This window comes from Equus caballus, chromosome 7 (assembly GCF_041296265.1).
Source record: "Equus caballus isolate H_3958 breed thoroughbred chromosome 7, TB-T2T, whole genome shotgun sequence".
In the NCBI taxonomy this organism is placed as follows: domain Eukaryota; kingdom Metazoa; phylum Chordata; class Mammalia; order Perissodactyla; family Equidae; genus Equus; species Equus caballus.
The window spans coordinates 23291189-23350423 of NC_091690.1; the positions used below are offsets into that span (position 1 = coordinate 23291189).

The 59235-nt window shown below is 38.8% G+C and overlaps 1 protein-coding gene and 1 long non-coding RNA gene across 6 annotated transcripts; both read left to right on the top strand.

The window, feature by feature from the left end:
* Positions 1–329: 329 nt before the first annotated feature.
* Positions 330–12154, top strand: LOC138925081 (uncharacterized). Its single transcript, XR_011440771.1, has 4 exons — positions 330–1183; positions 3912–4011; positions 5371–5486; positions 12072–12154. It is a non-coding gene; the product is annotated as an uncharacterized lncRNA (long non-coding RNA).
* Positions 12155–15731: 3577 nt separating this feature from the next.
* On the top strand, positions 15732–26461 carry REXO2 (RNA exonuclease 2). 5 transcript variants are annotated; one of them, XM_070273616.1, is made up of 8 exons: positions 15754–16038; positions 17020–17103; positions 20175–20252; positions 20853–20964; positions 22566–22674; positions 24071–24124; positions 25340–25436; positions 26028–26461. In XM_070273616.1, the coding sequence occupies exons 1-7, from the start codon at positions 15892–15894 to the stop codon at positions 25386–25388; spliced, it is 633 nt and encodes a 210-aa protein (XP_070129717.1). In that variant the 5' UTR covers positions 15754–15891; the 3' UTR covers positions 25389–25436; positions 26028–26461. The 5 variants fall into 5 exon arrangements, with proteins under 5 accessions (XP_001502237.1, XP_070129717.1, XP_070129716.1 ...); XM_001502187.7 differs by lacking the exon at positions 25340–25436 and having other exon boundaries at positions 15732–16038; XM_070273615.1 differs by lacking the exons at positions 24071–24124; positions 25340–25436.
* The last annotated feature ends 32774 nt before the right edge of the window (positions 26462–59235 follow it).

Here is a 59235-nt window from a genome sequence, read left to right on the forward strand (position 1 = left end):
CATTGACGGTTATTACGGAAAGAATAGAGAACATCAGTTACATGCAGTTAAAGGAGTTAAACGTGCTTCTAATACGATACATAAGCCTGTTAATTACATGTTTCAAATCCTATATATTTTTCTCTTCTTGATCTCTTAATTCTGAAAGAGATCACTTTAATTTGTCATTTTCTTGAGTAACATATCCTGAAGTTAGTATATATCCTGAGGATATGTTAGCTGCAAAAAGAAGTATAACGTTTTTTCACCAGATACTGTAAGTTTTGTCCATGTATATATCCTTGACCCATTTTCATGCTATTAACTTTGAATTTTATTGTGTTTTATATTACTATTTCACATCTTTATTTTTGTTAATATTTACCTGTCTGTGTCTATTGGTTAACTTTAACACTTCCACGTCACTTGATTTTAGGAATACTTCTTATATTAAGATATGCTTTGATTTATTCCTGCTATACTTCTTTGTGTGTGTTTGTTTGTAAGATTGATCACCTTTTCTTTGTTCCTTTTCTTCCTTCTAGCGTAGCATTTTGTAACCCTGGAGGCATACTAGAATCACCTAGCAACCTTTCAGAAACAATTTGATGCCTAAACTTTACCCCAGAACCTCAGAGGAGGAGAGTGTTCTCAGTGTGTAAAAAGATTCTGATATGCAGTCAGTGTTGGAAACCCTAGAGTCTACTATTTCTGTTCCTGCAATGCTTCCCCTTAAAGTCTCAACAGTCGCATTTAAATTTATAGTTTTCTATCAATGAATAGACTGAAACAGTTGTGGCAGTCAAGGTAAAATCAGAGAGGCAGAACTAAGAGTGATAGAGAATAAGGGACTCATAGGGATTCAGTCTCAGGCAGTTGTGTTTGCTGGCGGAGCAATCTGTGGCCCTGCCTCTGGTGTCCGGCCTGAAGTCATTGTAGGTTAGCCACACCAGCAGTTGGGAAGGAAGGCTGAACAAGAACAGAAGCAGAGACAAACTGGAAACCTCTAGGAAGAAAAAATGGAGGCTGCATCTGTCTCTCATTACTTTACCTTAGATGACTTGGATGACCTGAAGCCTGCGGGCGTAGCTGGCACTCTTGGCTTAGAACTACACGTATGTTTGGGCCAGGACTCAGAGAAGTTGGAGGAAATGTGGCAGGAGCTGGAGGAGCCATAGGCCGGGTGCTGCCCCACACCAACAAGGTGAGCCAGGAGATCAGCAACAATGTGCACGAGGTACGCAGTGCCTGGCACCCTCCACCAGTCTTCCAGAGTGTAAGAAATATGGCCGCTGCTTTCCTTCTGACTAACAAATCTCAAGCAAATTTCTCTTGTGGTCAACTGCATCGCAATTCTGACTCTAACTACTAGGAGTTAGAGGCTTAGTCCTCTAGGAGACTGCCCTCATTTCAGACACCAACCACAAACTCAGAGATTCCCAGGCCACCCGCACTTCTGACCAATTGGTTACAAACTTGGGGGTTCCCACTAGCCCCTTCAGATTTTATAAGTCACTAGAGTGATTCACAGAACTCAGGAAGGAGCTATACTTATGGTTGCACTTTTATTACAGCAAAAGGATATAAATCAAAACAGACAAAAGAAGAGATGTATAGGGTGGAGTCTGGGAGGGTCTCCAATGGGAAGCTTCCATGTCACCTCCCCATGGAATCAGGATGCATCATCCTCCTGGCACATCAGTGTGTATTACCAGCCAGGAAGCTTATCCAAGCTCTGTGTCAAGTTTTATTGGGTTTCATTACACAGGTATGATTGCTTGAATTCTTGGCCATAGATTGAACTCGATTTCTAGCCCCATTCCCTCCCAGGACGTCAGACTGATATCATGTGGCTCAAAGCCTCAATCCTCTAATCACATGGTTGCTCTTTCCAGTATGGCCAGCCCCCATCTTGAAACTGTCTAGGGGCCCACCATCAATAACGAAGGCACTCCTATCACTTGGGAAATGCCAAGAATTTAGAGGTTCCCTCCCAGGAACCGGGAACGAAGGTCAGTCAAATTCCTTACACTACAACACCAACTCTAAGTGGGAACTAGACAGAGAAGGGAATTCTGGGAAACAGTTCCCTTTAGCTAACGATGACACAGTACAAAACCACCCCAGCAGTATTATGTCTGACTCCCCTGCATGCCACCAAGAGAATACCTGTAACATACTTCTACTTTCCCTGCTGTCCTCTCCCACCGCAGCTACAGACCTCCTCCAATACTTTATCACAATCACTTAGATTTTAGTTTCAGATTGCCATTAATATTTTTAAATATTATCCCTTCTCTTGACAAGGAGTTATTTCTTAACTCCTTATTTATTATACTATATTGTAACTTTTTATAACTATAGATTTATTATATTGTATAATATTTGAAATAAATAAAAAAATATTTAAAATTTCACACGTCTAAGGAGAAAGCTGGATTACCTGAGAAATTTAAAACGATGTATATCATATTTGCTTTGGGTCTTGGTATATTTACATGTAGATGGGAATGACTTTTTCCCAACAGATAACATTTATTGAGCGTTCAACTTATGACTGTTTTGCAGAAGAGAAAGTTAACTTAGAGAATTTAGATAACTTCTCCGAGATGACACAGTGGTGGAGACTCGATTCATAGCCAGTCAGTCTGATCCCAGAGATCAATCAAGCTTTTAACTATTCTTGTTTTACTCATGTGTGACAGCACCAAAGATAGATCAAATGTTTGGAATTCTTGCATTTCACATTTAAAATGAGAAATTATTTATTTTTATAATTTTGGTATTTTTTTCTTTCTGTAAATAATAGTAAAACGATGCCAGCGAGGGGCCGGCTCAGTGGTGCAGTGGTTAAGTGTGCACGTTCCGCTTCGGTGGCCCAGGGTTCGCAGGTTCGGATCCTGGGTGTGGACATGGCACCGCTTGGCAAGCCATGCTGTGGCAGGCGTCCCACATATAAAGTAGAGGAAGATGGGCACGGATGTTAGCTTAGGGCCAGTCTTCCTCAGCAAAAAGAGGAGGACTGGCAGTAGTTAGCTCAGGGCTAATCTTCCTCAAAAAAAAAAAAAAAATGCCAGCGATATAACTGCTTCTGCCACAATTACAGTTGTAGATAGTTTTTATTCTCAATAAATGAAAAAATCAAATTGGATAGAATCTTTATTATATTTATCTTAATATTTGTTTTTGAAATACAAAGACCTATTGATACACCATTTAAAATGTGTTTATTAGTGTTACTTTAAAAATTTTTTATTTCTTTGAATAGATTTGCATGGTTCAAAGCTAAAACTGTATTAAAAGGTGTATGTTGAGAAGTCTTGCACCCACTCCTGTCCTGTCCCTTCCACCTCATTAACTACCAGATCCCAGTAAGGAACCACTTTATTAGTTTGTGTCCTTCAATTATTTATTTATTTTTTTCGCTGGGATAGATTTGCCTTGAGCTAATATCTGTTGCCAATCTTCCTCCTCCGTTTTTTTCCCCTCCCCAAAGCCCCATTACATAGTCGTATACTCTAGTTGTAAGTCCTTCTAGTTCTTTTATGTGAGCCACTGCCACAGCATGGCTACTGAAAGACAGGTGTGGTTCCACGCCCGGAACCAAACCAGGGCTGCTGAAGCAGAGCACGCCAAACTTTAACCACTAGGCCATCGGGGCTGGCTCCAATCATTTCTTTATGAAAATATATTTTCATTTTCCCTCTTTTCTTTCATATGTTGCTTTTTTGCACTTAACAATATAACCTGGAGATCTTGATTTGTGATTATTTGAATGCAGTGTGTGTGTGTGTGTGTGTGTGCGTGCGAGGAAGATTGGCCCTGAGCTAACATCTGCTGCCAGTCTTTCTCTTTTTGCTTGAGGAAGATTGTTGCTGAGTTAACATGTGTGCCAATCTTCCTCTGCTTTTTCATATGGGATGCCACCACAGCATGGCTTGACAAGTGGTGCTAGGTCTGTGCCATGGATCTGAACCTGCAAACCCTGGGCCGCCAAAGTGGACTGTGTGAACCCAACCACTACACCACCAGGTCAGTCCCTTGAATGCAATTTTTACATACCTGTTAAAGAACATCCTTCAGCAAATTTGCAGAATTATTATGATTTTTATGTGCCTTATTACCTTGTTTTATTTCAACATCAGTGCACCTTATAATTTCTTTTTAAACAAATATAATAAGTATAATGTTTCTCAGATGCATTAATATTTCTTTGTTTAAGAAACAGAGGCTGGCCCAGTTCCTGTTGGTGAAGGTAAAAATGTATGTATCTCATTAGTTCCCAGTTATGTAACAAACCACTCCAAAACCCAGTGGCTAAAAAAAACAATCATTTGGCCAGGACTCAACTGGGCTGGCTCTTCTTTGCTTCACTTAGCATTTGAGGTGACTCAGATGGGGACTGGAGGATCCAGTTTGAAGATGAGAGGTGCTGAAATACCCACTTTGAAGATGACTGACTCACACAGCTGTCAAGATGGTGCTGGCGATTGGCTGGGGGCTCAGGCAGGGCTGGAACCCGGGTGCTCTGGTTCCTCTCCATGTGGGCCTGCTTGGGCTTCCTTTCAGCATGGTGGCTGGGATCCAAGAGCGAGCATCCCAAGAGAGCAAGGTGGAAGTATATGGCATTTTACGATCTAGCTTGCAAATCACTTCTGCTATACTCTGTTGGTCAAGGCAGTCACAGTGGTCCACCCATGTTCAAAGAGAGGGGCCACAGGGCCCACTGAGCAATCAGAGGAGTTTGAAGGTCATACTGCAAGAAAAGAATGTGGAACAGAAGCTATTGTTATGACCATCTTTTAAAAATTTAATCTGCCACACCATTCTTCCAGGAGCTGAATTCTGCCAACAATACCACTAAAAGCAACTACTATTGTTCCTTTCTAGCAATTCAATGTTTAATTTTTTCTCATTTAAGTGCTTAATCCATTTAGATTTTATTCTGGTGTAAATTGTAAAGTCAATTGAATTTTTTTCCAGACTTTTTTCTACCCAGTTGCTGACAATATTATTAACCCATCTTTTCCTCTCTTATATGAAATGGTGTCATTATCATATTCTAAATTCCTCCATTGTATTAGGTCTATTTCTGGACTGTATAGTCTATATTTAAATGTCTGGCTATTCATGCCCTAAAACCTAACTATTGCAGGGCTAGTTTCTCCCCCAACCCATCATTTTTCTTTTTCAGAATTTTGCTGGCTAATTCTTTCATGCTTATATTTCTATGTGAACTTTATAATCACCTTGTCTAGTTTTAAACCAGTCTATTGGTATTTCCATCAAAATAGTAATTATTTTTTAGTTTATTTTTTTTTGTGAGGAAGAGTGGCCCTGAGCTAACATCTGTGCCACTCTTCCTCTATTTTATGTGGGATGCCACCACAGTGTGGCTTGATGAGCGGTGCTAGGTCTGAAACTGGAATCTGAACCTGAGAACCCGGGCCACTGAAGCAGAGCACGCGACCTTAACTGCTATGCCACCAAGCGGGCCCCTCAAAACGGTAATTATTGATTTTTAAATTAATGTTATTAATGAGTTTGCATATTTTTGCCTCTTTGTATCAGCCAATTATATTTCTTTATGAATTGTCTGTTCATATCCTTTGTCCATTTTCCATTAGGGTTTTGATTCTTATTATTGACCTGTGAAAGCTTTTTGTATTTAAGAATACCAGAGCTTTGTTTAAAATGTTTCTTGTGTTTTCTCCAATCAGTTAATTTTGCTTCTGATGTTTTTTAAGTCTTAAAATAAATAATAAACATGTGTTGGTGCTGGCCCAGTGGCGCAGCGGTTGAGTTCGCACATTCCACTTCTCAGCATCCTGGGGTTCGCCGGTTCGGATCCTGGGTGTGGACATGGTACCGTTTGGCAAAAGCCATGCTGTGGTAGGCGTCCCACATATAAAGTAAAGGAAGATGGGCATGGATGTTAGCTCAGGGCCAGGCTTCCTCAGCAAAAAGAGGAGGATTGGCAGTAGTTAGCCCAGGGCTAATCCTCCTCCAATAATAATAATAATAATAATAATAAACGTGTGTGTGTTTGTATCTGTGCATGCACGTGCGCGGGTAGGGGGAGTGAAAGCTAACGATCTTTTCTTACGTGGTTTATTCTGCTATTTGAGATTTATATATTCTTTCTCTACTCCAAAATAAATGAAACACTTTTTTCACGATTTTTTGACTTTGCTTTTATATTTACCTGTTTAATCCATTTAAAATTTATTTTAGTATATTGTATGAAGTTCTGATTGAACTGTTTTTTTCCCTAGTCAGTTTCTCCAACACTATTAAACAAATGCCTTATTTAATTATTTTTTCAGAATTCAAAATATGATCAAGAAAAGACTATGTTTCAAGTCTGAAGAAAAATCCAATATTGATTTTGACTGTGATCGTGTGAAGCCTGTAAACTAATGTAGGATGTGGCCTGAATGTGAAATGATTTGTTGCAGAGTGTAAGCACAAGTCACAGGCATAAGTCCTCTAGTTTATATTTTAAGAAGGTAGAGCCTTCTGCCAAATTTGATGATCTATAAGTTTTTGTGTTTTTTTGAGGAATATTAGCCCTGACCTAACATCTGCCACCAATCTTCTTTTTTGCTGAGGAAGACTGGGCCTGAGCTAACATCCCTACCCATCTTCCTCTACTTTATATGTGGGACGCCTGGCACAGCGTGGCTTGCCAAGCAGTGCCATGTCCGCACCCAGGATTCGAACCCGCGAATCCTGGGCTGCTGAAAGGGAACATGCAAACTTAACCGATGCACCACCGGGCCAGCCCCTCACATAATTTTTTCTAAAGAAATAAATAGGTGATTAGTGTCAGAGCAGCCCCTAAAACCAAATAACCTAAAAACAAAGAGTCAACTTAAACAGGGCAGTGGGAAAAGCCCAGTGCCGAAAAGTTCATTGGACATATTTATAGTTCTGTTTTCTGTCTCACTCAACTGACTCTTCTAGAAACATAACACAAAAGAAGGAATGGAAGGATAGTGGTTTTTGAATTGCGAAACATCCTGTTTTCTGTTTGTTATGCCCCTTGGGGAATTTTAAGAAGAGCCTAAAAAAAAAAGTTTCTATTAAAACAAAACATTCTCAAATATCTGCCAAAATGTATTTTCTCAGGGAGAAGCAAATGTAATAAATACTAATAAATGGTTATAATAAATAGTTAATACTAAATAGTTGTCATTTATGGAGAGTTTATAATGTGGCAGGCGCATATGCTGATTAAATCTTCACAGCAGCTCTAAAAAGTAGGAAGTAGTTGTTGCTTTCATTTTATAAGCGAAGAGAAAGAGATTGACACAGTTCTCGTGACGAGCCCACGGTCACACAGTGGTAGAGGCAGCTTGAATGCAGACCTTTCTGCTTCCCAAACCCATGCTCTCAAACACTCCAGCAGCACACCTTCTGCTTCTTTTTTTCCAGATGAAGTGTTTCACTTTGGCAATAACTGTTTAGATGTGGCCAAAAAAGTGATAATTTATTAATTGTTTTATGTCTGTAATTTTTCAGTCCACATCCTTTCTCCTCAAAATGCAATTCACAGACTATTTTAAGGTCAACGGAGAATCAGAAGATAGGAAATGGAAGATGTCTTCCTGTTCAGAATATTTAGGATTAGTAACCAAAGTGTTCTCTAAAGTGAAGCATGTATTTCTTACTGCTTTTATAGGAAGCCAAATAGATAAAATAAATTCCAACAATGAAATAGTACGGAGGAGTTCACAGAGTCTGCATTTAAAGCAATACTTAAATTTAAAAGTACCACTTGGATAATTTTTGTAAAATAAAATGAATTTGTGCAATTAGGTGAAAGAAACAGGTCATGAAAATTTTTCGTTGTGGCAGGAGGTGACTAAAACTCCAAGGTAAATGCTAAGCTCTGAAGACCGTCTGATTTCATGAACATGCTTCTGGTGTATTAGTTTACTCTTATTTGTTGTTAATAACAATTTAAAAAGTACAGAAAGCCCATTTGATTTAAGCTGATTATGCAATTTTCCCAGCAATTATGTTTACACATGAAGTTTGCTTGTTGTTGCAAGATTTCTCCCCTTTCAAAACTACATACTGAGTGTTATGCTTATTTAAAATTTAATGCAAGAGTTTGAAGATGGTACTTAATTTACTACGTAGAAATAAAGTTACCGTTGTCAGCACTTATGTTTGGAAAATTTTGTCAGGGTAATTTAATTATTTTAGAAAACAGTGATCATTCAAAGGAGATTTCACCTGGTAAAATGATAATTCTAAGGCTTGTCCCAACAGCTGTGCTTCTGTGTTTTGTTCTTCCAGAAACTTCTGCATACATCCTTACCTGCTTCACTCCTCTCTCCACTGCTTTCCCTTTCATTTCTTGAAGATTTTCTTTATCAGTGGCAGTGCAGTCTTTACTCTTAACAAACTTGTCTGCTCCTTTACTCCTTTCCTTCTGCTCTCTCCAAGGTATCAAGAAAGAACCTTTATTACCTGCTTTGTCAACTTGCAATTTTCTTGTTTCTTAAGCTGCAGCAGAATTTTGTGCTCTAATGACCAAATACAGTGACATCTTTCAGACCTCATCCTCAATTTGAGACTAATGACCTCACACCTTTGTGCAAACGTTTTCTTCCTTTATTTTCTGTAACGCTGCATTTTCTTGAACCTCTTCCTAACATTTTGACCAACAGTTATCTGTTTCTTTCTGAATTCCTTTCTTCACTCATGCTTTAAATATAGGCCATCTCCCAAGCGAGTTCTGTAGGGGTTAGGAATTGTGTTAGGTCATAAAAAACAGAGGCTCAAAATAGTGGTTTAACAAAGTAGAGATTTTTCTTTCACCAAACCAAGTTTCTAGCTAGTATGGAAGCTCCTCCAAGTCACCATGCATGGAGAGACCAAGGTTGCTCCGATCTTTCCGCGTCACCATCCTCACCACCATTCCCAGGCTCAAGATCACATCATGTTCCAGGACAGATGCCGGCGCTGCAGCCACCGTGCCAAAATTCCAGATATCGGGAAGGATGAAAAACACCTCCCAGTTACATCAATACCTTTCAAGACACCTTTTGGAAATCTGATAACATCATTGGCTAGAACTTATTCACATGACCACACCCCGCCACAAGGATGGCAAAGTGCCCTGTTATTAATGAAGAAAGAGAGAAGCGTATTTGATAGGTAATGACCAGTCTCTGCCACAATCTATTTTCTCAAATGCTGGCTACATGATCAGAAATGATCAGTTTTGGGGCCGGCCTGGTGGCGCAGTGGTTAAGTTTCAAGGTTCCACTTCGGCAGCCTGGGGTTCGCCGGTTCAGATCTGGGGTGTGGACATGGCACCGCTTGGCAAGCCATGTTGTGGTAGGCGTCCCACATATAAAGTAGAGGAAGATGGGCACGGATGTTAACTCAGGGTCAGGCTTCCTCAGTAAAAAGAGGAGGATTGGTGGCAGATGTTAGCTCAGGGCTAGTCTTCCTCAAAAAAAAAATAAACAATACCAACGATTTACTTATACTATTTATTAAGCACCTACCATGTGCCAGGTATTGTCTTCCCTTTACACATATGATCTCAAAATTTTACAATAATTCTTCAAATGAATTTGTGCTGTTACGGCTTTAAAGATAAGGGACATTAGTCTCAGAGATTAGAGTCAGCTAGTTTAAGGAGATATCGATAGAAATTAGCTGAGATGGGGTTTGAATTCAGTTGGTTTGTCTCCGAAGCCTATTGTTGTTTTCATTACACACGGCCCACGTTGAATGTTCGTGCTCATATTCTTTCATCCAATACTTATTTAGACTGCTCTAGATCGATGTCATAATTTTCAGTGGCATTTACATTGGACTATTCAGAATTGTGTAACTGTCTACATTTGGCTGCAATGACAATTATTAATTGATTCAAGCTTTTATCAAGACACCTAGAGATCACCAGGTAAACTGGTCACACAGGGAGGTGGTTTATCAGCAGCCTGTGGGCGCATATGAGGTCACACTGACCGAAACAACTCAAACGTAACTCTCCCATGCCCTCCACTTGAACAACACAGGACCTCAGCAAAGGCCCGAGAAGCCTCCTGCCCAGGTATTCCTAGGGTTCCCAAACAAGTCCACTCCCCAGGGCACTGCCTTTGCACTGGGTTGCCCATGTCGAATTTCTGTCCCAAATTTTAAAATTTTTCTCCACCTTTTTTATGGAGAAATAAGAGAGGCCAGTCGCAAGAGGCCAGGACTATTATACCAGGGGTACTTCTTCCACATGGAAGCAAATATCGGGAGTGAGAAGGAACTTTCCTCTCTACTCCCCATCCCTGCTACCGCCTAGCTTCAGTTTTGTCTTTTTTCCCCCCTTCTTCTTCTTTTCCCCAAAGCCCCCCAGAACATAGTTGTATGTTCTAGTTGTGGTCCCTCTGGTTGTGCTGTGTGGGATGCCACCTCAATATGACCTGATGAGTGGTGCCATGTCCACGCCCAGGATCCAAACCAATGAAACCCTGGGCTGCCAAAGTGGAGTGCACGAACTTAATCCCTCGGCCCCGGGGCCGGCCCCAGTTTTGTCTTTTTTTATTTTGTTGTGCTAGAGGAGAACTCAAGCAGTGTTGTGTGATGCCATTATCCTATGTTCTTTTTATTGAAAGAGTTCTTTTAGAATACCTGCAGCCTCTCTGTTCTCCATAGGACTTAGACATGAGTCGAGTAGGGACTAAGGCAGGAGACAAATCCACGTGCTAGACACTGTGCTGTCAGAATTATCCTTTTTCTCCCTCTGACTTAGCTTTTGTGCTCCATTGTGCTCTGTTTCTGGCTGCTTCTTCCTTTAGCTGAGTTCTCTCCCAGGAGACTCCTTACTCTTTCAAGAAACAGACTTCTGGTAGGTCTGCTTCCCCAGTTTGTTCAATATGCGCAAAGATGTACAAATCAAGCTGAGAATCTTCTTTATGTGCTCATTAGGTTTAAAAATTTGCAAAAACTAGGATTCTCAAGGTTGGCATGGACCTCTAGCTGACGTTTTTAGGCAGCTTGCAATCTCCGTCCCTCCCATAGCTTCAGCTGTTCTCTCTGTGCAGATGACTTCCAAGTTCATGTGTTTATTCCTGCCCTCTTTCTAGCTGGCTGCTGGATATCTCTGTGTAGTTGTCCCCCTCAAAGGGCAACTTGGACCTTTCTAAAACTGAACTCATCAACTTACCTGTTCTTCCTGCAATTTGTTCTCTCCACTGGCTTTCTGTCTTATTTTAAAGGCTAATCATCCTCGTTGCTTAGATCCAGGATATTCTATCTGGGATATTCTTATCTACAATATCTGTTGACAAAGTTCTCTCCTTGCAGAATCTAATCCAATTTCCATCCTCCTGTATCTCTTTGGTCAAAATGAATCCCTTTCCACTATATTCCCACAGCACTCTACAATTTTTTTCTTTTTTTTTTTTTTGGTGAGGAAGATTGGCCCTGAGCTAACATCTGTGGCAATCTTCCTCTATTTTATATGTGGGACACCACCACAGCATGGCTTGATAAGCAGTGTGTAGGTCCGCGCCTGGGATCCAAACCCATGAACCTGGGCTGCCAAAGTGGAAGGCATGAACTTAACCTTTATGCCACAAGGCCAGCCCTCTATAATTCTTCAGAGCATTGGCACAATCTTCCTGGTATTAAATTTTGTATCTCCTGATAGGCTTACAGAAATAAATTAAGTGAACACTTACTATATATTAGATATTCTATATGTTTTGTTTAATCATCATACAACCCATTTTACAGATGGAAAAATTAAGGCTGTTTTCTTATCTGCAAAACAAACAACTCTAAACTCAAAATGAATCACCTTATTCTTAGATATTCACTATCTTAATATATTAAATACCTATAGTGTCTGGTATAATAAATATCAGCGTAATGTATTTTGAACTGAATTATTGTGTTTGTTGTACTGAATTGAGATAAAATGCCATTAAAATTTCATGAAAACCTTCAGGGTGTTCAGTGTGTACAAGGTGTACTTTGAAGATTATAAGTTTGGCTTCTATTTTTACTCTAGATTTTTTACAGTGATAGAAAGTAAAGGCAAAGATTTATCATCCTTTATTCCTCCCCAGACCACTAGAAGGAAGTAAACAGCAGTTATCAGTTATCAGCAGTAAACCTGATGTCAACACGTCTCAGGAGAAAGTTTCAGAAAGCAGGAAAAGAAGAAATATTATCATCAACCAGTAAGTATTCATGAGGTACCTACAGCCTATTTAAAATGTTTTATAAACTGTAGGACAGTTTGCAGTGTGAGATAATCTCATTACTTTGTCACTACTAATTAGTACCAATACCATTAGTATACGGCTCTGTGCTAGTCCTGTAAAAGTATAAAAATAAATGGATTCTGGAAATTAAAGTCCAGTGTAATACGATGGTGATAAAGCATATCAGATAAAGCTCACTCGGAACATAATTGTAACAATGTTAGGTTTATGAACTCACTGTAACAGTTAACAGGAAGAACCAGGAGCCTCTCTTAAGAGGGAGTAGGGAAGGGCTTTTTAAAAATAGGGTTTGGGATAATTCTGAAGAGGAGCCAGAGGGAGTGGGGATCACCTCTAGATTGACTATCACAGTAATCTTTGTTCAGGAGGTGAGAGGACAAAGCAGGGTTGGGGAAGTCCCGGTAAGAAAGCAGCAATTAAAAAGACAAAATTAAAATCCATGCAAATATTTATAATAGCCAAAGGGTAGAGGCAACTCATGTGTCCTTGACTGATGAATGGATAAACAAGGTGTGCTAGGTACATACATGCAATGGAATATTATTTAGCCTTAAAAAGGAAGGAAATTCTGATATGTGCTACGATATGGATGAACTTTGATGACATTATGCTAAGTGAAAGAACCCAGACACAAAAGGACAAATACTGTATGATTCCACTGATATGAAGCACCCAGTGTCATCAACTTCACAGGGATAGAAAGTAGAATGGAGGTCGCAGGGGCTAGGAGGGGGATGGATGGAAGTGGGGAGTTAGTGTTCAACGGGTATGGAACTTTCTGTTTGGGAAGAGGAAAAAGTTCTGGAGATGGATGGTGGTGATGGTTGCAGAAAAATGTGAATGTACTTAATGCCACTGAACCGTACACTTAAAAGTGGCTAAAGTGGTAAATTTTATGTTATGTATATTTTACCACAATTTAAAAAAGAATTTAAAAAGCAGTAGTGATTTCTCAAAAAGGGGAGGGTTTGTGTGCCCTTGGCCATGTCCTGTTAGAAACACTGTCATAGATTCTGTTAGAACCGTCACAGTCTGACTACCAGCAGTGTTGAGAAGCTGACTCAGGGTCCTGTTTCCCTAGAAACTACAAAGTTAAGATAAATGTGGAATGTTGTGTCTGAGAACATTTTATCTGAATCTCTGCCCCTAGGTTGGAAATTGAGGCAGCTTCTCTGTGTCAAAGTGAATCACATGGCTCAGATTCCTTATATAAGAGGAGATGGTGCATTCTACTAAAATGACTTCAGAGAGCAGAGCTTATCTGAGCCTATGATTTTAGAAAACAAGATTTCTTGCTACTATGCCCCTGATGTTAATTAACAAAAGCAGTTTTTACAGCTTCACAACAGAATTGAAAAAGCAACGTCTCTGACCAGAGTGGTGTGGCTTGGAGATAGATTCTGCTAAAAAAAAGAAAAAGGAAAGAAATGATCGAGTCCACTGTGGGCTGAGGTTGCTTTCAGATTCTAGGTCCCTTACTCTCTTCCTCTTTACATGGTTTGAATTTGTGAATTTGGTGCATACATTGCTCTGCCTTGGGATATATCTTTAAGATTACCAATCTAATGATATTATACACAAAACCCAATAAACTATACATCTCCTTACATTGTGACACCACTCATCGAAAATGAGTCTTTATTGTTATAATAAAAGTACATCACTATCAAAACTGAAGTTTCAAAACTGTCCACACATAAAATTATGATCATAAATTTTCAGGATATAAGTTCTTAAATGTAAATAGCATTTTCTAAGTTGTAAATTGTCACAAAACTGATCCATGTTTCAGGAGTAACTTTGAAAACAAAAGGTGTTTTTTGAAATTTAAAGAATAATAATACTTTAGGAGAATGATAAAAAAACGAATTAAAGTTTTCTATACTTCAACTGATTCTACTTTCTATAAATCAAGTTTAGAACTAAGAAAAAACTAAAGAAGAAATGTAGACTATTTCTTATAAAGCAGGCTATAAATAAAAAGCTTTGGCAAAACAGTGTGACTCATCAGGCAAAGCAGTTACAATATACACACATTGTGCACAACATAAGTCTTGATATGTATACAATGTGTGCACACGATTTGATTACCTTTCAAAGACAGTTTCTCTGGCAGGTGGTGGGGTAGGTACACCAAAGGAGCTGAAGGCGGAATCCAGTACACTACACACTATCCTTACAGCTCTAATTAGGCAACAAAGTTTCTCTCTCACAAAACCAGCTCAGCAGGTATGAATTACTACCAAACTCTGTAATTACTGGCAATATGGCTTCCAGAAAAATACATAGAGGATATAATTCCAGGAGGAGACCAATGTTTGTGACACAGTCACATCCTGCACACAAACTTGCTACTAAATAGCCAAGTTTTAAGAGACTCAGGCAATTTGACACTCCAGGATCAAAAGGTCCTGTTGGTGGCCATCTCTACTTGCTGAAATAATGGAAACTATAGCTGTCACTGGAGAAGATTAAAGATACCTTGATCAAAACCAAGAATGGGCAGAGCAGTTTTCAGTTCATCTTAATTTAATTTGCTGCAAAGATTCGTTGTACAAGATTTAACCTTGAGAACTTGTAAGGGTGGAGTAGGAAGTCATTACAGTAGTCCTCTCCCCAAATGGGATGGTGTGCTATATGGCTTCAGTTACCTATGGTCAACCACCTGAAAATAACACTGTGTCACAATGCCTGCGTCATTCACCTCACTTCATCTCATCACCTAGGCATTATGTCATCTCACATCATCAAAAGAAGGGTGAGTACAGTACAGTAAAATATTTTGAGACCACATTCACATAACTTTCATTACAGTATTTTGTTATAATTATTCTATTTTATTATTGTTAACCTTTTACTGTGCCTAATTTACAAATTAAGCTTTATCATAGTATGTATGTATAGAGAAAAAAGAGTATATATAGGGTTGGGGGACTACTGTACCACTGACACCCAACAGCTGAACTGAAACACAGACCAAGTCCCTCCTTAAGGAATTAGGAATTTTAAGGAAAAACCGTTTGCCAATGAAGGAAAGAAACTTTTACAGAACACCTAATGCATGCTAAGTGATCTCTCAGACAAGGGCTCATTTAAGGATTTCTAAAGGATTTGACGATAGTGAAATTGGCCTTCTCGTCTCAAAAAAAAAAAAAAAAAAAAAAGACAGTCCCGCTGTCTCACGTAAATGGGAAAAATACCCAGTGTGTAGAGTGAAGAGGTAGGTAAGTAAAAAGAGGGGGGGGATAAAAGCAAAAAAGGAAAGAAATATTTGAAAAATATCACAAATAGATAACCAGGATTTTTCTGACCAAACAAAGTAAGAGAGTTCTTTCTCAACTACGCGGTTTGCAACTAATCCAAACTCAGGAAATAACTCTTTGAAACGAATAAACTTAGTTCTGAAAAACAGACGCGTCCAGTAACATCCGAAAACACGTGGCGGGGGTGGGGAAATCGGCCGCACCACCAGGAGAGACTCCAAGTCCCATCATCCCATTCGGCAGCTAAGCTGGGCTGTTCAGGGCAAGTCGGCGCACTGGATGCTGGGACCTGTGGTTTTTGCTCCTGCGCCTCCCCGCGGGTTTGCGACGTTTAGCGACCATCGCGCCTGCGCCAGCGCCGGCTGAGAGGCTGGGGCCGTGGCGGCTCGTGCCGGGTGATGCTAGGCGGCTCCCTGGGCTCCAGGCTGTTGCAAGGTGTGGGCGGGTGTCGTGGGCAGTTCTGGGCGCGGAGTGTCCGCGAAGGTGGCGCAGCCATGGCGGCAGGGGAGAGCATGGCTCAGCGGATGGTCTGGGTGGACCTGGAGGTGAGTGAGGTCGGTGTGGGGTGAGGGGAGACGAGGGAGGTTTCGCGCTTGGGACCGAGCGGCTGAGCCCGTCTGGGGACGGCGGCGGGTATCTGGGTCTCAGGTGTGGCAGGTGAACGCCGCCCGGCTGTGGGCGGCCCGGGGCAAGTCCGGGGCAGGAGTCCTGCGGGTTTTGGGAACTGTGCTGGACTGTGGGGTTTCTTTTCAAAAGTGAGGAGTCATCCATATGGCGCCCTTTCCCACCAGCCCCCCCAACTCCGCCCAGATGTGGACCTGTCTAACGCTCTGGTCCTTCACGTCTTAGTGTCACAGGGGTGGGGGTGGGGTCAGCGGCTGTGCCAGACGCCACTTCCCCAGCCTTACAGGACCCTAGTTGTTAGAGCGAGACTAGACTCCGGAGATGACTCAGCCTTACCCCTCATTCCATAAACGGGAAAACTGAGGCCGAGAGAGAGGATTCAGCTCGTTCAAGGTCATGCTGTTAGTGATCTGAGCTGGGACTAGAACCCAGTTCTGATCCCTTTGGGTTTTCTATGCTCATGCCAAGGACTCCTCTGTCCCTTGAGCCTCAGTTTTCTCATGTATGAAATGGGGATGATAACAGTACTTTCCACACTAGATTGTGATAAAGATCAAGTGGCATGGTTAGTATGAAAACTTTGTGAACTCTGCAAAGATGTAGTGATGTTAGTTATCTTACTCTTCCAAAATTGAATGCTGTCAGCACTCAATTTTGCTTACTTTGCATCTTTCCTAGAGTAGAACCGGTGGTGCCTGACATATAGCAGGCCTTTGGTAAATGTTTATTGAATAAATGACTCATGTTAAGTGTCTTGAGCGCTTGTCCAAGGAGCATTATTGTCTCTTCTATCCTGGTTGTGGGATATAAATTGAATTTGCTTGAGGGAATTCCTGTTAAATAAACTTGGTAAAATAGGCCAGAAAGATGGTTTTGTGTGTGTTATATGTTTTTTATTGCAGATGACAGGATTGGACATTGAGAAGGACCAGATTATTGAGATGGCCTGTTTGATAACTGACTCTGATCTCAACATTTTGGCTGAAGTAGGTGATGCTGTGTAATAGAGCCATGCTGTTCAGAGTGTATTGGAAATCTAAAGACTGTTTTTCCTCTTCATTTAAAAAATGAGAAACCTGAGGTCCACGTAGATTAAGGTCCAAAGTAATGTGCTAGATCATGGTAGGGTTGGTACTGGAACCAAAGTAATCCGTCTCACAGCCTAGTTATTTTTAATAAGCCATGCCAAAAATTACATAACTGCTACCATTTACTCAGAGCTTACTGTGTGCCAGGCACCGTTGTAAGTGCTTTCCAAGTATTCACTCTTAATCCTCACAACAATTATAAGGTAGGTACTGTTATACTTGTTTATATAGGAGGACATTTTGGCTCAGAGACGTTGGGTAATTTGCCCAAGGCCACCTGGCTAGTTATTGGGGCAGACAGGAGTTTAACCCAGGCAGTCTGAGTAAAGTACTCCTAACCAATAAGACAACCGACTATTGTTATACCATGAGGTTTGGTGACTCACGCTAAGGTTGACATCTTTCTATCATAACCTTAACTTTAACTTGACTCCGTATGTCTAGTTTCTGTCTTTTCAACTGCTGTCTGATTCTTCTAGATCTATATTCAGATTTTAGAATTCCTGTTGATGCAGAATCAGAAAATATTCTCTTGTTGTTGACATATTGGGCACGATTAAGGTTTTAGCATGCTGCTTTTAACTGAAACATTAAGCAAAACAAATAAAACACACCTGTTGCCTTTTGGCCACTCATGCAGCACTTCATAAGTGTGTGGCAGCATTTGATTGGTAGAGGGTAAAATCTCTAGCCTTGAATAACTCTGTTGCATAGTGTCAGCAGTATTCAGAGGCAGTGGGAAACTGTAGAATAGGAACACAGTAGGGATGTTTGTGGGAAAGACAGTCTTGTTAAAATAAGTTCCCAGATGGAAGCATTGATGTGTTATTGGCGTTGTATAAATTTCATAAATCTACAGTTAAGACTTCCACTTATTTTCCTGGGTAAGTAAAAGAGGAGAGAGGGCATTTATAGATGAATTGCTACCTTTGTGGAGTACTAGGTATACATCCTGGAGTACCGCCTGACCCATCAACTGGAGGGACAATCATGAGACTTTGTTTTTTTTTTTTTTTTTTTGTGAGGAAGATTTGCCCTGAGCTAACATTTGTTGCCAATCTTCCTTTTTTTTTTTTTTTTTTTTTGCTTGAGGAAGATTAGCTCTGAGCTTACGTCTGTGCCAATCTTCCTCCATTTTGTATGTGGGAGGCCTCCACAGCATGGCTCATGAGTGGAGTAGGTCCCCACCCAGAATCCAAACCCACGAGCCCCAGGCCACTGAAGCGGAGTGTGCAGAACTTTAACTGCTTAGCCACAGGGCCGGCTCCAAGACTTTGGATTTTTCATCGTTAACAGCTAATGTTTTTTTTCAAACTTTATGTAAATAACGTGCTGTGTTTTAGTTTCATTTGTTTTTTCCTGTCACTTGGAATTTACTTGAGATAAGTAGTGAAGAGAAGTGTCTATTTTACCACTCCTACTGACTTTGGCCAAGGAAGACTTATCCCTTTAGACTGTTGAAATAATGTGAAATGCTGATGGTTTAATGGACCAGTTAGTTGATATGGACCCTGGAGGAAATTTGGGTCTGTTTTCACACAGACTATGGCGTTTGTAAACAGACTCAGTCAGATGAGGATAAGGATGTAAGAAGAAAAATGGTCAGTGACTGTTGGCACTTAATTGTCAGTTCTGTGGAAAGTATGTTCTATTCTTGTACATGAGTCTGAGGAGCGTGTTTTTTGCTTGTAGAAGAACAAACATCCTACTCTGAAAATTTTTTCGTAGTTTTGTGTGCCAAACTGGGCTCCAGAGTAAGTTACATAGCCTTATATTGGTACTAGTTTGCTTTTTCCATCATGCTTTGTTAGAATTGTTTTTTACAATATGAGGTTTTTGGTTTTTTAAAAAATATGTTATCAGAGCAAATTTTTTTGCTTCCTCGTGGAGATGGCTTTGACCAGTTTTCTTGTTTTGGTGAAATTCCTTCTTAGTTGTAGGATGTCAGGCATATTTTAGTCAAATTCTAGCCATTTCTCTCAGTGATTGCAAACTATTTTTAGTGCTGTAGTAGTAATAATACCTTGGATTTACAGAGTCCTTTTTTTCCAGAGAGTTCAAAGAAGTTTCACATCTATAATTGCGTTTAGGGATGCTAACATCCCTGTGAGAGAGCCGGGGCAGTTTATTGTCTCTGTCATACGGAAGGAGAAACGAAGCCCAAAGTGACTTGCTTTAGTGCCCCTTGTCAGGCTTCTGTTACTGCTGGGACTCTGTCCGAGGAAACTCACAGCTGAATGCTTTGTTAAATGCTTTGTTAAATGGAGCTGAGAATCTGAGGGCCACTGTTCCCTTTTTTTTTCCAGCTGTCACCAATTACCTTTTAAATTTTTTAATGTAAAAATATTGCTAAAATTAATCAGTATAACTTTATCCAAAATATATGTATAGTAAGCTGTTAGTGTTTTGCCCTGTACTCCTCCTGCCCCATTTTTTTAAACAAGTATAAATGAAATCATATGCATGAATATACTGTTCAGCAGTTTCTTTTTTCACATGGTAATATAGACATTTTCAAAAGGAACTCATAATCAAGGATTGGCAAGCTTTCTCTGGAAAACACCAAATATTAAATATTTCAGGCTTAGAGTGCCACATACCTCTCTGTCACATGTCTGTTTTACACATGAACATTTTACAAATGTGAAAATCATTCTTAGCTTGCTGGCAATAAAAAAAAAAAGCCACAGGCTGGGGCTGCAGTTTGCTGACTCTTGATCGATATTTATGTCCTCTTTTAATAGGCGTTTTAGTTTTCAGGTGTGTGTGTATGTGTGCTTTCGTTCATTCTTTTTTGCCGTGATGAACAATGCTAGGATGAATGCGGACCACTTTGAGTTAACAGACAGCCCTCATGTCTTGCTTTCTCTGGTATATATATGAAATCCTTAAAGCAGCTTAAACTTTACCTCAGAAATGAAGGTTATCCCTTTTGATTCTGGATGACTAATGGCTTTTCCCATCCACAGGGTCCTAACCTGATTATAAAACAGCCAGATGAGTTACTGGACAGCATGTCAGATTGGTGTAAGGAGCATCATGGGAAGGTAACAGTACCAAATAACAGGATTGCTGCTTTGGGGATCAGTAACCAGCTTGTTGCTCCCACCTCTGAATCCTGGACCATTATTGGATGGTAGTTTAAAAAGGGTTAGAGGAAGATTGCTTGGCAAGCCTGGGGAACTGCTTGCTTGTTTCCTTGTCGTCTTTGGGACCTCTCGGGATCATCTTCTCCTGAAAGTCCTTTTTGCCTCTCCTACATTCAGTCTGTCGCCAATGCCTTGTGGATTGTCAAGTATTGCTCAAGGCAGTCTTTTGGATAAGATTAGACATCAGCTTTCAGAGAAGGGGGAATGCTGCTGTCCTGTTAATAGTTGCTTCTTCCCAGACCTTGTATCCTTGGACTTTGGGCACCATCTTTTTGGCTGTATGGAAATCCTATTAACAATCAGGAACATAGCTTATTTGACTTGGATTCTTTAAGAAAAAATCGGTGCAAAGATGGCAGTTTCAATTTGAACCTGAGCTCTATAAATGGTCCATCTGTGGTTATATTTGCCCATTTTAGAAGTGAAGTTTCATTTCTGGATGCCTTTGAAAACTGACTTCATGTGTTTCTGGTGGGGGCTGGGGATTCTCTCTTGCAGTCCGGTCTAACCAAAGCAGTGAAGGAGAGTACAATGACATTGCAGCAGGCAGAGTATGAATTTCTGTCCTTTGTACGACAGCAGACTCCTCCGGGGCTCTGTCCACTTGCAGGTAAAATCAACTCCTATGTGTACCTTGTAGGTAGTCTTCCATTGTAGTGGTTCAAGAGACTGCAGTTCCAGAAAGACCAGCCAGGACTACCCTGTCTTCCACTTACTCTGATTTGGATTATGCATCTTACTTAAAAAAATTTTTTTTTTTTTGGTCAGGAAGATTGGCCGTGAGCTAACATCTGTTGCCGGTCTTCCTCTTTTGCTTGAGGAAGAGTGGCCTTGACCTAACAGCTGTGCCCGCCTTCCTCTATTTTGTATGTGGTATGCTGCCACAGCATAGCTTGATGTGTGGTGCATAGGTCTGCACCTGGGATCTGAACCTGCCAACCCCGGGCCACCTAAGCGGAATGCGCAAACTTAACCACTATGCCACCGGGCTGGCCCCCTATATACATCTTACTTTTATGTTCGGGTCTCCTTGTGTAATTTATACATGAATATTGGGAAACTGCCCTGAAACTAACATGAGATCTGGGATACACAGACTAACTCAATAAACTTTTTTCCCATATTTTTATTATGGAATATTTTCACATGTACAGGAAAGTTGGACATAGTAATTGTTAACTTTGTGCCATGTTTGTTTTACATGTCTGTTTTTGTTGGACATTTGAAAGTAAATCATGGGCATTGTGACGGTTAACTCCTAAATACTTCATCAAGCATTTCCTAAGAATAAGGACTTTTTCTGATGTAACCACAATATCATTGTCACATTTGAGATAACTAAAAATAATTCAATAACATCATCCTATATCTAGTTCATATCTAGTATATGTTAATTGTTTTTGAACCAGGATTCAGTGATGACTCATGCATTTCATTTGGTTATTATATCTCTTTGGTTTCTTAATCTAAAATGTCCACCTGCCTTTTTTTGCCTTGTGACATTGACTTTTTAAAGAAACCAGGCCAATTCTACTAGGATTTTGAAAGGATTGCCATTGTTAGACAGAAGTTAATGTTCTATGAAGGTGTATTTTTATTCGTATATGTAACTTGATGTAGTAACTGACACTTTCCTTAAACATTCATAAAAAGTGTTTTGACAATAAGTAATAGAGCATATATTGTATAAATTTTATTCCCTAACCAATGCGGCGGGTGTCTGTTTTAAAGTTCTCATTTAAAATTTAGTGTTTTTAATGTAAATTACTGTATGAAAACATGAATATGGATATGATTTGTTAAAATTGGAATGTAAATAAAGGTTTATTTGTTTATGTGATTCACTTAAATTTTTAGTGTTAGTGGTGTGGATTTTGTGACACTGGGAGAAAATTTGCACATCTGGTATGATCTGAAAAAGTAACAAGCAGATTTGTGCATTATTTTAAGTATATGGAATAATGGATTTATTCTTTTGTCCATAGAGAGGCCATTTACAAATTTGTTATGAGATAGACTGACTAACTACTCAGAAATCTGCACTTGTAACTTAATCAGATGCACTCAGGCCTGATTGAGAAATTTTGAGATGCTTTTAGGAATTGTTTGAATTAAAAAATCATCTCCATTTCAAATACAGTTTATAAATTTTTATATCCTGTTGTATACTACTAGAAATACACAGATGAGGTATGCTTCGTGTCTTTCTAGGAAATTCAGTTCATGCAGATAAGAAGTTTCTTGACAAATACATGCCCCAGTTCATGAAACATCTTCATTATAGAATAATTGATGTGAGCACTGTCAAAGAACTGTGCAGGTAAGGGCTATCATTAGGATCCATTAAATTGCCTCATTTACCATGTTTTAATTGAGAATTTGTGGAAAGTAATTGAATAGAGCTGTAGAACTGAGGGTGCCAAGTGGGTGTGTAATTTCCTCATCTCATTCTCGCTTGGGTAGGACCTTAATTTATTTGGGACTGGTGAGAATTGGGGGAAACAATGTCAAAAATCTTCCATGTAAATTTCATTGATCCGGAAAATTTACTGAGCACCCATTCTGTGCCATGTATTGGTCTGTGTGCTGGGAAGATACGGATGAAAAGCCGTCCAGTAGCTTAGAATCTACGGCGTTGACAGATGGGTAAAAAACACACCTTAAAAATGTCCTGGGTGATGACTGTAATGGAGACGTGGGTATAGAATATTGAGGGCACAATATTCTATATTGGGGTGCGGGGAATGGGAAATCAGGGAACACTTTACCTAGAAAATAGCTTTTAAGCTGAGATTTGAAGAAGAGTGGAAGTTTTTCAGGTTTTTAAATGAGGAGAGAACAGTGCAGAGAATGGGCAGAGGTATGAAGATACGAGGGAGCAGGAAGATAAAGGCAAAATATGTTCAGGGAATTACAGGTAGTTCATTAATGCTGAAGTGCCAAGCATGAGATTGGAATCCGTGGGGGGTGAGGCCAAATTATGAAGGGCATATGTGCCATGCTAAGGAGGTTAAAGTATATCTTGTAAGGGATGGGTTCCTTTGAAAAGTTTAAGTAGAGGGATGAGTGATGATTAGATCATTCTGATTAGAAGGTGGCAAGAAGAGAAGTAGGGAGATAGGAAAGGAGACTTTTGCATCATCTTGGGGAGAGGAGAATGAGCTAGGGAAATGGCAGTTGGGTGGCACAGAAGGGGCTGGAGATAAACTATTTGGCACAGCATTGAATGCTTGGATCCAGGAGTGAGGAAAAGGAAGAGGTGTAAAGTGACTCCAGTGTTTCTAGTTTGGGCAGTTAGTGGATGATGGAACTGTTCAAAGATGAAAGGGAAAATAAGAGGAAGAGTGGATTTGGTAGATGGAGCGGGGGAGGTGTTGTGGATGGTGAGTATAGTTTTATGTGTGTTGAATTAGAAGTGTCTGATGCATTTTTAGGTGGAGATGTCCAGCAGGCCGTTGGATATCTGTGACAGGAGCTCACAAGAGGGCTGGACTGGAGTGAACAGATTTAGGAATCTTACACATTGATAAGCTTGCACAAAGAGAATATATTGATTGAAGAGAGGAGAGGGTGGAAAATCAAGTCCCAGGCAAGGAGGTGACTTGATAGTCACAACCCAAATGCCTTTTTCAATGTTAATAAGTTACTGGAAGGAGGTAAATATTCAGTGTATTTGAGACAGTTTCCTTTGAGAGTTCCATTTTTGCTGTGTATAGACGCTGGTATCCAGAAGAATATGAATTTGCACCAAAGAAGGCTGCTTCTCACAGGTAAGTTTGGGTCCTTCCAAGTGCTTGGCAATCGGACATATACATAACCCCCAAATTCCTGACTGCTTGAAATAATGGCTCTCCTCCACTCTTTTTTCTTGGGGGAAAAATCAAGGACAACCAGCATAAAGATAACTTACTTTTGCTAAGATTATCAGGAATTGTCAGATTTCTAGCATTCCATTCTGAAATATGTGGGGTCTTACATCTTTATTGCAATTTTAAACATTTTTAGGTAACTTAGTTTGTAGGAATGTGTAACAGTCTAATTTTTCTAGTAACGAGCAGTATTAATTTTCTTCCCAGCAAGGATAGAGACTTGTAGCCATTTAAAATTAGAATTGTATTCTAGTTGTAGAATACAGTTAGCCAAACTTTGACACTTTTTAGTTTTTAGACTGTTTCTTTTCTGCAACCTTAAGCACAAGTACACAGGAATTTAAAGACCTTGTGTATCTAGTGTCCTCTTTTACTTTGTGATTTTGTAGCCTTTCGGGAGGAACTTAAAACTTGATGGGTGATTTAGCCACTGGCTTCTAAGGGCAGCATGTGGTTCATCCATTTCCAGAGCCCCTGCTGTGTGCTAGGCACGTTCTAGGCAAGCAGAGAAAGACAAGTCCCTGCTCCAAAGAGTCTTGCGTGCTGATGTTTTTTTATTGGCCTTCCATGGACCACAGCACAATAATACAGGCGTACAATACCTTCTTGAAACAATTAGGGCTTGATGTGTTTTGGATTTCAGAATATTTCAGGCTTAGGAAGGTAATGGTGTACCTGTAGTGTTTATCATTCTGTCATATGTCTAACAAGGTCTGAGGGTGCACCCCATAATACAACACTGGTATTTCCACAGGGAAACGTGGATATTCACACCAAAGGGCATACCTAATGACTCTAAATAGGCTTACTTCAGGATTGGTCAGGTTTTGCCATATAACAGGTTATAAAAATTTTTTGGGTTTTTAGTATTGTGGATAAGAGATGTGTACCTTGATTCAGCCAGAGGCTGTCTTTTTGACAGTTTCAGGTCTATGGTATATCCAAGACCTGGGAAGAAAGCAACATTGTTGCCTTAACCACAGAAATAACTGTCATAAAACTCTTGCCCTGAAGTCTGTGCAGTTTATTCTCTAGAAGAGGCCCTTGGCCCCTCGTTCAGAGCTTATTGATTTCCTTGCACACTGTTCTAATCATCTTGGTTACCTGATTTCTCAGACTACAACAGATGAGAAACAGCATGTTGGAGGAGAAGAAAGACTGTTAGATGGAGGCAGGCTGCCACTGATTATAGCACAAATCACCACGAGAGGAGGTAGATCCTCTTTTATGGTTAGGTACTGTCTGTAATTGATGTTTACTATGATGGCTGAGTCATGAGTGATGTTCGAGTATGTCAGTATATTTTGTTCAGGGACGTCATTAAGTATTGCTCAGTGTTTCCCAAACTGTGTTCCATGAGCTGTTAATAAGTATTCCACAAATGTGGTCGATTAAGTTTTAGAAATACTGTGTATATAGTGCAGCCTCCTGTTGGGAATTCACAATACACGTCAGTCCATTAAATGCTTTGCGGAGAAGTTTTGAAATGTTTAATCTAGTTTTTCCTAAACTTATTTGACCCTGGAATTCTTTTTTTCTGTGGAACACTTCGCCGTCTTCCAGAACAGTTTGGGAAACTTGAATCTGTTTTATTTTAGAAATTTTTTTTTTTGCTCAAACGTTCTTGAAAAAACAAAGCACTTAAATTCTCTTTACTGAAATGTTTCACTTCTTGGTGATGTCAGATAGTGACATTTACATGTACCTGTTCTTAAGTTATTTATAAAAAGTTATGCTTTGTAAAATGCTTATCAGCTCCTCTGTTTCTGGACGTTTCAATTCAGTATGGTGTGTTTGCTTGTAGGGCTCTTGATGACATTAGTGAAAGCATCAAAGAACTTCAGTTTTACCGAAATAACATCTTCAAGAAAAAAACAGATGAAAAGAAGAGGAAAATTATAGAAAATGGGGAAAATGAGAAGACTGTGAGTTGATGCCAGTTCTCATGCTACCACCACCTAGTTCTCTGGAAGCAACTTCGGTGGTTTTTTTCTTTGGTTCATGCTGATTGCTTGGCAGAGCACCCTCTTTCAGTTAACTTGCATATCCAGATTATTCAAGCAGACAGCTCCTGAAATATTATTTTTCTCCTAACATGCTGTTTTCATTTATGACACAGCAGCTTCTTTGTAAGTACCAGGCCATGTCCATTCCTTGGTACAAATCTGCATTTGATTTTAGACCATTTCTTTTGTTTAAAAAATAATAATAATAAAGCTAGTTCTATTGAAATGCAAACCTCTTCGTACCATCTATTCTTTAGTAGTTTAGTCATTGGAAAAATGATGGCTTTTTCTTTTTTAAGGGGTATGGCTAATGTTTAAATTCTCATAATGCCCTTAGAAATGGATCAAGTTTCTTATGTTAGATAGAAAGTGAACTTGTTCTGTTTGCTTTACAAGTCAAAAATAGAATAACTGGAGATAGACTCAGAGAAGCAAATTTGGGCTCATTGTTAGTTATAGTTGTCGAATTAACATAGCTACTCTTCATTCCATTCAAGAAATTCAGGTAAGCCCTCAGACAGGGATGCTGTGGGTAATAACTAAGGTTTATTGAATAGATATTATGTGCAAGGTAGTCGCTGTCTAGGTTTGTAGAACGTAAATAGCTGGCTACTCTAGGTCTACTGGTCAGTAAGTTTTGAGAAAGGATTTCAGTTTGAGTAATCTTAACTCCTCAGTTTATGTACTTCAGAGCACAGTACTAAGGTGAGTCCTCAGCCACAGGGTGCAGTAGAATCATCTGTTTGTAGAACACGTCTCATTCTGATGAATGCCCCCTTAAGACAAGAAATCAGAATTGGAAAAGGCCCACAGGTACCCTGCCTCTCCCAGAGAACCATTGGACTAGGTCTTCTGTGGTGATCCCAAATTACATTCCTGACATGATTATGGCCATTATGTGAACGTAGCAGTGTGATCCTAATGCGTGAAAGTTACCGATACAGAAGTCACTACAATATAGTTCAGAATTATCTGATAATTTCATTCACTTAGTGTAACTTGTTCCAAATCAGTAAATTAAGGCTAAAATTCACAAGTATAGTAAGTTTGAGTTGATGAAAACATAAGTCCGCTGACTTTGGACCAGTGTTCTTTATACTGTTTGGAATGGTGTGAGCTTTAGCTCATGCACCAATAAAGAGGTTTGGAAGACAGAGTTGTATAGTAAAGAACAGGGCTCTTGAATCAAACTCTGGGTTCAAATCTGAGCTCCATGACATACGGGGTGACTTTGGCAAGTTCACTTTTCTAAGCCTCAGTTTCCTTACCTATAAAATGAGACTGATGGTACCTAACTGAAATATAGAGTTAAGTTAAATACTGCTCACACAGTTCTGAGTTCAGTGCTTGGTGCACAGTGAGCATCCTCATGGCTAACGTGTAGTGATAATGGATTGCTTCAGTCCAGGACCTCTGGGAAAGGGTGCTGTGATCAACGAGCTATGGTGCCTGGAGGCATTATCTTAAATCAGTGTTCTTTTAATGCCTATGACTAACTGTGCTGCCAAGCACTGTTGAAACTTCACTAACGGTGTGACTTTGGCTTAGTGCTTCTAGCTAAAATTGGGCAAGATAGTCTTTGTCTTCACTTGGCTCTTAGGAATGTTATAAATTCTAATGCAAGAATAGATCTGAAAACACTAAGCTTGAGAAACAGGCTCATAGGAAGCACATACTATTTTGCTGTAGGATTTCTCCCTCACAGATGGCCTGCTTATTCATCAGGTTAACTGAGTCCTACCAGTTAGTTTTGTTAAGAATTTTAACTCTTGGTGTTCGTTTTAAATCCTCTGTCACACGAATGGCCAACTTACTGATTTAATCCTTTGTTCTGTATCTTTATGAAGTAGAATTCTCTCCCCTAACGGAGCATGTGTTAATTTTTAGTAAAATAATTGCCAGCCTGTGAGATAAGCAGATCTGGTCTGCTGCAGGTCTGTATGAAGACAGGATGGTTCAGTGATTGGTTCATTATTTATTAGTCTGTTTAAAAATAAATTTAAATTTGTAGTGCTGGTAAGTGATTTCACAGGGGAATCCTGCAGCTATGAAGTGATTTCTGTGAAATGAACTGCGATGCAAATTGGTTTAAATATAACTACAGCCTTAAAAATGATCAGTATGTTTGTTTAGCAGAGCTTGCCATTCCAGTGCTCCTGGGGCTTTTCATTTGCTGCTTCTCCTGTCTGTGCTGTAATTATCCTGCAGACTATGTTCTTGGGATCATCCAGGTAGACTTCCCCTGCCTTAAACTCACGAGGTGAGTCAATCAGTGCTGTGAAGATAGTCTCCACTCAGTACTCCTTGAGCGCTCGTGGTCATCTAGCCATTGTACTGAGCATGTGGGCAAGAAAGACCCTCTCTTTTTCAGTAGCTTAGTCGTAGGAGATGAGACTGGAACGTGAGCCACCTGTTTTTTTTTTCCTTTACAAAACAATATATCTCTTCATTAATAAGCCAGCTGACAAATTCGTAGGGAAATTGGTAGTTTCCTTTGGCAAAACTGGTGTTCTTGTAAGTGTAAGCTTTGAAGAATAGCTAGTCATAATGTTCAAGTGCCATTTTGTCATTAAATAAATTTTGATGTATCGATGGCCTTCTGATAGTGCATGAAAGTCCTAGGTACACTCACATGCCCTGGCATCTTGAAAAATTAATGAGCAGCAGACACAGTGGAGAATTGGTTGTTGTTAGGATAAGCCATATGTGGCAGATTGATGAGGGCAGAAGCTATTATGTTCTATATTTATTGATGAGGCAAAAGCTATTATGGTATGTATCTATTGATATATGCTGTATATCTATTGTGAAAATTAATTGAGTTTTAGTTATTTGAGCAAAGCCTTTAATTGTATGTGGCTCGTGATAAAACCATAGCTGTGGTGGTAATGTAAATGAAGAGTTCCTCCCTAGTTGAGTATTTTCTATTGATTAGGGGAATCTGGAAATTTTCTAAGAGGATAGATCTTAACATAAATCTTCCTAACACACCCACACCACAAAAGGGTAACTATGTAGAGGTGATGGATAGGTTATTTAGCTTGATGGAGACTTTTTTCACAATGTATACGTATATATATATATATAAAATCATTAAGTTGTATACCTTAAAGATGTAATTTCTGTATGTCGAAAATATCTTAATAAAGTTATTAATATAAATATGTTAAAAGGCTGCTAAAAAGAAGGGATTATAAGTCTTCATTCCACTAGAATGCAGGCAGATGTAATAGTTTTCGTAATTGACTTGTCAAGTTGAATGCATAGGACCTGAGATTTAACTTGGTCTTCAGGATAATTTAATCAGTTTAGTTTTGCACCTGGGTTATAATGCCACTGGTATTTTATGATACAGAAAACAAGAGTCTCTCATTAGGAGTAAGCCCTAGAAAATAGGAAGATTGGGGAGTGTGGTGCAAAAATATATTCTTGTGTAAATGAAAACATACCATGAACAGCCCGCGGAACCTTTGGGGAAGCAGGATAAGTTGCATAATTTGGGTTGCACAACAGAGTGAATGTACCTAATGCCACTGAACTCTACACTTAAAAATGGCAAAAATGGTACATTTTATTTTATATATATTTTACCACAAAAAAAGACGCGTAATGTACCACAGCCCATTTTCAGAATGATCTTGTCTGAGGACTCTTGGAAGAGCTGAACTCAGGCTGGTGCTTGTGCCCTTGGGAGGAGGAACTTCCCTTTGTTTCCCAAATTTGGAATAGCAGGAAGTGGACAGTTTCGGGCAGTGCTTTCTGTTATGTCAGCATCGAAGTGGTATAAGGAATTGCTGGTTTTGTTTACAGACAAAGGGAATTTAACAATATCCTTTGGGAGCGTCCAACCTCCTTCTCCCCTCCAAATTTAGCCATAGGCATTGGGGGAAAGATGTTTCTGAATTCTGAGTTAGGTGTACTTTTTGGATAATCTAGTTTAATAAGCCCGTGTAGGCTGGCCTGAAACCCAGTCCTATTTTGTTTCTGTGGAAAAACTTTTCCATTTTGCATTCCATTTCGCCAGCTCACAGTTTACATTGCGCAATGGAGCTCATTGTTCGATTAGAGACTGTGTACAGTGTAATACTTCCACTCATCTCGGTTGTATTCTCTTTGTCCAAATCATTTATTTATTTTTCTTACACACAGTCTCGTCTCTACCATTCTGGGTGTTCTCAGTACCTTGTCACATCCTTCTGCCTTCTTATTCCATCTTTAAAGTCTTTTGTGAAATAGGCTGACATGCTGGCCCACTCATTTCATGTTCCTATTTAACATCTAACAGCAATTTCAGAAGAACCGAAAAGTAGGATAGATGTTAGGGATACTGTGAAGCAAAATCCTAGCCCTCCCTCCCTAAAGTGGGATAGGAGCAAAGCTTGCTCCTGTTCGAACTATTTTTGTTTAAATATAAGCTTCTAGAAATGTGGGGTTGGCATTACATGTTCTAGGGCCAACTTTTACTAGGAAACCTTGTTTCCTCCTCAGACTATCAATATTTGTTTTATACAGCTTTGCATTTTATGGATGGTAAACTTTTTACTTTATTTGGATACTCTAATAGAGATTGCCAACATTTATTTTACCAAAATAAGGATGTTAAAACACCATTTCCTGTCACTATCATTCCATAACAGAGAAGACATTTTAAAACACACAAAAGAAGGATATAATTTCAGAATGAAGAACAGATACTTTGGAATACATTTAGCTTTGTGAAAAAGCCAATCATGTCCTTATTTTTTTCATTGCCTTTTGGATTGATTAAAAAAGCACCAACTTCATCCTGGGCCTCTGTCAGTCCCCAGATGGGAGTTTGGGAATCACTGGTGTGTTTATGCCTGGGACTTAGGTCCAAAACTGTCTCCTGGAGGGGTAGAAAAGAGGGAAGGAAGTTGCATTCTGTACTACCCACATTATACTTTTTTGCAAGTTGTTAAATGAAAGGACCTGGAAGATATCCAGAAGCCTCGTTGCAGTCTAGTTGAGGTAAAATCCTGTGGTGTGTTAATGATCAGAGCGTCAAAGGAAGATGCCTTGTCCCTGGGTCTCACTCCACTGCTAAGCTTGTACGGTCTTTCCAAGGGATTCTAGGAATGCTGTGAATTCCTTGGTTGTTGGAAACTTTATTTTTGCCATTTTGACGTTCTGCAATTGTTTTTGTGTGCAGTCAATGTTCAAACATTGGCTTTCTGAGGATGGGCAGGGAGAGGAGACAAGTGTGAGTTTTAAAGTTATTTTAGAGTTTCAGATATAGCCTGAAATTTTTAAAAGTAATTTCATTTGAATTAAATCCTAATTCTAGTTTAAGTTTGAAGAATATAGTTAAGTGTTTCCTGTGGTTAAATACTGGTTTTTGAGAAAAGCATGACAAATCCTTTTAAACACTGAGTTGCTGAAAGACCCTTGAGAATAGAGTGTTAATAGACTATTGATAAAAACAATTCTAAAGTTATATGGGAGAATGCTTCATGCTTTGGGAATTTCTCCTCTGAAAAAAGATAGCTTAAACTATTTAAATGTGATAGCACATGTCCATATTTCTGGAGAATTAAATTAGGTATGTTTAGTTGATAGTGAGAAAATGACTAAGAATTCATTCTTTCACTTATTATTTCAATACATATTTATTGAAGATTCTGATTTGTGCTGAGTGTTGTTTTAATAATTCGGCAACCAGCTGGGACTTGGACATATCCCTGCCCTCATAGAGTTTATGCTTTAGTGAGCAAGACAGACGATACTTAAGAAAAAAAGAATTGTGCCGTTAATTAAAAAGGTGCCATGGGACAGACACCTGGTGATGGAGCCGGGGACGAGGAGGGGCTACTTTATTAGGATGGGTGGTGCAGGTTGCCTCAATTAGGTAACATTTTAGTCTAGTCCAGAAAGATGGGAAGGAGGCTGTCGAAGGCACAGAGAACAATGGCCTCTAGGTAGCACAGAACTTAGTGCGTTCCTGGAACCGTCCGAAAGTCCACTTGGATGGAGCACAGTGAGCTAAGGCAGAAGGCATTCTAGGCTCTCTTTAATAGGGCCCTAGTAAGTATTTGCTTCATGAATGAGTGAACGAGTAAGATTTTTACAGCCTTCGTTCTGGCAAAACCTTATTGCATGTTAAAAGTAGGTGACAGTGAGTGAGAGGTGGACGTCACTGGGATGATGGTCAACTGGTCAACTCAGAGACTCTAAAGCAGCGTCGCAGTTGGTGCCCCAATTTTAAGTTCCACATTACAGGCCCAGAAACTTGATTTCAGCAGTACATCAGCAGCACACCAATCCCTTAAGGAACACACGAGGGACTGAGGTGTAATTCTGAAGGCTGCTGATCAGTTTACATTGGGGTCTCCTTTTCTAAGGACTGAAATGTTATATTAATGTGTGCTGGATGGGGCATCCCTTTTTCCAGCATCAGGGCACTGGGAAGATGAGTTTGTAATCAGAAGCTCACAAAGTAAATTTAGGATGAGATCAAGAAGGTCTTGAGGAGTATTCTGTCTGGGTCAGGTTGAGGCTTGATGAAGCGTCTTTGCTCCACAACGAAGAAAGCTTTAATGTTACAAGCGCTTTCTGGATTTATAGGTTTTTTTAGGGTAGGGCTGGATTTAGGTTCACTTTTAGGTCACTGGTTTGCTTTTTCTAGGCTTCCTTTTTCATTATTTTGCTTTCTTTTGACACAGTCTTTCTTTTTTGTTTTGTGTGTGCAGTTTTTGTTTTTTTGTGTCAGTTTTTTTCCTGAGTATAAAATAACGAGTGAAACTATAGAAAATAACCCCACTCTACAGAGAAGACCACTGTCCATCTATTGATGCCTGTACTTTCTTCTACGTGTCTACGTATGTAGCAGGCTGCTCAGTGTGGTGGACCTTAAAATGTACTTCTCTTGCCATAAATATTTAAAACAGGTGGTGTCAGAGGTGATGGCAAGTCATCTTTGAATAGACTTCTCCTTTAGTAAGGTCATCAAAATGCCTCTTTGGTAGTATGCTTGTGTTTTTTAATAATGTAGATAAAGCAATCAGAATGCAAAGAAGTCCAATGGAGATGTTAAGTAATCTGTTTAATAATGTAATTGGTTCTCACTGAGGGAAGGTACATCTCAGCAGAAATTTATTTATTTAAGAATTTTTTAAATAGAGTATTTAAGAGATGTAAAGTCAAGAGGCTAGTGTAGTGAACCCCTGTAGACCTTTACCCAGCTTGAGCAGTTATATCCACTCTGGTCATTCATACCCCCATCTAGTCTCTTCCCGCACAGTTTATTTTGTAGCAGTCCCCACACAGCATGTCATTTCTTCTGTAAATATTTCAATATGTATCTCTATAAGATAAGGACTCTAAAGAAATAAAAGCAATAACCATGGTATGATTATTATACCTAAAAAAGTTTACAATGGTTTCTTAATGTCATGCAGTGAGTGTATACATCTTCCTATTCTTTACTTCCCATATATAGTTACAGTTGTATCCAGTGGATCGATGAGATTTAGGTTTGGTTTTTATGACATTTCCCTTTCCATACTTCAAAGTTCTTTGAAGCCAGTCACTCCATGCAGCTCACATTCGAGGAGGGGGTGGGTTGAGCTCTACCTTCTGCGGGAAGAGGGGGAACCCAGGGAGTTATTTCAACGTCAAATAATTTTTTCTTTCTGGTTGTCTCCTTGAGGCTGGCGAAGACTGCAGGTTGAAAGAAAGGACTCAGAGAATGTAAGGAAGAAAATGGCCAAAGGGAGCTCCTTGGCTGATGAACTGTAGGAACTATAATGACTAAAATTGTAGGTTTTCTTTTTGTGTGCTATAATCCATAACTTTAATGTTGTTTATTAAGTGCCTGCCATCTAGCATCAGCATTAGTTAGCAAAGCCAAATTGAGAGAAGTGGAGCATGTCAAGCTGCAGCCATAAACTGGCCAGTGGTTCTCAGAGCAAACATACAACAGCAGTCACCAGTGAACGGTGACAAGTGACCACCCAGGCACATAAGCCCCTCCTTGGAATCCTCAGACATTCGGGAGGGACTTGAATTTCCTATAGGAAAAGAAAAGGTTTGATTTCTTTTCATTAGATCTTAAGGAAAAAGATAACCCCAGACGGCTGGAGTTCTGGCATTACTCATGATACACACAAGTTTGGATAAAGCAAGATGGCTATAACATGATGAATCAATTAGGGATTACAATGTGAAACAGTCGTAATACATGGACCTCCATTTGTTATAAAGTCCTAGCGATTTGGATAGAACGCAGAGCCCAGTAGGAAAACAGCTGTTATGATGTAACTCTTAGGCACACATACCTCTGTTTGAATGACTGGCTACGTAGGTTTTTTAAATTTAATTTAATTTTCTATTGTTCTTTTGTTTACTTCTAGTGGTAGTGAACTGCTACCAAAATTGCTAGTTCAAGGCCAACAGTAAGAGAATTTAAAAAAACATCATGAGTGTAAATATTTGAAGGCGTATGAGGTTTGTTTTTTTCCCAGATTTTATCAAAATATTTTTACTTTCCTTTATGGTTTCCACATTTACTGAATTGAATTAATTACGTCTCAGTTTATTCATGACACATTATGATCAGTCAATGCAAAATCTTTCTTTTGTTTTATATTATTACATACTCCATCTCTACTTCCATTGCCAGCCCCCTAATCCCTGTTTTGTTGAATATATGACTATATCCATTCTACCTTTTTGTTCTTAAAGTATATGATATTGTATGAATGTGTTTTAACTTGATATAAAATGGTACTATGATATAAATGTCTTTATTTTTTTTAATGCCATACTGTGTTTATGAGGCTGTGTATATTACTAAGTAGACATTTAGTTTACTAAATCTTACTGCTTTAAAGTATTTCTTTATATACACATTCCCAATTTTACTTACTGTTATCACAACCAATACTGCTATGAATATCTTTGTGAATGTGTCGTTATGGGCCTGAGCAAGAGTTTTCTCTGAAGTATATAGCCAGGAGTAGGATTTCCAGGTCATTGGATAGCCCTGTAACTTAATTTCTCTAAGTACTGACAACATTTTCTCCATAATGGCTGCGACAGTTTGAATTATGACCAGAAATACAATATTACCATTTTCCTAGATCTTTGTCAGTACTTGGAATTACATGAATTTATGTTTTTTTCTATTTTTATGTGCAAAAATAGTGTTTCCTTATTAAATTTGTATTTCTCTGAATACGAGTGAGTTTGAGCATGTCTTCATATGTATTGCAATTTTGTTTCTTTTTTGTAAATTCTTTATTCATATTCTTTGTCCATCTTTCTATGGGATTTTCTGTCTTTTCCTTAATGATTTTCAATTATTTACTCCCAATCAGTTATCCATCTGTTGACTTTGTGTGTGGTGACTTTCTTTAAACAGGGGCCTTTAATTTTGTTATTGTAACGTCTGTCACTTTTCCTCCTTAAGGTTTGATCTTTGAGAATATTGTATAAGAAATAGTTCTCTACCTCAAGATCATGAAGATATTCTCCTATATAACCTTTTATTAGCTTTATACTTTAATTTTGCTTTTCTGAATTGACTTTTTTTTAATTTTTATTTTTTTCGGATGTACATCATATTTCAAATTCTGGATACATTACATCATGTTCACCACCCGAGCACTAATTATAGTGCATCCCCTCACATGTGACCCTAATCACCCCTTTTGCCCTCCCCCTCCCCTCTTCCCCAGTGGTAACCACCAGTCCAATCTCCAATGCTATGTGTTTTTTTTTTTTTTGTCATTTTGTCTTCTACTTATGAGTGAGATCATATGGTATTTGAGTTTCTCCCTCTGGCTTATTTCACTCAGCATAATACCCTCAAGGTCCATCCATGTTGTCACAAATGGCTGGATTTCGTCATTTCTTATGGCTGAGTAGTAGTCCCTCGTGTATAAATACCACATCTTCTTTATCCATTCGTCCCTTGATGGGCACCTAGGTTGCTTCCAAGTCTTGGCTATTGTGTATAATGCCGCAATGAACATAGGGGTGCAAGTATCTTTATGGACTTTTAATACATCTGGAGACCACATCTGGAGACCATGTGAGGTAAGATTCCAACTTTATTCATTCCATAAAGTGCACCAATTTCCCGTCACTATTTGCTAATTAATCCATCCTTTCCCACTGATTGTGATACCACCTCTATCACACAAAACATTTTTGTATACAGATGGGTTTGTTTCTGGGCTTTTCATTCTATTCTGTTGGTCTTTGCCTGATTCTATGCCACTGTTTTTTTATTTTGTTTTTTTTTTACTGTGGTTTTGTATTATATCTTGTTTCCTTATAAGGTCTTTTAATTAGATGATGGTTATCCTGGGTTATCTATGTGGATTTTAAAGTCAACTTCAAATAATAATGATTTCTTTTAATTGATTTTGTCTCTTATGTGCGTTTCTTGTCTTATTACATTGGCCAGAATGTCCTTGACTATGTTGAGCGGTACCTGTGGTGGTAGTGTTGTTATCTTGTTATCGACCTTAAAGGAAAGACATCAAAAGTTTGTCCATTAATTATAATGTTTGTTATAGGGCATTAATACATAACCTTCAAGAAGTTAAAGAAGTTCTATTTTATCCCTGGGTTTTTAAGAACAAAATGATAATTGAATGTTGAACTTTATCAAATATCTTTCCTGTGTCTCTCGAGATAATTATGTATTTTCTTGTTTACTCTGTTGCTGTGGTGAAATGCGTTTATAGATTTCTGATATTAAATCATCTTTGAATTTCTAGAACAAACTCTTAATAAAATACTTAATAAAAGTATTTTTGGGTTATTTTTTCACACTCCCAGTTGGATTCTGTTAGCTAAGATTTTATTTAGACAGTTTGCTTCTACGTTTGTTAGTGAGATTGGCCTGCAATTTTCTTTTCCGTATTGTCTTCATCAGTTTTTTTTTAAGGTTGTACTAACATGAAAAATGAATTGGACGTCTTTTACAATTTTTCTAATTTTGGATAAATTTGTGTAAGATAGAGATTATCTATTCCAATTTAATGGAACTCCCCTGTTAGACCATCTGGGAAAAGTTATTTTTTGTCTAGAGATTTTTAGATTACTATTTTAGTTTCTTATGTTATTGGCTTATTCAAGGTTTCTATTTTACATAGTGCTAATTTTGTCCTCTGTATATTTTTCCTAATTTATTTATTGTAGGTTTTCAAAAATATTTGAATATAGTTTTTCTTACAGTAGAACTTAACTTTTTATCTTTATGATAGCTATAATTTGCCCCCGATTGAAGTATGTTACATTTACTTGCATTTTATTATTATTTTGTTGAATAGTCTTTCTTGAAGTTGTCTGTAATAGTCTTTAAAGGAGGAGCTTATGGTACTATTAATCTTTTTTCTGTACCATTTTGTTGTTTTGTATTGGTTCTACCCTTTATTATTTTCTTCCTTTTTCTTTCTTTGGGCATACTCTCTTGATTACATTTTCAGTTTTGCTTAGTTATTTTTTATTTTTTATTTTTTTTTGAGGAAGATTAGCTCTGAGCTAACATCTGGCACCAATCCTCCTCTTTTTTCCTGAGGAAGACTGGTCCTGAGCTAACATCCATGCCCATCTTCCTCTACTTTATATGTGGGATGCCTGCCACAGCATGGCTTGACAAGTGGTGTGTAGGTCTGCAACCAGGATCTGAACTGGCGAACCCCAGGCTGCCAAAGTAGAACGTGCAAACTTAACCACTGTGCCACCAGGCTGGCCCCTGCTTAGTTATTTTTAAACTTTTCTAATTTGTTTTCAGAGCCATGAATTTCCTTCTAACAAACTTCTCCTAATGCGCTACGTGTAAAACACTGCCCCCAACAACTTCAGGATAAGCCTTTTCCAGCACTCAGTAGTTTAAACTCAAAAAATGTTATCTGATAATACCACAATTAAGCTATAAGTCAATAAATAAAGGGTAACTAGAAAAATTTAATATTGTTCCAAACGACTTACATCACAGAAAATTTTAAATAAAAATTAGAAAATATTTGGAACTGAAGGTTCGTGGAAACGCTACAGATAAAAACTTTTAGTGAAATGGTACTTTGAGGGAAAATTGTAGCTGTAAATCCTCATTTTAGAAAGGATGATAGATGAAGGGAATAATAAAGTTATGATAAAAAATTAATGAAAGAGAAATGAGTATTGAGTAGAGAAAGCAAGCAAGCTAAACAGAATAAAAAAACTGACAAATGTTAACATCATTCAAGAAAAAAGAAGGTACATGTAACCAAAATCAGGGGAAAAAAAAGATACAATTAAAGAAATAAACTGAAAAGATAAGAAAATAATGTGAGCAACATAAAGCCTACAGTATGATAATCATTTCATACCCATTCAAATGGTAAAAATCAAAGGTGTGACAGGCCAAGTGTTGGAAAGGATCTGGATCAACAGTATCACTTCAAATTTTCTTGTGGGAATGGTAGTATAGCCACTTATGAAACAGTTTGGCATTGTTTTAATAGTTAAACATTTATATACTTGTCTACCGGCATTTCCACTCCTAGGTGCAGAAGAAACTTGCAAATATGTACCAAGAGACATGTATAAAAAGTTCATAGCAGCATTATTTGGTAAAGCAAAAACCTGGAAATCTGGATGCCCACAGATGGGAATGGATAAGTAAAGTATATTCTCAAATGGCTATTATATAGCCATCAAAATGATTGAACTACATCTATATGCAAAATTTCTGCTACATAAAATTGGGTGAATAAGTAAGTTCCAAAGAGATTTAATGTATCATGGTACTCAAAGTTAGGGTAATGTAAACTAAACAGAAAATACACTCTCCAGGAGTATGTGTATATTCCATCTTGCAGAATGCTTCATGCACCCGGGGCGCTCTCCTGTGCAATAGGGATTGTTCCTTGCAAAGTCTTGTTGGTGTAAATATAGTAAAAACTGCTCTGTCTTAAAAAAAACTATACATACATATATGTATACGCATACACACACACACGCTCGTCTCTTTATATGGAAGGATTACAAGATTCAGGAAATACTCTGGGTGAGGGGAGGAAATGGGGGGTGGAATGGAGGAGGATCACATAGCTGTATAAATATTGATGTCAGTTTTCTGGTTTCTATGATGGGTTCACAGGTATTTATTATTAAATAAAAGATGGCTTGTATGAACCAATGGACAGAGTGTTATGAAGGGTTATGAGCTCCACAAACAAAAATATCGAATAATTTAGCATATTAACATACTAAGGGAGAAAAATCATATGACCATCTTAATAGGTACAGAAAATCATTTGTAAAAAGTCAATATCCATTTGTGATTAAAGGAAAAAAACCTGGGAATACAAGAAAATGTACTTAATCTGGCAAAAGGTATCTATAGAAACCACTACCACAAATATTAAACATCATTCTTTTTTCTCCCATACACCCCTAATTTTTAGTACCTTCCGTTAATGCAGTACACTTGTTATAATTGATGAGCCAACATTGATACGCTGTTATTAACTAAAGTCCATAGGTTTACATTAGGGTTCACTCTTTGTGTTGTGCATTCTGTGGTTTTGGCAAGTGTATAATGACATATATCCACCGTTACACTACCATACAGAATAGTTTCAGTGCCCTAAAAATCCGCAGTGCTCCACCTATTCATCCCTCCCTCCATCCCCCTGAGCCCCTGGCAACCACTGATTTTTTTCCTTCTCTGTAATTTTGCCTTTTCCAGAGTGTCATATAGTTGGAATCATACAGTATGTAGTCCTTTCAGATTGGCTTCTTTCACTGAGTAATATTCATTTAAGGTTCCTCCATGTCTTTTCATGGCCTGATAGGTCATTTCTTTTTAGCGCTGAATAGTATTTCATTGTCTGGATGTACCACAGTCTATTCATATACTAAAGGACATGTTGGTTGCTTGCAAAACATTCTTAATATTAGCTGAAACTTCAAAGGATTCCCACTGAGAATGGGAGCTTGTCAAGGATGCCTGCTGCCAATTCTATTGATCATACTGGAGCTAGCCAATGTAGTAAGTCAGTAAAAAATAAGAACACGTTAGGGTTGGGAGGAAAGTAATAAAGCTGCTGTTATCCATAGATGACTTGAATGTCTATATGGAAGACCGAAAATAACGTACAAAACATTTTTAGAGATAATAATTTAGCAGGCCGTCTGGATACAAAAACAAATACAAAAGCAAGTTGCATTTTTATACAACAGCAAACATCAGTTAGAAAATGAAAATTTAAAAACATACCATTTACAACAGCATAGAGAAATATGAAACACAGGAATAAATTTGACAAAAGCTTTACAAGACCCTAAGGGTGAAAATGATACAACTATATTGGAAGAAATTGAGATACTTAAACCATGGAGATAGATAGAAGAAAGACTCATATAATGTATATATGTGGACCTGTATATTGTGAATGTCAATTTTCCCAAATTTTATTTATGGAGTCAGTATAGTCCTAATAAAAATACCAACCATATTATTTTGTGGATATTTGATAAAATGATTCTCAAATTTATGTTGAGGTTCAAAGGCCTAGGTATTGGTCCACTCTTGAAGAATTGTGAAGTGGGGAAAATAGCCCTCTTAAGTGTAATGACTTAGAAAGCTGTAGCCTTTAAGTGAATGTGATGTTGTTGCTGGAATAGACACATAGACTAGTGGAGTAGAACAGAGAATCCAGATACAGAACCACACATTAGAGGACACGATATATAACAAGATGGTTTTCAAATCGGTGGGGAAAAGAGATTTTTTTCCAATAAATATTAATAGGACACTTGGGTGCCCATATTTTAAAAAATGAAATGGGACATCTACTTCACACCACACACATACACATTCCAGGAAAATATCTTTGTATTTTCCAGGTGAGGAAGAATTTCCTAAACAGGACTACACTCACACATACGTGCCAAAAACAAAATAAAGTGCACGCGTGCGTGTGTGTGTGTGTAAACTTGCACAGCATAACAAAAGATTGTTAAATTCAATTAGATGAAAAAGAAGAATTTCTTTTCTTGAAAGCTACCATAAAAGACACAAGTCAAAAACTGGGTGAAGATAATTGCGAATCAAATAATTGACAAAAATTGATACTCAGTACATGTAAAGAATTCCTACCAAATAACCAAAAATAAAAAAAGGAATCTAATAGAAAAATGGGAAACACGAGAAAAGATACTTCACTAAAGAGGAAACCTGAATGTCAATAAACATGAAAAAGTGTTCAACTTCATTATTAATTAGGAAATTCAAATTTAAACTATAATAAGTAATGTTCCTACCAGATTGGCAATATTATAAAGTCTGATAATACCTGGGATTAAGAATGTGGTGGCGTTGGAACTCCCGAGCACTGCTGGTGAGAATGTAGATTGGTTGAACTCTTTCGGAGACTTACTTGGCATTACTTAGTACATTTAAATATGTGCACATCCTAAGATCCAGTGGTCCTTTTTCTGGGTGTTTAACCCAGAGAAAGTCTTGCACATATGCACCAGAAAATAAGTATAAGTATATTCATAGCAGCCCTAAAATGAAAATGATCCAAATATTATCATCAGTAGACTGTATAATTAATTGTGGTACGTTTAGAAGGTTCTGCAGTGAAAACAAGATCTAAAGCTACGTGCAGCAACGTGGATGAACTGAAAGACAATGTCTAGCAAAATAATCAGACTACAAATGAATCCATGCACTACTATTCCATTTAAGTCAAGTTAAAGGAACATCCAGAATGAAGCAGTGTCTTTAGGAATGTATACACAGGATGTGTGAAGCCAGGGCATCAGGACACTGCTGCTTTTGTAGGGAGCAGATGTGATGGAGACAGGGGCACACAGGAAGCTTCTAAGGTTTTGGCAATGTTTTCTTTATACAAAATGAGGTGTTTGCTTTTCTAAAATGACTATTCTTTGAAAAATATATATGCTTTATTTTCACCAGTCTATATTTTACAATAAAAATACAATTGTTTAAATGTGATAAAGTATGAAAACTTTAACAAATGGATGGCATATCAAAGTTCATTTTGTTTATTATTGCTCTATTATTAATTATTAATATCAAAACGTTTCCTTCTAAATATAGTTGTGGCTGCATCTCAAATTTTTCACGTAGTGCTTTTAGTTAGCTAGAAGTCTTTTTAAAATTCCCTCATAATTTTCTGCTTAAAACAAATATTATTTAGTAGACTATATTCTAGTTTTCAGGCACATAAGATTGTTCACTATCTCTCTTTTTTTATAATAGTGCTGCGTTATACTCAGAAAACGTAGTCTCTATGAAGGTAGTTTTTATTGACATTTATTGAATAATTTATCTGCAGCTTGAAATAGCAAAATGTACTTAGATGAATAAAAATATCTTTATTGAAATTCCTGCAGTGAAAATAATTTTGGTATTGCAGCTTGAAACTCTCTACGCCATTCCCCACTTCCCCATTATACTTTGATTTTAATATCTCCATTTTTGATAACCTGAGGTTTCTTAGTACCATAACCATAATAATATTACAGAATAGACTATGATTTTGTGTGTTTATATGTATTGTTCAATGTCAGTTTAGATTACCCCCAGCAATGTATGAGAGTGCCCATTTCTTTGTCCCTTGCTGAGCAGTATTGGATAATATCTTTCAAAAATAATTTTTGGCAATTTGAGAGGGTATATATCTATATTTCAGTTATATTTTATTCCTTTACTTTTAAGTAAGGTTTAACCTTTTTATCCATAGATTGTCCAGTTGTCATTCTTTGTGAATCGTTGTCATGCCTTTTACTAATTTTTGTGTTGTGGAAGCAATGTTTTTTTTTAATTAAATTTTAAAATTTTTTTATAGATTTAGGGTGCTATGATCCCTTGTTGCAATTTTTCACCCCCAATTTGGTATTTGCTTTTTAACTTCAACTTCACTCTTTTTACCTTCCTTCCTGTTATTCAGGAATAAGTATCCCCACCTTTGTTCTCTTATTTCCTGTGGGGCAGTTTGGTCTTCTTTTACTGCAGGAGAAGATGATCATCTGGCAGAGATGCTGTAGCCCAGATTACAGAACTGAGCTGGAGGTCGCACTGTGTGAGCTCCGATCCTCGCCAATTCTGTAAGTCAATGAATATCGCATCTATTCAGACAGCTTCCAGGTAACAGATAACACTGAATAGAATCTTCCTTATGATACAGTAGTGACCCCAAATTTAAGCATGTCAAGAAAATCTAACCTTCCGACTCCTTGACCAAATTTTATCTCAAGTGACTTCATAAATACACTGTGCACTCTTTATCAAACAATCCAAGGGAAAACATCTCTTCTATCTATAGTGGAAGAATAACATTGACATTTGTCAAAGGTCAGGGCTTCAGAAACTTAACTTATTGATAAATCTGTGAACTGCTCGTACTTTTGTATTGTGGTGGTAGAAAAAATTGCAGGATTTTTTTTTACGTGTTTTAGTTCCTATCAAGAATTTCTAAGCACATTGTTTTCTACTAAAGTCCAATCTGTTCCACATTTTTGACTGATAAAAGCTAAATCTTTCCTTTTGGAAAAAAATGTTCTATTTTTTAAGGAGATCATGTAGGATAGAGGTCTAGAGATATGTAAGTCTCAACATAGGCCTCCTCACATTCCCAAAACTGACTTAAGATGACCCCAAAATAGGACAAATCCTCAATGGGTCCTGGAAATTGAGGAGAACTCCATCCGTATGCAACAATACTAGAGACCATCTACTAACTGTAATATAGGAGTAACTATGTTGAAAGAAGACATTAGAACTGACCTGTGGTATTGCCTTTTAAAAAATCATCAGGATCAGAGCCAATGAGTAAAGGAAATTATGGGAGAACTCCACTGATAGCCCTTAGTTTAGAGGGGTGAAAGCTAGAGGTGAGGGTGCTCTGTGGGACAGAAAGTGAGCGCTCTGTGGCAAGAATCAACCACTGGCATCACACAAACTGCAGAGTTGTGTGTGGTGGTCCTACTGTCTCAAAGATGGGACTCTACTCTTAGCTGTCCTCGACCTTCTAAATAGTGGTGGGTCTACATACAGAGGAATTTGCTAGCAGCAAATCTCTAGGGTCAGGCCACCATTTCAAATGGAGCAAGTAACAAGTAAGGATAACTTTTTTGTATTCTTATGGGAGACGTGGGTCCACACTGTCGTCCTATCATAATTGCCTTTCATTGTTTGGGAAGTAGGGGCAAGATTGGTTGCTTGGTTTGTTTTAAATCTGTTTTCTAATAAAAACTTCCATACAGTCTCAAAGAGGTTTTTTTTTTTTAAAGATTGGCACCTGAGCTAACAACTGTTGCCAATCTTCTTTTTTTTTTTTTTTCTGCTTTATCTCTCCAACCCGCCCTGTACGTAGTTGTATATCTTAGTTGTGGGTGCTTCCAGTTGTGGCATGTGGGACGCTGCCTCATCGTGACCTGACGAGCAGTGCCATGTCCGCGCCCAGAATCAGAACCCTGGGCCACCGCAGCGGAGCGCATGAACTTAACCACTCGGCCATGGGGCTGGCTCCTCAAAGAGGTTTTTGAGCAAGTAGTTTTCAGGTGCTGTTTTTATCATCCTTAGTGATACTTGTAGAGGATCATTGGGAAAGATGCGCACAGGCATTACTGTAACTGCAGAGCAATAGACAATAATCGTAATCTGCTGATTTTATCTCTTTCTCTTAGAAAAGAAATATTATTAGATGATGAAAAGTGTCAGCAGTTTTCTGAGGGTCTCCAAAAATGCCATTTTCAAGTCAGCTGATTAAATCAGATTAGATTAGATCAAGTGTATCCAGTTTTCTTGACTCCTTGCTGAGCAATTTTAACTTTTACTTTTTTAAAAATTATTTTATTAAGGTCAAATTCATTTATAATATGTAATTTCAGGTGTACATTATTATTTATCAGTTTCTGCTAGACTTCATCATGTTCACTAACAATTGTCTGGTTTTTATCTGTCACTATATATATGTGCCCCTTCACGTTTTGCTCACCCCCCACCCCCTTCCCCTCTGGTAACCACTAATCTGTTCTCTTTGTCCATGTGTTAATCTTCCACATGTGAGTGAAATCATACGGTGTTTGTCTTTCTCTGTACGGCTTATTTTACTTAGCATACTACCCTCAAGGTCCATCCGTTTTGGTGCAAATGGGACGATCTTGTCTTTTTTTATGGCTAAGTAGTAGTCCATTGTATAAATATACCAAGTCTTCTTTATCTGTTCATTGGTTGGTGGGCACTTGGATTACTTCCACATCTTGGCTATTGTGAATAATGCTGCAGTGAACATAGGGGTACACAGATCTCTTTGTATTGTTGATTTCAAGTTCTTTGGATGAATACCCAGTAGTGGGATAGCTGGATTGTATGGTATTTCTATTTTTCTCTTTTCCATAGTGGCTGCACCAGTTTGCATTCGCACCAGCAGTGTATGAGCTTCCCTATTCTCCACATCCTCTCCAACACTTATTACTTCTCATCTTGTTAATTATAGCCATTCTGAGGGGTGTGAGGTGATATCTCATTGTAGTTTTGATTTGCATTTCCCTAATAGTGATGTCGAACATCCTTTCATGTGCCTGTTGGCTGTCTGTATATCTTCTTTGGAAAAATGTCTGTTCATGTCCTCTGCCCATTTTTGATCAGTTTGCTTGTTTTTTTGTTGTTGAGTTGTATGAGTTCTTTATGTATTTTGGAAATTAACCTGTTGTCGGATAGATGATTTTCAAATATTTTCTCCCAGTTGGTTGTCTTTTCATTTTGTTCTTGGTTTCCTTTGCCTTGCAGAAGCATTTTACTCTGATATGGTTCTGTTTGTTTATCTTTTCTTTTGTTTCCCTGCCTGAGTAGACATAGTTTTCAAAAAGATGCTGCTAAGACTGATGTCAAAGAGTGTACTGCCTATATTTTCTTCTAACAGTTTTATGGTTTCAGGTCTTACGTTCAAGTCTTTAATCCGTTTTGAGTTAATTTTTGTGTATGGTGAAAGATAATGGTCTACTTTCATTCTTTTGTGTGTGGCTGTCCAGTTTTCCCAACATCATTTATTGAAGAGACTTTCCTTTCTCTGTAATATGTTCTTAGCTCCTTTATTGAAGCTTAGTCGTCTGTAGATGTGTGGTTTTATTTCTGTGCTTTCACTTCTTTTGCATTGATCTGTTTTTGTGTCAGTACCATGTTGTTTTGATTCCTACAGCTTTGTAGTATGTTTTGAAGTCAGGGATTATGATGCCTCCAGCTTTGTGCTTTTTCCTCAAGATTGCTTTAGCTATTTGGGGTCTTTTGTTGTTCCGTATAAATTTTAGGATTCTTTGTTCTATTTCTGTGAAGAGTAATATTTCCTTTTTCAGAATAGGATCTTTACCCCTTTGCAAAACTGAAGAGTGTTTTTGCCCAGACAGTCAATATGTTAAAGGGAATGAAGTGTAGTAGAATGTGACACCCCAAAATATCCCTCTTTGGTATAAGGATTATTTTGAGCTGATTAATTTGAGAAACTATAGACATGGGGGAAGCTCTGACAACAGGGTAGAAGTTACTCTTTTGTAAGGGAACTTGAGAAAGGGGGCCTGTACCAGGAAGAGAGCTATTACCAGAGGTTACTTTTTCGTGTGAGAGACTTATCTGCATGGCAGGGCAAACTTTGTTTACCACACATTTCCTCTTGTCAGCTTCCTGTGAATTGCCTTCCCTCCTTTCGAAGCTCCAGACCCCTTTCCTTTCTTTAGCTCAGGATGATATATAAGCCTGAATAGCCTGGGTGCCTTTTGAGTCTCATAGCTTTGTGGGGCTCCCATATGTACATAATTAAAATTGTGTTTTTTTCTCCTATTAATCTGTCTTTTTATTACAGGGGGATCTCAGCCAAGAACCTAGAAGGGTAGAGGGAACATTATTTTTCCTTCTGTACAGTGAATTCAATCCTCTGTTTCTAGAGAATTAGAAAAATTTCTTGCAGTTTTAAAATGGCAGATTTCCTTACTTGTAGTTCTCAAGGTTTCCAAAAAAGCAAAGTTTAACTTTACCAAGGGCACTCTATTATAATGGAAAAATGTTAGGATATATTTTGAATTGAAAAAAAGAATTAAAAAAACAAAAAAGTATCTCAATTTTTAACAGTTATATATACAAACACAAAGATTATAAAACTGAGTGGGAAATTCCATTATAGACTGTTAAAGCTACGTTTTGGTTTACAAAGCTATGTTTTATATTAGTTGTACATTTACTTACTGAATTGTGTAGTTGGAAGAAACTTAGAAATTGTTTATTTTTTGTCTTTATCAAAAAGCGTTCTTGAAATTATACCTCATTTTTTTTGGAAATCCTGGTGACCAGAATTGAGGAATTTTGCCACTTTAAAACTCTAAAGCTAGCCCTTCTGGGTAGAAATCCCAGTTCTGCCACTAATTAATTGTGTGACCTTGGGCAAGTACACAACTTTTCTGTGGCTCAGATTCCTCGTCTCTAAAGTGGGGATAATTCTAATGACAAGAAAATACCAGGTTCACAGAATATGCTGATGGCTTTGAGATGGGGTGTGTGCACGTGTGAGAGAGGGAGAGGGAGGCAGGGAGAGAAGGAGAAGAGAAGAGATCCAGAGACTTTGGCACTTGATTGGATGTCAGAGAGAGAGGAGTAAGTAGCGAAGGAAATTGAAAAGGATCAGCATGTAGGGTAGGAGGAAACCAGGAGAGTGTGGTGTTGAGAAACCAAGGTCGTCTGTGAAGAATTGAATTAAACGCCGCTGTCAAGTATATTAAGTAAGATGTACAGCTACCATTGGATTCTGTGGTTCAGCAGTGATTGGTGACTTTGAGGAGAGTGATTTTGGTGGAGGGATGTGGACCAAAGCCTGATTGGAACAGGTTCAAGAGAGAATGGAAGGGGAGAAATAGGAGCAGCAAGTATAGACCTTAAAAAAAAGTTTTGCCTTAAAGGTGAGAAACCATATGTAATGTTTTTGAAATAATAGGTGACGTTTATTGAGCACTTATTGTGTGACAGACACTGTTTTAGGCAACTGTATTAACTTGTTTAATGAGGAATAAGAAATATAGGCAGTCCTTGCTTGGCGTGATAGTGCAAGACTGTGCAAGCTAAAACCATGCAAATCAACCTTAAAAATCATGGGAAAGATGGTGAGTATTCTGTGACCGTTAAAATTTTTTGTCAAGACATTCAACTTTTTAAGTAGCTCTTACTGTTGGTTATTAATGTATTGGGAAGTGAAAAAAATAATAAAACTAATATTTTATGTTAAAATTAAAAATTAAAAATTTTATATAAAAATTAAAAATATAGTTTATATTATAAACTATAGTGCTGTCGATACAAATAATCCATAATCAATCTATAAATCAAAATTGGGGGGAATTTATTATATGAGCCAGTTTTGAGGACTATAGCCCAGGAAAACAACCTTCATCAAGGAAGGAAGCACTCTGAGGAAGCAGGTTGTACTGTGTCGTTGTGTATCGTCTTGGAATAAGGAACGTACATCAAATAGGACAGGAATCACTCTTTTACTATAGTCACAAGATGTTTTGCTAGTACAGCAGGTCAGTGGTCACAAGATGAGCACGGTAGTCAGTGATTCTTAGTTTCTGGGAAGAAACGCTTCTTATTAAAGAAATGCTGATATGGGGGGAGAAAACATCCCTATCTTTAAGGGCATCATTCTTGGCTTTGGGACATTTTAAATGTGTAAAGCAGATGTACAATGCATGCTCGACAGTCCACGTCAGCCCATTTTGGAAAAACAAGGACAGGCTGAGTTAGTTTTAAACTGAATGGCTTCCTCATGTATCTCAATATATCTTATTGCTTTCATTTATTCATCAGTACACTATAATTTAAAACATTAGAAACATTGGAAACTAAAAGTGTTCTATTTTGTTGTAAAAAACTCCCAAAAGTTAGTTTGAACAGTGCTTGCCTTCCCATCATAAAACATACGACATGAAGCAAGCACCTTTGTGTGTTTGTCATACTCCTTTCTACTTTTGCATCAGTATTCAACATTTTAGCCTTTCCACTTTCAGTGTTGTCAAATATCTCCGAGAGTTCATTTCATCTGAAGTTTTTGCTGGTGTCACTCCCTCTGGGACATCTTGTCCTTTTCATCCCAACTGCTTTCCTCACTTACGTTTTTATAAATTCACCTCCACTAAGTTCCTCAGGCTGCATATCTGCCCCCTGGGTCTGAGTGTGCCCTGCCTGAGCTTTCCATTGCTAATATGCCAGAGTTTTAAAAACATACTGAGCCCAGGAGGGAGAAGTCAGTGGAGACAGGAATGCAGTGGGCACAAGTAACCTACAAGTGGAAAAGACTGGTTTTTAAGGGCAAGATATTCTCACCCCACAGTCAGCTGTCAGGGCCCTGATGAAATTCAGGAGCAGCGTCAGCTTGCTTTCACCACTGGTAAACAACTTCGTGGACTTAAATCACCACCTTTCATTTGGTCAGTTTGGCTGGTGATCGGAACTGTTGGGTAAATGTAACTGAAAACAAAATCTCCTGCCAACTCAAAAAACCTCTCCACAAAGGGAGAAGAGAAAACAGTTTTATTATTGAGTAAGCGTTTAACCAGAATGTGGTGCACATCACAGTCAATCCGCTAAAAAGAGTGTAAAGACAGAAAGAAATCTCAGCCTTTCCTATAGCCAGGCAGATACAACCCACTGCATCCGCGTTCTCAAGATAAAGGGTTACTAGTCCTCAGGAGAGGGTGCGTGACAGCACCATTTGTCACACATAGTTCATCCCAGATTCACTTGGTAATTTGAATTTAACCACTCAGCCATGGGGCTGGCCCCTCACTTGGTAATTTGAGTGACCATCTGTGTTTACTAATTGCCTCTATCTGGAAGAGTGATAAAGGTTCTCGTAGCTCTAGTTCTGTGACAGGTAGGTAGTTAACAATGTGGAGCCAGAGACCTAAGTGAAAGTCTCCTGGAGACTGGGCGGTAGGGGCCTGCGCTATCTTCCTTCATGTTTACGTTGTAAAGAGATGACTCCTAGATCCTTAAGAAAGACATTCCTGGGTTGTAAAACTGGTGAAAGGCTTATTGAGCTTTTGAAAAGATTTGCATATATCTCCAAAGACAGAGAAAGAATTTACAATTACAAGTTTTCTAAAGAAAAAGGAGTGGGGGTAGAGTCTCTTTCCTCTTTTTTTTTTTTTTTTAAAAAGATTTGTTTACCCTTGGAGGACTTATGATCAAAAACCCTTTGAATGTAGTCCAAAGCTTATTTCTGTTCATTTGATCTCATTGGAGACTAGAAAAGAGCTTGTTATCAACCTCCGAATAATTGCTTTGATTTTGAAGATTAAACTTTCTCCTTCAGGCCACTAATTAATTGTTATCTGAGCCCTTTCTTTTCTTGGTCTGTAGGCTCTTATCAACAGATGAAGATGTTTTCAGGCGTGTTTAACCAACCATGCTGCGGAGAGAGTCCTCTGCATTCAGCTCTCTTTGATTCTGAATGGTGATGAGTATTAAACAGATGGTGTGCCCCACTGTCCAGAGCACTAGAGATAAATGGTAGACCCTTCCGTCCCGGAGCTTACCGTCTGGCAGGGAATCAGACATGTAACATGTAGTAACCAATGCCAAGAGTGCTGCCCCTGGAGGAGTACAGGGTGTTTTGGGACAGCATCGTGAATAAAGTGCCCTACCCTAGCCTGGGACTGCAAGAGGTCAGATTATGGAGGCCCTTAAACCATACTAAGGATTTGGGATTAAAAATCAGTGTCTTGGGCCTATCCCTACAGGTTTTGATTCTTTGGGTTTGGTGCAACTCAAGAGCCAACATTTTAACAAGCACCTCTATAGGACTCTGGTACAGTTAATCCCAGCACATCCCTCTGAGACACTCTGAGCTTTATGGCCTTTGAAGGTTTTTAAAGGCAGAGATTGATATAATTGGATTTGCATGGAGTAGTGGAGGGAGGTGACAAGAATGGTTGTAGGGTAGTTAGGTGGCTACTGCTGTAGTTAAAGAATGGTGGTAGCTTGGACAAGTGGGCGTATAGAGAAGTGGACAGTTTTGAGATATTTAGGAGGTAGATAAGATTTTGTTACTGTTTAAATGTAGAAGGAGATGCTGAAAGAGAAGGAGGTCTCAAGGATGAGTCCCAGGTTTCAAATTTGAGTAACAGGCTGAATGGTGGTGTCATTTTCTGAGATGATGAACGTTGGAGGAAGAGCATATTTGGGTTGAGGGGCAGGAATGAGGAGTTAATTTTTTAGATGCAGAGACAGCCATGTGGAGAGAGTGAACAGTCAGATACAGCACTTTGAAGCTCAGGAGCTCTGGACTGGTCAATACTAGAGATGCGGATTGGAGGGTGGTCAGCTGATGGGTGGTAATTGAATGGGAATGGATGAGATTGTCCAAAGAAAGACCATAGGTGCGAAGGTCAGAAGGTCCAGAACAAACCATGAGCAAGGTCAGGATGTACTTTGGTAGGAAGAGGAAGAGGAACCAGCAGTAGGTATTGAAAAGGAATGACTAGACAGGTGGGAGGAAAACTGGGAAAGTGTGGTATCAATGTGGATATCTATGGAGAGTGGCCCCTTGTGATTCTTCATATTTGTAATTTAACAAACACAGGTTGAAAACGTTTCACTGTCATTTCTAATCACATGATCTGGAGGGTAGATATTCTTAGTGTCACATGCACTGGTTTTATCCCAGGTATCAATCACACTTACACTAAGATCTTAAAACATGTCCTTCAGGGTGAGTGAGTTAATATAGCCGCAAAAGTCACTGAGTCCCTCTCCTTCCATATGCACATTGTTAATGCTTTCCATCTCACTTTGGTGTCTGGACTTCTCAGGAGCCGACATTCAATGGCTTTTTGACCTTGTGAATGAAAACATTGATAAAGAAGGGTCTGAAGTGCTGGCCAAGGGTGATGACAAGGACTGCGTTGTTTGCTGCTACCAAGTCAGTTTCTTGGGTGATATATTTGTCTGTCACTGAGAAGTGCTTCAAAGTGATAAATGGGAATCCATGTCTTCCCCACTGAATGTGAATTTCTTTTATGCATCTAGAATTACATGTTTCTTTTTTTTTTTTTGTAAGACTGCCTAACACAAAACTCTTGACCAGTGGTCAGCAAATGTAGTCCGCCACTTGCTCGTGTACAGCCCACCAGCCAGGAATGGTTTTTACATTTTTAAATGATTGTTTTTTAAGGGATTACATAAATACCTACATAACCTTGATTTTGCCTCTTGGCCCACAAAGCCGAAGCTTTTTAATATTTAGCCTTTTATGGAAAAATTTTATAATCCTTGCTCTTGACTATTACTCTTTAACTACCTAAGATGAAAAGAAATCTTTTCACTCAAATGGAGAGTCAGCTAGGCCAGTGGTTCTCAAACTTTAGCGTGGCTCAGAGTCACCTGAAGGGCTCGCTCCAATACAGGTTGCTGGTCCCCATCCCTGAGGTCTGCAGTGGGACCAGAGAAGTAGCATTTCTTTCTTTAATTTATTTTTAAAATTGAGATATATTTTACCTATCACATTATATTAGTTTCAGGTATACAACATAATGATTTGATATTTGTATATATTGTGAAGTGATCACCACAATAAGTCTAGCTAACGTCTGTCCCTATACATAGTTACAATTTTTTTTTCTTATAGTGAGAACTTTTAAGATCTGCTCTCTTAGCAACTTTCAAATATGCAATGTAGTATGATTTAACTGCAGTCACCATGCTGTACATTCCATCCCCATGACTTACCTATTTTATAACTGGAAGTTTGTACCTTTTATCTCCCTTCACTCATTTGACACATCTCCCCCACCTCTGGCAACTACCAATGTGTTTTTCTTCTGGATTCCACATTTAAGTGAGATCATATGGTATTTGTCTGTCTCTGTCTGACTTATTTCACTTAGCATAGTGCCCTCAAGTTCTGTCCATGTTGTCACAAACGGCAAGATTTCATTCTTTTTTATGGCCGAATAATATTCCATTTTGTATATCTACCATGTTTTCTTTATCCATTCATCCATCGGTGGACACTTAGGTTGTTTCCATATCTTGGCTGTTGTAAATAATGCTGCAGTGAACATGGGGGTGCGTATATCCCCTCAAATTAGTGTTTTTGTTTTCTTTGGATAAATACCCAGAAGTGGAATTTCTGAATCTTATGATAGTTCTATTTTTAATTTTTTGAGGAACTTCCATACTTGTTTCCATAGTGGTTGCACAAATTTACATTCCCACCAGCAGTGCACAAAGGTTCGTTTTTCCCCACATCCTCACCGACTCTTATTTCTAGTCTTTTTGATAGCAACCATTCTAACAGGTGTGAGGTGATCTCTCATTGTGGTTTTGATTTGCATTTCCCTGATGATTAGTGATGTTGAGCATCTTTTCATGTACCTGTCGGCCATCTGTATTTCTTTGGAAAAATGTCTATTCAGAGCCTCTGCCCGTTTTTAAATGGGGTTGTTTTTTGCTATTGAGTTGTATGAATTCGTTATATATTTTGGATATAAGCTCCTTATCAGTTCATGTTTCTTAAGAAATCCAATTTCATGACAATTAAAAAGACACAAAACTATTGCTGGTGGTAAATAACCAATAAACTGTGGCTTTTTGGGGGTAAAAGAATAGTATTTGTCACTTTGAAATGTTTAACTGTAGTAGCCATGTATCTGCCAAATCTACTCCTCTCGGGGAACGAATCCCCCATCATTCCACCAGGTAAGCTGTTGGGCTGTCAACCTGTCAGGCCTGATGCTCTGCCTCCCTACCGTATGGGCTGGGGACACATGACCCTATCCCCCCGGGGCCAAGTGATTGGTTTAGGGATGGGCCCATGGCCCATACAGATTCCTTCCTGGGATAGGTACATGGATGTTAGGGGAGGAAAATAATTTTTTCCTCTTGTGGTTGCTGAGCTGGAAGGATGTAAATGTGGGTCTGTAGACAGCCCCACCTTTCCTGCTGCATGGCGAGGGCTTCTTGGAAGAAGGAAGCCAGCCCATAACCAGAAGCAGATTTGAGAGATGGAGAGTGATGAGCTCCGGTGACACTATGTGAGTGGTGGATCCAGCTGTTGTCTTGAATTCCTGGATTTCCCAGTTATGTGATAATACTCCTCACTTAAGCTGACTGAAGGTGGACTTTTGTCATTAGCAACTGAAAGAGTCCTAGTTAATCCATTGACCCACTGGTTAAAGTATTCATTCTAATGTTCCAGGAGATATTTATTAAACATCTTTTATGGGCCTGAAGCCCATCACCCTGTTCTTCTATACTTACCATCACAATAAAAAAGGATCATCAGCTTGTGACTTTTATTTATTTACTTTTAAGATTGGCACCTGAACTAGCATCTGTTGCCAATCGTCTTCTTTTATTTATTTTTCTTCTCCCCAAAGCCCCCCCAGTACATAGTTGTATATTCTAGTTGTAGGTCCTTCTGGTTCTGCTATGTGGGACGCCACGTCGGCATGGCTAGAGGAGCGGTGCCAGGTCCGTGCCCAGGATCTGAACTGGCAAAACCCTGGGCTGCTGAAGCAGAGCATGAGAACTTAACCACTCGGCCACGGGGCCGGCCCCCAACTTGTGACTTTTAAATTTCAAGTCACTTAGGAACAGTATGCTCCCTTTCAGGAAAATAAACGGTATTTATTACAATGAGGAAAGAGACTATACAATATTTGCTAGATTCCTTTAAGAAATCTCTCTCAAGAATCGATGCTTGCATGCTGTTTTAATGTTTAATTAGAGAACGAGAGATTTTGCCCGCTGAACTTGCCTCAAAAGAGATTCTAGAGTTATGATTGGATTCACCAAGGACCATTTAGTTCTATCCCAGAGGATGAGCCAAAGGAATCAGAACCCCCACACTGGTGTGTCCACAGAACTTTGGTGTCTAACCCTCGGTACCAAGTGAGTTCCTAGCTTAGTGCGGTGCTGGGGTGAAGGCATCACACGGGCAGAAGGCTGAAAACTGTCACGTAATATTTGAATATTGCTTAGTATCGTCTTGGAGAAGAGTGAACAGAGACCTTTGATTGGTGTCCTGAAATTTCCATCTCATCTTAACAAATTTCAAAGGAAGCCCAGCACAGAAAAGGAACTCACCGTGGATTTTGGTAAGGTTTTAAAACATGTGATAAGATAATCAAATTTAGAGCATTGTTGCCTAAAAATGGCAGAATGCTAGCTCAGGTGAATTAAAATGGCAATGACAGAACTTTTTAATAGAACGTATGAAGAGGATGAATATTGTTAATATTTCTTGTGACGAGAAGTGAAATTTTAAAAACAAAAACTCACAAGTCGAAAAGGTGGATAAACCCAAATCAGATCAAGAACATAGAAAGATCACATTTAAAGAAATTCAAAATTTTAAAATTTTAAAATTGAATTTTACGAGAGAAAAAACATATTTTTAAAAACTTTTGGGAAGTGGTAAATCTAGTGGTGTAGAATCTCCCATGAGGTAAATAAGTTTTCTTTTCAAATGATCATTGATGACATTTAATTCAGACTGCAAATTTCTGAAATCCATTTCCTTCCAAAGGGTAACCACTGAGAACTGAGGAGTTACCTCAGTCTTGCATTTTTCTTTCACTTTTTCACACTCTTGTAAAACAAACACCTCTTAGAAGCAGTATTCAGCACCACAGTTTCTGTTAGAGCCCTTCCTATACACTTGCAAGTATCAGAAGAATCAGCCAAATTTTTCTCCTACCTGGGCATGTGGAGGAAGGGAGCACAGGTGCTGGGTGAAGAATATCTGTGCGCAGGTTTCTGCTGAAAGACACATGGTGGCATCCCTCAATCTGTGCTCCTCACCGAGTGGTGGTTGCAGCCTGCTCCTTCCTCACCCGTTTATCGAGTGCCTGCGCCATAGCTGTGCAAGGTTCAGGGGATACAGAGATGAAAAAAAAGTCTCCTGCTTTTAAGTAGCCCACAGCCGAGTGTAAATCCAAATGTGAAAGACAGTGTACAGGCTCTTCATCATTGACTCAGGTTAGGAATGCAGCCTTTAGTTTAGAAACAAGGCAGTTAACTGACCTGGGACCCTCAAAACACTGACCTTGTCAAAACTGTGATTTAACAAACTGAGTTAAAGCAACTAGAGCTGTCTATGAAGTCTGGATGTTACCTAAGTACTCATGGAAGGATTTCAGAAAGAAACTCCCAGGAAATCTTACAAACAAAGGAATCCACATGTATTTGATTATTTGAGATTTCGGAGCATTTTCCGTTAGTTGTAGCCATCTTTTGAACATTTCCAAATCACATTTCTCCCTTCCTCTCTCCCTGCATAACAAGTTATGAATTAGTTATTCATCCTTATTATGAAAGCAGGTGCAAGGTGCCTTGGCTGATATGTCTACAACTACTAAAGTCTTGCACAATTACCTTCCTCCCATAATGCACCCCAAATGCTGTCAGATTGTCCAGTCTGTCATTTCCATGCCTTCCACCATTGTCTTTTGAATCTGAGTACACTAAGACTTTGATTGTCCAACACTAATCTGCATGTGTGTCATTTCTTAAGCCTTTTTCCAGTAGGACGTGTGGTTGTCTTATGAGATCTGAACATGTATAATGCACACAGGTTTTTTCAGCATACTTTCATACCAACTCATTCAGCCAGTTGTTAGTTGTAATCCTACATTGCTAGACTACAACACTTAGGTTCCCCTCACTGCTCCCAGCGTTCAGTTGCCAATAATTTTACTCCTTCCTACAGCTTGTCTTTCTTTCACGAAGTTTCTATTCATAAAACCTTGCTGAACTTACTTTATCTTCTATCTTTTTATTCTTTCATTTCCTACTGCCCTAATCTAGTTTGTGTATTCCCTATGTTATAAAAGCAACAGTAAGATTTATAAGTTCAAGAAACAGATTTGTTAAAATACTTTAAAAAGTTACTCAAGAAATAGAAACTGGCGTATCTTGGCCCAGACTGCCTTGTTCATGCCCCAGCTCTGCCACCTGCTGGTGGGGTTAGTCATTTAGCCTCTTTCTTTATACACCTCAAGAGTGAGCGTAACAGTAGTACATAGGCAGTATGATGTAGTGGTTAGAGTGGGAGGATTCTGGCCATGGGTTCAAATCTTTGCTCTGTCACTTATTTGCTGTCTAATCTCGGTCAAATTTACTTAACCTTTTTACATTGCAATTTGCTGTTCTGTAGTCCAAGGATAATGATAACATCTGCCTCTGAAGTTTGTTGTATGGAATGTGGTATGAATGTAAAGCATTTAGCACAGTGCCTGGAACACCTTAAGTGCTAAACACATGACGGGTGTTCCTAGGAAAACACATAGCAGGGTCAAAATCAATAAACTAAAACTTAGATATGTAAAACAATGTGGCTTTCTAACTTTTCTTTGATTAGCTTAATAATCCTGCTGTTGAGGGGGCAAAAGTCAAATTTCCCATCATGGGTCATTGTCTCTCCCAGTTTAAAATGGTCTCTTTCAGATTATTTCCCCGTTTCTTTTGTTAGTAAGTGGACAGTCTTGGAGGAGTCCTCTCCCTGCCATATCCCCCTTCATCACCTTCCCTTCATTCTCCATCTCTATTTCTGGTTGCTCTCTGGGCACAGACAGACACTTACTTGACCTCCTGGTAGCAGGGGAGATTTCTCTCCTAAGAAAGAGCTTTCTCTGCTGGTTCCCGCTGAACTCTGATGTGTAACTTGTGCCACTGCATCTTTGAGCATCTGCTGCTGTCCTTGCTGCTTCGCCTGTTGATGCCGTTGTGGCTGGTATAGCTTGTGGCCTGCTTTCCAGTCGAGGGAAATGCAATATAGTGCTCTTGGGAGAGTTCTCCATCATGTCCCACTGAAGACTAAGCTCCCATGTGACTTCGACTGATCTCGATGACCTTATGTGACCAAGCACCATTGTTCCTCTCTCCTCCCCTAGCCCTTGGTGCTGTTTACCAATGTCTTCGTTTTCACTCTGCTATAGGCTGGCGCAGTGTACCTGCAAGCCATTCTTTTATCAGAGTTCCAAATGGAAAATGAAGTTCAAGACTCCCCTTAGCTTTTGGCATGACCTCTAACTATCTGTGGTATTTTTATTGCCGCTTCCCCAGGGTTTGACTGTGGGAGGTGTTGGGGGAAGAATTGAAACTTTTCCTTGATGACTTCTCTCTCTCCCCTCTCCCAGCTTCTTCCCCAGTTCCCAAAGGGCTTTCTACTTTTCTTCTCTAGGTGGTGGGAATGCCCTATCTTCTTTCTTGCCTGCTCTGTGAATTTTGTAAGACTGATCATGTTGGGTTGACTTGATTCTCTTGATATATTAAGGGTATTAAACACCTCTTTTTTTTTTTTTTTTTGAGTTCATGATAGTTCACATCATTGTGAAACTTCAGTTGTACATTATTTCTTGTCTGTCACCACATAGGTGCTCCTCTTCACCCCCTGTACCCACCCTCCACCCTTCCCCTGGTAACCACTGAACTGTTTTCTTTGTCCATGTGCTTGTTCATATTCCACATATGAGTGAAATCATCTGATGTTTGTCTTTCTCAGTCTGGTTTATTTCGTTTAGCATAATTCCCTCCAGGTCCATCCATGTTGTTGCAAATGGGATGAATTTGTCTTTTTTATGGCTGAGTAGTATTCCAGTGTATATCTATACCACATCTTCTTTATCCAATCATCAGTGGATGGGCACTCCATGTCTTGGTTATTGTGAGTAGCAGTGCAATGAACTTAGGGGTACATATGTTACTTTGGATTGTTGATTTCAAGTTGTATGGGTAGATACCCAGTAGTAGGATAGCTGGGTTGTATGTTAGTTCTATTTTTAGTATTTTGAGGAATCTCCATACTGTTTTCCATAGTGGCTGCACCAGTTTGCGTTCCCACCAGCAGTGTATGAGGGGTCCCTTCTCTCCACACCCTCTCCAACATTTGTTGTTTTTAGTGTTAGTGATTATACCCATTTTAACAGGCATAGGGTTGTATCTTAGTGTAGTTATGATTTGCATTTCCC

Bases quoted from the DNA above. Each gene is read 5' to 3' on its own strand.
- REXO2 (XM_001502187.7), top strand. From the start codon at position 15,892: ATGCTAGGCGGCTCCCTGGGCTCCAGGCTGTTGCAAGGTGTGGGCGGG. The intron at 16,039-17,019 runs GTGAGTGAGGTC...TTTTTATTGCAG, and splicing joins TGGTCTGGGTGGACCTGGAG to ATGACAGGATTGGACATTGA. The intron at 20,965-22,565 runs GTAAAATCAACT...GTGTCTTTCTAG, and splicing joins GGGGCTCTGTCCACTTGCAG to GAAATTCAGTTCATGCAGAT.